This window comes from Pteropus vampyrus, unplaced genomic scaffold, assembly GCF_000151845.1.
Source record: "Pteropus vampyrus isolate Shadow unplaced genomic scaffold, Pvam_2.0 Scaffold582, whole genome shotgun sequence".
Taxonomy (NCBI): domain Eukaryota; kingdom Metazoa; phylum Chordata; class Mammalia; order Chiroptera; family Pteropodidae; genus Pteropus; species Pteropus vampyrus.
In genome coordinates, this window is record NW_011889363.1 from 1281896 (window position 1) to 1340861 (window position 58966).

Consider the following 58966-nt stretch of genomic DNA (forward strand, 5'->3'; position numbering starts at 1 on the left):
CCCTCCCTCTCTCTCTCCCTCCTCTCATCCTTCCTTCCTTCCTTCCTTCCTTCCTTCCTTCCTTCCTTCCTTCCTTCCTTCCTTCCTTCCTTCTTGCTTCTATTTCAAGCTGTGAACTTATTTTTTCATTATGTTTTATCAGATATTTCTATGTGTTTGCAGTGGGAGTGTGGTGAGCACAGTCCTTGTTAGTTCAGTCTGCCAAGTTATTAAAACATCACATATCTTTCCCACCCTAACCGCCCACCAGGTTCTTGATGATTCACTCAGATGGCCTTTGTTCTGACTTTCAGAAAACCTAAATTGTGGGGGTTACAGATATGATATTGGGGTGCCTTTGGAGAAGAAAGATTGCTCTGACCTGGAACTGCCTGGGGATAGATTCTGGTCCGGAGATGGCGAGTGTGGTCCTGTCCCTTATCCGATAGGCATTGTATATATCAGATCAATCCTAGCTGTTATAAGGATCCCTAATTAATACATGTGCTGATTTGTTCTTCTCTGCTGAGGACCTCAGATTAATGATTACTGGGTACCACATATGTTATCTTTTATGTATCTTCAATAAAAATAACAATGGTTACAATTTACACTAGCCTTACTGTGTTCAGGAGCCCTGTGCTAAGCCCTTTAAATTCATTATTTTATCTACCCTCCCACCACCCGATGAGGCAACTCTTAAGCATTATTTCTCTCATGCATAAAGGAAAGAATTGAGGCTGAAAGAATTTCAGTAAATTTCTCAAGGTCACACTGCTAGAAAGAAGTAAGGCAGGTTTCACACCAAGGCTTGTTTGATTTCATAGCACTTAACTACTTGCTATCGTGCTGTTATGTTTTAATGTTAAGGGGAAGTGAGAAATTTAATAATAGAACTTGGGTAAGGTGGCAATAAAAAAAAGGTAGCGTTGTTGAATCACTCTTAAAACTACCCTTCTTTCAATCCCCCTGCCTTTTCATTCCAGAGGTGCTTGGAATACTGATGGGGCTGAATGAGTAAGAGGGTTATGACTGAGAAAGCAGCAGACTCTTGATTCCAAGGCTGGACTAGCAAAGTAGGAGGTGCTATTCTTGCCTCAATATCCACCAAGTAACTATCGGAGAGCTTTAAGGTAGTAGTATGAAGGGTGAGTGCAGGGAAGGGATAGAGTGAGATGGGCTGGGAATTCCTGCTGATCTAGAGGGCTAGACACCAACTAGCACTGTGACCATGAGGAAGTTCCTTAAACTCTCTGGGCTTGATTCTGTTTTGTACTACAGAGAGGTAAAGCTATGTGTGCTGCTGGCTCGGGCAGTCTATGATGCTCTGATTTTAAGATGGGCAAACAGAAGGCTGTCCTGGATGACACAGCCTTAGTAAGTTTCTGAGTCTGCCAACCCCTCATCAGTTCTTACCCCTCTAAGTTTGTGTCAATTCCCCTCTGGCTTTCCAATGCTGCCTTGTGTCTCCATAACTGCTAATGATCAGCTGTCAGCTGTGTCTAGTACTTAGCTCCAGCATGGTGGTAAGAAGCTCTGGCTCAAGAATCACATTGCCTGGGCTCAAGTTTTTACTCCCTTGTTTACTCTCTGTGCCTTAGTTTCTCCATCTGTAAAATGGGAGTAATAATGGAGTTCTTATCATGGGGTTGTCTGAGGACTAAAGGATACATTCACATAAAATGCTAAAGGCCTGCTTCTCTTGGTGCCAGGCACATAGACCTACTTCTTAAATGTTACCAATTGCTAGCAGTTATTAAACTGAAATCAGCAAACATTTGCCTAGTGCTTCCTAAGAGCAAGCCTTACAGGTAAGTGCTGTGAGTTATACAGCCATGGTCGCTGATGACAAAGTTGCCAATTGTGCTCACCAGAAATGGATGTTGAGATGGAGTATGGGGCATGACATGTCTGTTGAGTTTCAATACCTATGAAAAGGAGGAGTTGAAAGCAAGATTGTACAGAGAACAAAGTGGAACTGTGATATAGGCTTGACAAAACCTCAGCCAACCCATCAGGGAGCTCTGGAATGAGGATTGTCCCTAAGAGTATCCCATGTCAGACCAAAATAGCCAGGCCTTTATATCCCTGCCTTGCCTACTGATCACATGTGGGCCACCCTGGAAAGAGTATGACCATGGGTGAGGCAGCTCTCAGCAGCTCCAACAGACCCTGAAAGGCTGACACTTGTAGGCTGTCTGTGGGGTTGGATAGCAAATCCTCCCTCAAAGAAGGATCTGGGCAGTGCAATTGAGTGTCCACCACACTCAAGGAGTTTATAAATGACTGATGACATAGGTAGAAAACTAACACAGATAACAGATTGTCAAGGGAGAAGTTCCTAGAACTTGGCTGAACCAAAGACAGCCTTGCTATAGGGAGAACTCAGGTTCTTTCAGAGAATCAATGGGAAAATAGGCGATTTGTGCTTCATGCCAGGTTGGAGGGGACACAGTGAAGGCCTACTTAAGGAAATTAAGCCCAAGGTCAGAAACCTAGTGGCCCAGGAGCTTGAGAAAGGAAAAACCAGGGCAACAAGCCTCATAGCCAGACCAACATGAGGGCTATGGATGGGTGTCAGCTGCTTTGCACACTGGTGAGCCTGAAGGCCCCAAGACTACATATAGGCTTAATTAAGTAAAGACTCAATTAAATAGGTTTTATGAGAGAGCATCTAAAAACATTCTATGGCCCCCATAAGATACCTGCAAGTAAAAGTGAAGCCAAATTCTAAAATCAGAGAGCAAGATCATGTAAATGTCTTTAGACACTCTCTGGTTCCCTATTCAATGTCTCATAATGCACCTACCGCACTCCATTGTCTATTGTCAGTGCATCTCGTATTAACCACTGTATGTATGTATGTATTATGGTGATATTGGTTAACAAAATCCAGTAAGTTTCAAGTGTACAATTCAACAGTAAGGCATATATATATTTACACTGTGTGTTCACCTCCCATAGTTAGATTTCTTTCTGTCACCACATATTTGACCCCTTTTACCCCATCTACCTCCCCCCTCCCCTCCCCCCCCCTACCCTTTGGTAACCACTAGCCTATTGTCCATATCCATGAGTCTCTGTTTGTTTGTTCTGTTTGTTTGTTGCTTTTAGGTTTATATCCCACATATAAGTGATATGATGTGGTTTTCAACTTTTTCTGTCTAGCTTATTTCACTTAGCATGATTATCTTGAGGTCCATCCATGTTGTCGCAAATGGCAGTATTTCATCTCTTCTTATAGCTGAGTAATATTCCATTGTATATATGTACCACTGCTTCTTTAACCAATCATCTGTTGTAGGACATTTAGGTTGCTTCCATGTTCTGGCCATGGTGAAAAATGCTGCTATGAACATCGGTGTGCAAATATCTTTTCAGATATGGGTTTTCAACTCTTTGGGGTAAATACCCAGTAGAGAGATTGCTGGATCATATAGTAGATCAATTCTTAGTTTTTTTGAAGAACCTCCATACTGTTTTCCATACTGGCTGTAGCAATTTGCAGTCCCACCAATAGTGTATGAGAGTTCCTTTTTCTCTATATCCTCTCCAACACTTGTTATTACTCGTCCTGTTGATAATAGTGATTCTAACAGGTGTGATCTCAACATATTAAAATGGTCCATTTTCTATGAATGTGGCAAGTGAGAGGTGGGGGTGGCTTCCCATCTTGGCCCTCTTATAAATTTGTAGATGCAGGCTAGAGGCATGTTGATGAGGATGTTGAATGCCCAGACAAGAAGGATGCACCTGCTTTGGCAAAAGAAACGGGAAGTCACTAAAGAGTTGGGTGATTTGGGAAGGGATAGAGAGATTGCACCTAGGCTTTTAGCAAGACCCATTTGCTAGGAGTGTACTAGATTTTCCTGAACAGTGGGAGGCAAGAGATAGACACCTAATGTCCTCAGGCTTATTGTCTTAGTCATGGAGATGAAGGAAAGGGGCCTTAGCTGGGGTGGCAGTAGGGAGAAAGGTTGAGTAGGAGAGACAATGCCAAGCCCCTAAATTTCTGAACTTGATAAGAAAGAGAATGATGGGTCCCTCTAACAGCAGTGGGAGTTCTGTTGGGAAGAAGGTAGCTGGAGAGAGAGAAAGAGTGAACACTTCTTTTGGTTATGAGACATTAATGGGAGGAAAATTTTGGATTTTTTTTTTATGCATTACCTAGATTGGGTTGCCCAGAAGCAGACCCTGAGATGAGAATTTGTGTGTGAGTAGTTTAGTAAGGAAGTGCTTCCGGGGGAGAACTGCAAGGGAGAAGGGGAAGCAAGAGAAAGAAAAGGGAAGAAGCCAAGCAGAGTACTCACTCAGATAAGTCCCAGCCTGGCCTGATCCACATGACAGCTCTGGAGGTTAGCTGTGCCTCCTAGTGGGCCCACCCAAGCTAAGGGAGCTGGATTTTCACACTCTTATTGCCATCAGTCAATGACTTAGAGCCACCAATGGGATAGGCCAACTCCCAGGCACAGGCCAACTCCCAGGCACTTCCCGCTACCTACACAGGTACAGAGAGTGGCTCCCTTGTCTTAGTTTGAGGGCTGTCCTCCCAAAGCAAAGGTGTTGGGTGTTAGAAGTAAAAGGGCATTGAGAAAGCAAGGTGCATGCGTGAAGGGTCAAAAGAGATCTATGGGGAACTGGGCGGAGCATGAACATTGTCACTGTCACAAGGAGCACTATCTTGAGAAAGAACAGTGGCTTTCCTGCTAGTGTTTTGGCTGGTCTGATCCTCATCCTCCTCCAGCCATCTGGGGCTTCAAGGAATTGAGTTTGGAATCCTGGGCCAGTGTCTGTGGCATATTTCACCTCAGATTTACTCTTTTTCATAGAAAATGGGAAGCCAGAAAGAACTTTCCTCGATGCCAAGCACCAATGAGCTACCATATACCCTGGCTGTTGGCACATCCCTGATGCTCTGGCCTGGGGGCAGGCATCCATCCAGGCCTGCATAGGGCTCTGAGTTCCAGTTCATTATCAATCGCAGTGCTGTGGCTTCTGAGCTGGCCATCAGTGCCTTAACCTTTTGGCAGCCTTCTCTAAGCATCCATTTGTCAGAAGTTGGGAGACTGGCCCTGGATTTCTGGCTGATGCTTCCCGCCCATTAGAGCTTGCTAGAAGCATCAGGAAGGGAAGACAGGCACACCAAAATCACATGTGAATTGCTTTGGCCTGGACTATGCTGAGCTTGAAAACCAAAGTGAATTAAACTGGGACTCTGTGGGGAAAGAGAGAGGAAGAATGCCTCCTCCTTTCTTCCAAGCAAACAATGAAAGCAATGAGAATACAAAGAAAGACTAAAGAGCCTTCTTCTCAGATCCTCTTACTTATTCAGGCCTGTGCTGTGAGTATTGGGCAAAACACAGAGCCAGGGCCCCTGGAAGGTTAACTCTTGAAACAAAGGAAATAGTCAGGATCAGCTCCAGCCTCTGGCTGCCCTCTGGACAGGTCCATGTCTAAGCCATACCAGTTGTGAAATATTTTGTGTCCCACCCTTACCCCAATTCCCCATTACCCTCTCCTATTCTCTCAGCATGCACCTGAACACATCACTGCTAGGGAGGGAGGAAAGCAGGCCTGGCATTGCCCTCAGCTTCCAAGCGGCAAACAAGAAAGCAGTGTGTCTTTTCCTAAAAACCTCATCACCATCTCTCTGTCTCTCTTCCTGTCAGAGAGCAATGCACCACGTGCTCCTCAGCTGCCCATCTATGGGGCTGCCTCCCTCCCAGTGGGGCTGGCCCTGAGCCAAGTCATGAAGGTGCCACCTTCTCCCCATGTTGACCATGCTGGCATCTCTCAAACCCCCTTATTTCCACTCTCCTTTTTTTCTCAGGCTTGGCATCCTTCCAATCCCATAGGAATTCAGCTGATAAATGAATTCATACTCAAAGGTTATTGACTTAATTTGTCACCCCCATCCAGGAGCTATTTGCACTGAAAACAGATACACCGGGGAGAGGGCATTGTTTAACTGCAAAGAATGCCTTTTTAATGGGGCGGGGGAGGGGACTGCTCAGGCAGTGTGGCCTTTGGGCAACCCCCTTCAGATAGCCACTGAGCTGACACTTTAGCAAATTTTAGCTGCAGGGGTTTCCCAATTTTAGTGTGCACTGGAATGAGTGCTTGTGAAAAAGTGCAGATTCTTGGACCCTAGGTAATAGATTTGGTAGGTCTGGGTGGGGCCTAGTAATCTGCATTTTAATCTGCTCATCACTACCTGGTGAAAGTGGTCCATGGACCATATTTTGAAAGATGTTTGGGCATTAGTTTGCTTGGGTTGCCATATCAAAGAACCACAGACTTAAGCATGACTTAACAACAGAAATAAATTTTCTCACAGTTCTGAAGGCTGGGAGTCCACAATCAAGGTGTAGACATATTTCGTGTCTCCTGAGGCCTCCTCTCCTTGCTTTGCAGACAGCTGCTTTTCTCTGTTTCCTCACATGTGTTTGTGCACAACCCTGGTGTCTCTCTGTCCAAATTTTCTCTTTTTATTAGGACAACAGTCATATTGGATTACTGCCCACTATATTGGCCTCATTTTAACTTAATCACCTCTTTAAAGACTCTATATCCAAAACGTAGTCACATTCTGAAGTCCTAGGGGTTAGGGCTTCAACATATGAATTTGAGGAGGAAGGGACAAAATTCAGCTCATAACAGCCACGTAGAAACACCAACAAAAAATTAAGGCATTTGTGAAGGGGCAGCAGAGAGCACCAAATATTCCACTTTTTTCAGTAACTGCAAGAGAATATATACCCGAATTGAAAGAGATTATGCAGTAAACACTGTGGATCTTCCAGTGAAGAAGAGGATGCTGGGCCTTGTACAGCGCCCCCTGTTGGCTCTGCTGGCCACTTTTTAGGCAATCACCTTGGCTCACCCCCTAAATTGTCTTTCCTATTGTTATTCCTCCTAGGTTTAGAAACAGACTTTCTTCTTTAGCTTCATGGAAGAGAACAGTCTTTAGTACTGGCTCCAGTGTGGCCGCCTGAGGCAGCCCTTGCCTCCGCCTTCCAGGATGTTTCTTTTCCCAGAAAGAAGCGAAGACCCTTCACCCTCCCCATTCATCATCACCACGGGCAATCTAATTACAGCCCTGTCTTAAAAGAAGAACTCATTTACAATTGAGACTTCTTCTTTATGAAAATGTAACATCTTGAATTATGTTTTTACAGCCCCTTTTTCAAAAATAAAAAAAGGAAATTAATTAATTTCCTTGTGCAGGGGAAAGACTCGTGAGGTCTTGCTGGTTGTGCATAGAAAGAATTCTCTCTCTCTCTCTCTCTCTCTCTCTCTCTCTCTCTCTCTCTCTCTCTCTCTCCCTCCTCCCCCCCACTCTCTCTCTCAGCCTCCTGCTGTGTGACAGTGAAATGCTAAAATGATTTTGGCAGGAGAATATTCTCAAAGGCTGTTTTTATTTCAGCGGCAGAAGAGTATCTCAGAGCGCAGGCTGCACCTCTGCCCTGTGGGGCTGTTTCTAATTGCACGAGGTGAGCTGCAGAAATCATTTCCCCAGTCGGGTGGGGAGAAAGCAGCAAGAAACCTAAGAAAGATAATCGTGTCTGCCACACTCAGCGCTCACCACTTAAAGGAATTAACTTGTTGGAATAAAATATTTCTATGGGTGCAGAAAACTGTGCATTAGAATAATGAGGCTGACCCCTTCCTTACACATTGCAATCACTGGGGTTTGTTCCTTCTTTCTCTAATCACAACATGCTATCTTCCTCCTTGCTCACACCTCTGTAGGCAAGACTGGCTGTGAATACTTTAGATTATCACCTTCTCATTTTCAGTGTGAAATAATTGCCCAAGGATGGAAACTGACAAACAAGAATGTAGATTTCAGAAAGCAGCCCACTTGTTATCTAGGATAGCCTAAGTAAAATGGAGACAGGTGCATTATGTCTCACCAACTTCTCCCATCTCCACACTCACCCCTTCAGAAATTTTAACAACAGTGTGGATACTGATATGTTTAATGAAAAACCCATACAATAGAGCAGCATAAGGGTATGAAGCTCTGTAGGTAAGCCTTGTGGGTTCTGCACTTCGCACCACCACTTAGTGGCTAAATGGCCTTGGTCAAATTATCTAACGTCTCTGTGCCTCAGTATTTTCATCTATAAAAGTTAGGTAATAATAATAATGCTTTATGGGATGATGAGGGTTGAATGAGTAAAGTGCTTAGAACAATGATCGACATATAGTAAACAGTTAATAGATATCAATTATTCTAACTGTTTACATATAGTAAACAGTTAATAGATATTAATTTATGCTTTTGGGAAAAAAAGAGAGGATGCCTTTTTTCTCTTCTTCGGAAATATTTATTAAGCATTGTGTTCAGGGCTAAAGAAAAGTAATCAAGGTACCTGCCCTCAAGGACCTCATAGTTAAGTGTATGTGCCAAATATACAAACAACATACTATAAGACAAATTTAAATCAATGCTGAGTAAGGATAATAGTAATATTGTTTGGGGCCATAAGAGGAGAAACGCTTAGTTGGAGAAGAAAATGGAAGATGGCATCATGAAGAAGGAGACATTTGAGCTGGACCTTGCTAGGATAACAGTTCTCTGTAAACAGAGAATAAAATAAAGATGTTTCGGACTGTGGGAGAACCAGGGACACAGGCAAGGGTCCTATTCACTTTTAGAGAAAGGCAAGGATGCCTGTGACATTGCATCCTGATTTTTTTATTTCTAGGTGAAAGAATTGGAAATGATATTGGACTAAGTGTTCCCCATATTCTTTGCCCCTGATAGAATTTGAGAAAAAATTTTAATGATGACCAAACTCCAATAGTTACCAACTCCAATTTAGCAAAAAGAGCCCCCCAATTCTGTCCATACGGGTCATTTTATTACATACAGAGAACTCTTTGCAGTCACCACAATAGTGCAGCTACCTCTGGGGTACCATGCAGCCGCTATTTAACTGTCACATAACATGACAATCGAGTGTCCTATTAGAGCTAAAATTTAATTGTGAAGACGGGTACCATATTTAACTGCAATCCTGGGGGGAATTTAGGTTGACAGGCTGTAATTACCCAAACTGGAACCTAGCCAGGACACACCTACTCTTTGCCAAAAGAGCTGTGTGGGTTTCAACCAGCTCAGGTCTTTCTGTCCAGTGGGGAATTGGAGCTTGCAGCCCCACAGCGCCCCCTAACAGAGCTCTGGGAAAGTGCAGGCGCTCTGGGGAGCAGACCTTTTCTGACCCTCCACTCCTGCCAAGTCCCTCTAGGCCTCTCCACCTGGCTCCAATTCATCACCTGTTATCAGAAACTTTCCATTTAAGGTGGCGTGGCTGTGTGTACTGCAGTCTGTCTGTCTGCCTGCCTGCCTGCCTGCCTGCCTGCCTGTCTCTCTGTCTGGGCTTCTCTGTGTGTCTCTCTCCGGGTCCTGGTGTTTCTCTCATTATGACAGAAGTGCTTGCCCTGATAAAATAATTACCCACCAGAGCACAGTGATTCTGATCACCAGCTGCTGTTTCTACATAGAGATCAATTAGAGGCATCTTTTCACTGGGGAAGTGGGCTAGTCCGGCTAGTTTACCAAAAACCCCAATAGGATTCTTACTGAGAAGTGCATTACTTTGGTCCTCCAATGCAGCTGCTTGAAGAAAAAGTAAAAATTGGGACAAAAAGAGGTGGAAATGGGGCTTGCTGATGTCACTGAAGGGTTCAAAGGGAGACAGTCGGGGCTGAAAGCAGCAGCGTGAATAAGTGTGGTCTTAATTTAAGGTTATGGATTTTTTTAAAAACCCTTGCTTTCTGTCTTCAGAAGTCTTTGCATTCATATCAGTTAAAAAATAATTTAGACAGAAAATAAATGTTGGAGCAAACTCAAATTATTATGTGCATTTTAAATAAACCTGTTTTCTGCCACAGACATAGTATATGAATAATAACATTAAAAATGATCATGATAATTTGTCAACTGATGATCTTTTCCCTCAGACCTTTCAGGCTGTTGGTTCCTGGTCCTGCTATTTAACGTAGCCGACCTTTCCTTCATGAGGGGAGTTGATGCTAACAGCCCTTACTCCTTCTGCAGAGTGGTAAGGTGGAAATACCCACATTTTTAGTCCCAGCTCTGCTCTAATTAGCATTGTAAATTCGGGCAAGTTACTTAACATTTCTGGCCAGCTCTCAAAGGATGGAATGGTCTTTAAGGGGGATCACCAGAGCCATAATGTGTAAAATGACAAGCAATATAGTAACATCACCTGGGAAGATTTTTTCCCCTTATTTAAGGTAAAAGTTCTGAAAAAAGAAACAGACTCAAAAAGCAACTTCAATAAAGCAATTATTGGGCAAAGCAAAGAAGGAAGTTGGATTAAAACTAATTTTTTAACCCATTTCCGTTTGCCCTGAGAATACTTGCCAGTGGCGCTTGCAGCTACACCATTTACGCCAAGATAACTAGTGGGTTACAATCCTAAACTTACCTCCAAAGTTTGCCATGAAATATCTTGCTTTTATTATTATTTTAGCATCACTCTAGTATATCGATAGTCTTTGGAAACAAATGACATCATTTTATTTATAGCATTCTGTTTTTAGTAGTGGTGTTTCCATTTATGAAATATAGTAATTCTCGATCGCTGAAAATGTCAAACTCTAGAAAATGTAGCATTCCTATGCGTGATGTTAAATTAATATTGGCAGTGAGCTGCCCCTTTTTTTTTTCTAAATGGAAAAAGGTTTAAAATGTGTGGGATGATTTTCTACTTGGTTTCTAAGGACACAAACACACATATACAACTAGGTAAACTTTGGTCAGAGGGAAATCCATCTAAAATGCTTGTTTTTCTGCTTCCTTGGAATGAAGTTTTCACTTAATGTACAAAGGCAACAACAACAACATTAGAATGTTAGTTTGTTTCATTCTTATAATATTGTTTAACTGTCCAGATACTACCAGTACAACAATAATATGTACGGTTGAACGATATGAAACCGTCATTTCCCTAGGTTGAATAGATTTGAATATAAGAAATTTCATATGGTTCAAACTAATATTTCATGTGTATATACGTAGGCAATATATATATGTGTGTGTGTGTGTATATATCTTGTATATTGTACCTTTTGATATATAATAATAATACAGTCCAGACAACTGCAATTCTACTATATTCTTATTTTTCTAGCAAATATTTTCTCAACAAAAGATTGATTTACCCTTCATATTCCTGTCCTGATAGTAAGATGACATAAGACTTATTAACAGAAGACACTGTGGCATGCTAAGTTAAATTTATAAACATGATTAGAGGCCCAAATTTGGTAGTATGAGAATATAACCACAAGTGGACACGTGGAAAAGTCACGTCGAGGTGCTAGTAGGGCTGCTGGCTCCCAGCAAGGGCGAAAGTTGCCCTGTGCACTTGGAGAGAGTGATCCCAGTGGAGATGGGCCCAGTGAGACCTCTTTGCACAGATTCACTCAGAATTGAGATCATAATATGTTTCCTTAGGGAGAGATGCTTTTTAGCAGAGTTTATTGGCAATTATTTTTATAGCAATTTTAAAAATTAAAAATACAAGAATTATACTCAATAATAATTTCAGAGGCAGCTAATGTGATAGAATGTTTCAAGATATTTTCAAAAGAAAAGGGTGGACTTCTAGGGGTAGGGAAGCTTTCATGAATAAAGTAAGTGCATTCCAAAATAAGTAATAAAATAATGGTTTCAGAGAGGAACAATAAAAAAATACCATGATTAAAATTTTCACTTCCTTCTTTTCATTTATATATTTATATCTTTATTTGTTGCTTCTTCTACCTCCATAAAACAGCCAGAATAACCAGACCAAGTGCTCCCTATAACATATTTTTCAATGGAGATAGCTCTAAGTTTGCATTGTAAAAAAATCAAGAAATTATGGAAAATTATAAAAGAAGACAATTAAAATTACCCATAATCTCATCATTCAAAAGTATGATTGAACAGCACTTTTACCCAGACGTTTTTCTATACACACACACACACACACGCACGCACGCACACACACACACACACACACACACACACACTTTTTAAAATGCTCAAAAATCAAATCGTTCCACATCTCCAGATTTCAACTTTTTTCATTTAGTGACATCTACACATTATGGATACCTTTACATATCAATAGATGTAGAGCCATTCTTCTTTTTAAAGTAACTACATAGTATTCAACTGTATGCTTAACCAATCAGCTATGGATATGCATTTAGATAGCTCCCAGTTTTGCTACTACAAACCTCACTGAGATGACCAATCTTATCATACACATCTTTGTGTACTTGTTTGATTATTCCTTAGGATCTATTCCTAGAGGTGAAATCTGTGAGTCAAAGGACAAGGCTTTTGTTATGCATTGCCAAATTGCTCTCCAGGACAGCTGTAACTATTTCCCATTGGTAGCAAATGTAAATGTTTATTTCCCCTCTCTTTGCTTGGAGATGATCAATATGTATAATCTCTGCCAATCTGACAAATGAAAAATTTATATTCTATAAATTGTCTCACTAGTAATCAAAGAGATGCCAAGTAAAACAGCATTTCTGTACTCTTCACATATAGTTGACTCATATATCTTCTTTTGTGGATTGCCTCACTCATGCCTTTTGCCCATTTTTCTATTTGATATTCCTCAGTTTCTTATTGATTGTAAGAGCACTTTACATATTAAGGATACTCTTCTTTCAATTGCTTTCTATGTAAAAAATATTTTACACAGGTTTTTATTTGTCTTTTAATTGTTTCTGGCTTTTTCCTCTTTTTTTTCCCCCCAATGCCAAAGTTTTACTTTTTTATTTTATTTTATTTTATTTTTTTATTAAAGAAGTTACCTTTTTCTTAGAGTTTCAGTCTTTAGGGTCACTTTAGAAAGGCAGCATATTCATCTACATTTTATTTTTTCCAGGGATTCTGAGGTACACTACAATTACAACAGCTCTCTTTTCTCTCCAAATCACATTTCTTATGAATGTCCAGAGGTTCTGGAGTGAAAGTATAAGGGACTTTGGAAGCCAGAGCAGAGGAAACATGACTATTAATAGTAACACTTGACATTTCTATTTTCAGTGTGTTATACGATCACTAATTAGTCTCTCCTTTAGACTAGCCCCAAGGGTCATCCTGGCTGCCATTCATTCACCCTACAGGACACTGAGGTATAAGACAACAAAGGCTGTGGAATTCTATTTAGTGGGCAATACTCTACCTGGCCAGGACTTACATTGAGGTTCCCCATCTGTGCTTAAATCAAGATGAATCAATTTCCTCCGCATAGGCTGGCAGATTCTCAGGATGCACTCAGACCACCCAGATGAGTATTCTCAGTGAAACGCTACTACTGTCCCCTCCTCCTCCCTAGAAAAGGGAAATCATATAACATATACAATGTTTTCAGCATAAGGCTTTCTGATTTTGACATGGACCACAAAAGGACGGTACCACTTTTTAATTCACTGTTAATTTCTGACAATCAAGATGCCCTCTGCAAGAGTTAGGGAGGACAAAGAAGAAGGAGGAAGTGAGATGAACACGTCTTCTAACTTGGTGAGTGATGTGCTCCCATGGCCACCTCCTGTAAAACTCATTCATGCCACAAAGGTTGATTGGGCTTCCCTTGAATTCCAGGCATTGGGCTAGGGGCTGGGGAAACAACGATGCTTTGCAGCTGCATGGAAGTCTAATGTGGACTGTTGTGTAGACTGCATGGACAGTACAGGGCTATACAGCAGCACAGAAGAGAGGCTTCCTGGAGGAGTGGCATCTCTGCTGAAATCCAGTAGACATGCAGGAGTTCACCAGGAAAGGGCAAATTTGTGGGGATGAGAAAGACGAAGGCAACATGCAAACTTTTCAAAAGAATAAAGTAGGAGGGAAGCCTGGAGAGCTGGATTCAGAAAAAATAAAGGCCTATAGCAATACTTCTCACACTAATTTTGGAGAAGGACTAGGGTTGCCCCTCACATGTGTGTCGCAGACAACACTTTTGTAATAAGAATGCAACAAAAGTGGATTAACAAAAAATTAGCAAAGACTCAAAATACAAACTCCATTTTTATTATTAGATTCAGCACACAAAATTTACTGTTGCATTGCTATAAAAGTTGCTATTATTCCTAGTTTCTGTACTTATTTCATAGGCCAGCAATGGTTTGCTACTAGTATGGGGCCCCAAAGCATGCTTTTTGAGCAGTTTGATCCAGAATATTCTGGGGAGGAAATGGTGTCGGCAGTGCCCAATGCAGCCTAGGGTGCTAAATAATATAAGGTCTGGTAAGTATCCTTTGAACATAGCAACAAATAGGTAGTTGCAAAGAGCAGTTTCTCTGGAATGGTTGAGACAGAAGCCAGGCTAAGCAGGATGAGGAATTCACCAAAATTCACAGTCACTAAAAAATGTGGAAGCAAAGATTAACTAAAACATGAAATCCTCAGGCTTTATACTGATAAAACTTCATCCTTATTTATATAAAAATAGTTAACAAAATATGCTAAATAATCACTAAATATTAATGCTTCTCAACATGATGCAACATTTTTGGAGTCATGGAGTTCTCTTGAATATGATTGTGCATCTTCAAGATTTCATCCATTACCTACAACCAGGTGCCAGCAAAAAACTTCTCAGTTAGTTACAACTAGTAAGAAAATGCTGCCTCCAAACATTTAGGAACCAGAACGTGTTCTAAGACCCTACAAGCTCATGGTGTTGGTATAGAACCACTTCATGGTCCAGCCGAGAGGGAGAAGAAAGAATCTGAAAAGCATCCTTGACTTTCTCTGGGCTTTGAGAAAGCCCAAAGCAAAGGTGCTGGGGGAGTGGGAGTGGGGAGCAAATTTTTGGTTGTAAGGCAAGCTGGGCAGGGGTTGGAGAGATTCTCCAGTGGAGTGATTTTTCCTTTTCTGCCCAAACCCCTATAAAGTGTCAGGGATGCTGGCTGGATCATTGGTCCTTATCCTTGTCCTTTCTCTAGATAAGAAATTGACCTGTCATGCTGTCTTTATAGTGGCTGATATCACAGTATCCAAATTCAGCAAATCGTAAAGTGTTGTTGCAGGTCTCTCTCACATCCATTATGTATTATGTTTGAATATTACACCTAGCATTAGAGACCTTACTATGACACTCTCCAGCATTTCCTTCTGGGCAGAATGAGCAGAAACGTGCATGCACACGCACGCATGCACACATGCACGCACACACATTCTTTATTCAGTCATAGCAGAAGAAAGTAGTTCGGTGGGCCCAGGTAAACAATGAATGCCTTGTGCTCCCTGCCGAGTGTCTCACTGATAATAGGCAGGGTTGAAAGCAGGGGCTGTTTCCTGTGAGTCCCTTGTAGCTTCACACTGTTCTCTGCCTATTAAGCGAAACTGGAACAAGCCGTTTGGGTGGTTGTGACCACATCTGGCTGAAGTGCCCAGCTGTTGCTCTTTCCTCTCTTTGTTTTTCAGTCCCCGAAATGTGGACTCATTATGGCTGTGATCGTTGCTGATGACATTAATACACTGTGCTGCTTCTCCATCGCACGTGCCATCTGCTCCCATCAGCCCTGTGGGGTAAGTGGTAGGTAATTGTTTCCCATAGGTAGTCTATTTTCTCAGATAAAGGATGTGGAATTCAAAAATAAACATCCACTCTGAGTCGTTGCAACGAGGCCAGTGTGGATCTGGGGGCAGGCAACTCATCTATTGTGAACAGTGGGTGAGGCTGCTTTCCCTGTAATTCAAGTCGAAGGGCAATTTGACTCATTAACAGTGACTTTGGGAGAAGAGGAGGTTCAGGGAAGGCAAAAGCAAAAAATCCCTGAGAGTTATTTTAAACCATCAGAATCAATGCAAAAAGAGGGGGAGATGTGGAGAAGGAAATTGGTGATTCATCAACAAAGGCTTTCTAGTGGATGGGAATGGAAGATAAGAGCCCTTGTAGTTTCAGTGGTGGGAAACAGGTTTGGGCTCCATGATCTCGGCTTCTTAGCTATGGTTAGTTATGACTTCAGCGTCCTCACCAAGCATCACAGGTTCTAGACCAGAATCAAAAAACGTAGATGCCGGGGAGTGCTTGGCAGGGCTCAGAAGGTGGGCAAGCAGAGAGGAAAAGATGGGGTAATGCCATAGAGGAACTGAAAGGCCAGCTCACAGAAATAAACATGATTTGGCTGCATGTTTCTGGACTCCGGAGATGACTGATAGAGCTTGCCTTTTTTTTTTTTTTTAAGGAAATTGCATCCTGCGATTCACTTTTAACCTGTTTTCCCTTAAGAACTGCTATACAGCATCCTCTGTTTGACTTTCACCTTCCCTCAAAGCTCATTCCCATGTAGGGGAGGAAGAAACTTTCCTCTACCCTTAGGTTCTTTCTACTGATCTAATAATCAAATCAACATAAGACATATTAACAAGAGAAAATGACCACAGTTAATCATATACATACATATGGGAATCCCACTTACATGAGAGAGTCAGAGATCCCTTATACATGAGAAGTTCAGAGACAGAAAGAGGAAATTAGGTGTATATGACTTTCTGAGCTACAGATAAGGTAAAGTATCTTAGGGCCTTAGAGAGGAGGAAGGCCATTTGCAGGATGATAAGAAGAGCAGATGTTCAGTAGTTAGGAGTTTGCCCTGCCCTATAGACAGATCATACGAGATTATTTCTGTTGATAACTCTTATCAGGGGCAAGGCACCAATTTAAATTCTTTAAGAGAGAGGTCAAAGTTTTTCTTGAGCCTGCAGAGTATCGACTGCCTTTAACTCAAAAAAATTCACATGCCAAAGTGGTACATCTTGGAGAGGCCTGCTCTAAACCGTTTCACTCACATAATCAGTCATTTATTCAACAGATATTTACTGTGCTCCTGCTGGAGACCAGGTGTCATTCTCACTGGTAGGTTTCTATAGGCCTCCAGAGCAGGGCAGGCCCAGATTTACCATTTGCTGGTGTTATCATGTGCAAATATGTAACCCCTCTGAACTTATGTTTTTGAATCTCTATAATGCGGTCATTGTACCAGTTTCATATGGTTGTCATAAGAATCAAATGAGAGAATATGTAGCTCAGGCCAGAGGCAGAAAAGGTCCTCAATAACATGGGGTCTGGGCTGATGAGCATCCATCTTTTAACACACAACAGACTATTACCTCACCTGTCCTTTCATCCTTGCTGTCCTCTCATGCCTCCTCCACCAGCCAGGGCCTGCTGCCTATATCTGCTGGCTCAGGCCCTGATTTCATACCTCTTGTGCCCACCTGCTAGTCCCCACTTTCAGGCAGGGTGGTGGCAGGGATTTCTTCCAATGGTCCTTCCTCCTACACCTCCTCCCCCTCCACCAGGCAGCTGAGCTGAGCCAACTCAGTGCTCCTGAGTAAGGAGAAGGAGATACCTTAACACCAGGCATTTTCCAATTGCAGACCATCCCGCTAATTGATTCATGTTATTTTATTTTTTGTACTGGTGGTTAGGGCCTCAAGCAATGTTATGCAAATTTATTAACCTTATGCAAATGAGGACATCCTCAGACTAATTTCACATGAAATGGGAAGTTTTGTGGGCACCTCTCCCATTTAAGTGTTCCCTGACTCCTTCTCAGCCCCTAAATTACTCCTAAACTCCCTCATCCCCACAATCCCTCAAGATCAGTAGCCTCCCTCTCCATAAGCTTTGGCCTCCCAGAGGTCATTTGGAAATGTTTGAGATACAGTATCAGCTCTATTTGCTAAGACTGGTGGTTGCCTTGTGTCCTAGGAAACCATAGCCTTGGGGGACACCTCTCCAGCTTGTTTTTTTTTTTAAGTCATTTGAATCCCACCCAACTTCCTCTTCAAATCCTCCCAGGATAGGTAAGACCAGCCCAGCTCAGCCTGGAACTTGACAAAGGCTCATTTAGAACTGACCTGACATGGCACTTTTGGGTAAGAACAGGACTGTGTGTGGCCCTCCTGTCTCTGGGGAACCCTGTCACCAATCTTAGGCCAATTCTTGGTATCAGTACACTGACAACTAATCCTCAGGACAGTGCTGTTTTAGGTGGTCTCTAGAAGCAGAACTTGAAACAAGAATTCAAGTGCAAGTGACTTGTTGAGAGAGGACTCAAGAGAAGCCAATGAAGGAAGCAAGATGGAGCAGGGAGAAAGCTGAAGGATGTGGGTTCAGCTAAAGTCTTGACCCAGCCTGATCCTTCGTGGAGCTCTGGCGTTGCCTATCTTGAGGCAATGGGGTAGGTTTTTTCATCTCCTCCTGAGACAGACATTGGCGGCTGCTGGTAGCCATAGGAGGTAGGGGTGATAATCTCCCAGGCATTTTTGGGCAAGGGGGCTACCATCTGAGAAGGGGTCAGCCAACATACAGCAGCTGAGAGATGGGTGCGCCAGCCCAGGTGCAGCCCCAGTTGGCATCTCCTACAGGCATTGAATAAAATGCTGGGTCACAACTACTGAGACCATGGTCTTTACATTTCTTTTGGTTGGTTATTTCTTTGTTTAACTCAATCTAACTTCAACATCCCTGTAAAACAGGCATTTAAATTATCCCCATTTTGTAAGTGTGATAACTAATGCCCAGGGCAAGTTACTAGCTGCTTCCAGGGTCATATGACTAGTGAATCTTCTAGACAGAGGAGAGATATGAACTTGTCATCACTGACTTTCCTGAGAGTCTGTCCATCTGCTGGCAGTGGGCCAGGAATTTTGTCTCCAGCCACTCAGATGTCCAAGGTTAGGATGTGGCACTTCAGAACTCATATGAACTCATATACCTAACTTTTCTCAAGATCCTTCCTTCCCTTATTCTCCTTTATAATGGAGAGTTCCTCATAGAAATATGTGTGTAGGGGGAGTTGGTGCTGGGGAACTGGAGTCATAAAGGACAAGAAGCAGAGTCAAAGCTTTCCCATCCTGTTTTCTTCTTCCTTTTTGCCCTCTTCCTTTTTCTTCTGTCCTGTTTCTCCTCCTCCTCCTACCTATCTCTCTTCCCTTTTTTCCCTTGTTGCTCTCCCTTCCCCTACCTTCATTTCCTTCTCCCTAGCTTGGCCTCCACCCTCCCTCCCCTTCACTCCACTTTACCTTCCTTTCTCCTCCTTCCTCACTGTCTCCTCTCTCCCTCCCTTACAATCTTCCTTGCTATCTTTCTCTTTTTTTTTCTTCCTTTCCTTTCCACACTTCCCATTCCCCTTTCCTTCTATCCTATCACCTTTGCCCTTCCTTTCTGCCTTGTACTACCCCTTTCTCTCCCCCTCTTTCTTCCTCTGCCTCCATTTCCACCCTATCACCTTTTCTCCCTCTTCTCACCTTCATCTTCTTTTATTTTCCTGCCCCTTTCTACCCCCTCACCTCCACCCCTGCCTACTAGAGGGCTGTCATCTCAGCTGTGCACTCTGCACTTTTCTAGAGAAGGTGACTCTCATTTCAGGGTGCTCCCCACCTCACTGCTTGCTATAGGAGGGGAGCAGGATGTGAGGCCCTGAGGCTCGGGGACCATGCTTAGTGCTCCAGGGATGTGGGGGCTGCAAGAAACCTGGGAATACCTGGAGGTAGTACCTGGATCTTCCTCAGATAGTCTAGCTCAGGGGATGGCACAGAGGGAGAGCTGGGTGGAAGACCAGGGCGCCTCAGGGGATCAGTTTATTTTGATTTAGAGAAGAGCCTGCCAGCAGGCAGCTAGATCCAGAGAATGGCTCAGCAAAGGAATGAGCTGAGGATCCACCTGCCTGCCAGAAACTAGAAATGAACAGTGATGCCAAATGTGCATTGGCCCCATACTCACAGTCCTTTGTACAAACAACAAGGCCTGGAGCCTTGGCTCCCTTAAGTTCTCCTCATTCTTGCTGACCCAGTTTCCCCCTGGGCACTTCTCTCCCTTAGGCCTGCCATGGTCCAAAAGAAACCCCTTACCCATTGCCCCTATCCAGGTTCCCCTCTGCCAGCTCTCCTGGAACTTCTTAATTACTAGGTCTCAGCTTTCCTTCTTAGCTCTCTCCCTCCACTGAAAACCCTCTTCCCTTCTTTTGAATTTTATTCCCTGGTTCCATGGTTAAAACTTATCTACTCAGATTCTACTATTATCTGTAATAAGAACTTACATCTCTGGAGCTCACAGTTTAAGAACTGCTTTCATATGAATTAGCTCATGTTATTTATGTGGATACTCATTATAAGAGGCAAAGCAGCCATTAGCTCCATTTTACAGATGAAAAAAATGAGGCTGTGAGGGGGTCAGAACTCTGTGTACTCCCTCTGACACAGGTGCTCTCAGGGCTGCCATGTAAAGATGTTCAGGTTATGTACTGCATAAAAGCCCTACATTTAAAGGGGAGAAATATTCAAAAGGGAGATATATATGGTCACATATGAGAGTGCTCAAGCAGGCATGGAGGTGTTAGGCCAAGTCCTGAGCGCTGAGGTAGGTGCCCCTCCTACAGAATTTCACAGGGCACATATGGACTTTCACACTCATAAGAATGTGCAAACTACACCATTAGAGCCTTGAGAAGTATATACACATTTCTTCCTGCATTCTTGCATGATTTGGCTTCCTCATTCTTGCTCTTGTATCTCTGCCATGAGAACAGAACTCAGAGAGCCTGCTGGAGAATGAGACAAGTGAAGCAGAACTGAGTTTTTTCTGTTGTTCCAGCTGAGGCCTCAGACACTTGAGAGCTTAGCCCAAATCACCAGTCTCCTAGCTAACACACAACTGACCACAGGCACATAAATGAGGCCAGGCAAATCTAGCTCAGATCAGTAGAGGCACACAGCCAGCCCAAAGACTCAGAAAAAACAGTTGTTTTAAGGCACTGTGTTTTGGGGTAGTTTGTTACACAGTAATATCTGACAGATGTAGTTAGGAAAGAGAAACTCTTGCTAGAAGAAGCAGAAAAGTTAACAGTCTCACTTTGAACAATAGGTCAACAGAGTAAGGACAAAAAGAGAATGAAAATTTGTAGTGGGTGGCTTGCTTGGTGCTTTCCAGCTTACAGAGTGCCTTTAAAAGCATTCATGTTTGATTCTTAAAGCCCCCTGGGGAATAGGGTAGGCAGCTATTTGATCTCCATTTGTCAGATGAGAAAACTGAGTCTCAGGCAAGTTATATGACTTGCCTGGGGCCAAAAGCTAGTAAGGGATGGAGCCAGGACTCCAGTCAGGCTCTGGTCCTGCACTCTTGGCATTTCTGTGTGCTAGAAACACTGTTTATGAAAACAGGGGCTAAAGAGAGAGCTGCTGCTGCCTGGAGCCAGGGAGATGGAGAAGAAACAGGTGGGAAAGCTCCTAATTGAGCACACCTGGTAGGGAGAGAAAGGGGAGAAGTGAGCCTGAACTGAAGGTTCAGATCTCCTGGTGAAACAAGACCTACAGAGATTCTGATGGAAAGATAGCTTGACCTGCAGGCTCCCTGGGACTTATTTCGTAGGCTGAACCAGGCCTCCTGTGAGCCTGCAACTGAGCCCCAGGCCATAGTTGACCCACTCCCCTTCTGAGCGGTGTTCCCCATGCAGGGCAAGTAGCCAAGGAATATAATCATAATCATTAGAGGCAACATTGCGATAGTGGTTATCATGTGTCTGGCATTCAGCTGAGTCTTCTCATTTTTCAGATGAGGAAACAGAGGCACATTGAAATCGAGTCACACAGCTGGTAAGTCATAGAGCCAGAATTCAAACACAGGAGGTCTGGCTCCATAGTCTGGGATCTTAACCAATACATTGAGAGCCTCCTTGTGCTCAGTACTTTGCTGTTCAAGATGGCCCCATAGGCTCAGAGAATGGAAGAGGAAATGATCCGGAACCACCCTCTCAAGACAGCAGCCAGGAAGGCAGCCCAATTTTTCTAGGACAGGTGACCACAAAGCTGGGAGTTTCTTTCTACGCTTTCACTGCGTTGATAAGCTGCATGCCTGTGCATTTCTCTGTCTCCGTTCCTGTTTAGTGGTTTGACCAAACCTCAAGCCATTGGAAACCTATTTACTCAGGAGCAGAAGAAAAGAAGTGGATTTCTCCTTTCTTTGGGGTTTGTCCCAGGAGCTGCCCCACAGCCCTTCTCAGCCCTTCCATTCCTGCCAGTGACAGAGTAACCTATAACCACTGCCACTCTTTGCACCATCACCCTGGTAACTGGTCAACTGGAATGAGTCACAAGGAGCATGGCTTTGTTGTAAAGGGAAGAAACTATCACCATGTGTCCCGAACAGTTCCCTACAAATGGGGCCAAGAACTGACACTTTCCAAAATCCTTTCTAATTTAGGAATCTATAGCAATAGCAGCCATTTCTTGAGGCCTTCATCTGCTCTGTTCCAAGCCCTTTACAAACACTATTGCCCCTCCTCCCAGCACTTTTAAGAGGCAAGTATCATTATCTTCATGTTAGAGATAAGAAAATTAAGGCTTGGAGAGATTTAAGTGACCTCCTGGCCCAAGGCCCCACAGGAGCTGGGCCCGACCCTCAAAATTCTACTTTCCCTACATTTTGCCTTTTTGCTGGGGTCAGAGAGGAACTATGAGGTCAGTCACCTAGCACCACTCACTTCACTCTCGCCAACCCCCTATAGAGGCACTGTGTTTCCCACAGCCCTCCTCAGTTCTATTCCCTGCCCTCTCCCGTTCCCTCACCTTTCTTTCTTTGTCAGATTTTTCGGTTCCACTTTTCCCTGTCACTTGCTCAGCTAAAGGAATGGCAATTGGGATGGCAGAAGGAATGGTCCCATTCTTTTCCCTCCATCATCACTCCCAGTTACTTTATTTGTTATAGAATCTAAATCTAAATCTAGAGGTATCCCAGGGCTGAGGACACAGCCAGAAAAAGTGTGTGAGTATGTATGAGCCAGAGTGCATGTGTAAGTATGTCTATGTAATTGTGGTACCTATGTAAGTGAGTATACAAGTGTGCGTAAGCATACCAATAAGCATGCATGCGTGAGTGCATGTGAGTGTTTGAGCATGGATGTGAGAGTAACTGTGCCTGTGCAAGTGAGCATACAAGTGTCATTGTGCAAGGGAGCCTGCATGTGGTCATGTGTGTGTGCATGTCTGGGAGTGTGAGAGAGAGTGTGTCTGGGTGTGGGTGTGCACCTGCACACTCAGCAGTATCTGTAACAGGGAGTGGAGTAGACTTTAGCAGATTAGGAAAGGAGTTTTCCTATAGGCTCATTTGGCACTCTGTTCTCATTGTGATGCAGGTGGCTGTAAGCTGGAGCCAGAGAGCTTGGTGACTAAAGGCTGGTTGCACCCAGGCTTCATGGGGCCCATCTGCCAGCTGTTGTCTGAACTGAAAAATTAAGACTCTGGTTCTCCTCAGTAGAGGTGTGTTTTGTCTACATGGATTGTTGAAAGGGGGCCGGATTAAAAAGAAAGACTGAGACTGGGAAATCTCACGGAAGTTCTGGGTAGTAGGAGGGAGAGGAAGGCCATTTCGACCTAGGAATCATGAAGGACAGATTTACCCACCTCTATCCCAGAAGAGACACCTTTGACTGCTGAGACCTCAGGAAAAAAGGAGGTTCAGGTGAGGGGAGAGGCACTAAGAGGGCATGAAGGGGCAGTTTAAGTACTAAATAAAGGCTTTGGCTTGGACCTCCCAGCCAGTTTCTTCAGCATGAAACTGAGAGAGGAAAGAGAGGTGGGAGGGACCAGTTGTCATGTCCTAGGAGGACACAGACTACATAAGTGTTTGTTGCCAAAGGCCTTGGGAAACCTCTCTGTGTGGTCCAATGCCCCACCCCCAGACCCCTGTCTCTGTCAAATAGACTGGCCCTTGGTGCATTCTCATTATGAGTGCTGCTATCTGCAATGCAGGCAAGGGCGAGGGTGGGAGAGGTTCTTTCTCACACTGGAGTGCTGAGAAATTGGGTCCAGGGGCACATCAATCTCTTTCACAGCACAAGTATGCTCTAAGAACAGGCAGCTTCCAATAGGTAACCTTCCAACAACAGGCAAAACGACTCTCTCAGATGCAAAGTCTTGGGTATTGTAGGCACATGCTTCCAGAAGACAGATTGAAACCTAATTCCAGCAGATGTGCATCTCCATCTCATCTTTGCTTTGCTTTGGCACAAATACTGGAGTTATTAGGGAAGTATAAGAAAATGACTGAGTGGCCTCTGCATGTCCCATTGCCAGGAAGAGAAGAAAGCAGGGGACATCTGTGTTTGAAATTTCTCATCACTCCCCAGGAGTTAGAGCATTGCTAGAACTTCCCAAGGCTTCCCTAGGGGTCCAGTAGAATTTCTGTTCAACCAGGAGTGCCTCCCCAGCCTTTGTCCCACCTCTTTCTGGTCTGTGTGGGCATGCTTTGCTAAATGGAAAACATTTGCTACCCCTGCTTATAGTTTTCTTTCAGATAGTGCCTCCTCAGTCTCCTTTTACAGGAAAGAGGAGGGATGAGTCTTAAAGAAAAGTGGTCCCTGCATCCTCCATTCTCATGCAAGACAGTGTCCCCACAAGAAGGCTGAGTGAGTCAGCTTGGCCAGGGCCCACCTCCTGGAGGCCCCTTGTGACTCCAGCTTCTGAGCAGATTTATAATGAAATTCAGATGAAATCAAGGTTATCCAGGGTGAATGAGGCTGCTCCTTGCCCCTTCTTTCTCTGGAGGGAGCTGCGGAATGTAGATCTTAACCTTCTTCAAGAATCGTTTCGAGAGCAGAGTTAGGCAGGTTGGAGTAAATACAGGACAAGGATGGGAGGGGGAGACTCCCTTGATGTCTATTCAAGCCCTATGGTTGCCATTCCTTAGCTAAAAAGGAATGGGAATAAGGGGTTTCAGAATCTGATCAAACACCTGTGTGCCCTTGAGATCTTCAGGAGGCTTCCAGAGTGGGCTCACCATTGCTGTTCACACAGCATGGCCTCAGCATGAACCTCAGGCCCATTTCAGCCACAATGCAGGAAATAAACTCAGCATAGTGAGAAGGGTATGCTTCGTCGCCTCTTTGGCTATGATGCTGTTTTAATTTTCAGGTGTATGTTTTCTTTTCCACCCAAAACATCAGCACATCTCTGGGCTCTCTTAAGCTGATAGAAGCTGATAGAATCCAGTCCAGTGACCTGGGAACATCCACTCAGAACCACAATGGTCAGGACTAAAAGCTTCATGCCTTCTACCCTGTGGTTAGCTACATTCCCGAGTACCTGAGCAAATCAGGCAATCAGATGGTTGACTTTCTTGCAGGAATAACACAACACTGTAAGACTCTGGCCTCCAGTCTGCAGGATTCCAACAAGGTGCCATTTCCATATTCTCTGGCAATAACTAATTAGTGATTATAAAGCCCTTTGAAATATGAAGTGCTGCATGATAATATCTGTAATGAGCTTGATTCTTTCCCTCTTGCATGTGAGGTAGGTGGGGGAGAGTAGGTTTTACACCCAGTGAAAAGAGTTGGGCTACAAGGCAACTTCCCTTCCCTGAGGGACATCAGAGTCCTGATCTGATCCAGTGGTCCTGGGGAAGGGGCCTGGGAGAATAGCCCACTGGCAAAGCAGCACTTTGACACTCTCCCTCTTGGAATCTCCTAACACCATCCCCCGGCTTCTGACTTACCCTCCCCTGGGTGGAAGAAGGAGAGGGGAGGGGAGGATGCTGGATGGAAAGAGGAGAAGAGAAAGGTGGAGTTAGGGTGAGAAGAAAGAGTTGGGCTCCTGGTCTCCTTAATATGATTTAGAATTTCATATTAATATACCACCTCAGAAAAAAATTAATGAGAAACGTGAAGAAAATAGGATAATGAATATGATAATATATGGGGAGTGCTTTGGGCTTCTTGGAACAAAGGTGCAAAGAATTATTGCTGTGATTTTCTCACGGTGCATATATATTTTTATTAAACTCTAAAAAAATGCCAGTAGATTCACTTCTTTTGCAAGGTATTAATATCCCGCAGAGGAGTCATTCTTCAATTAGTTCTCTGAGCCTTGGCCTACCTCTTGGCTGTTTTCTTGTGCCCCTTCTGGAGACTTTCAGTTTAAGGGACATGGAGAATAGATTAGAACACTCAGTGGCTTTGACCATATTGTCTGGTACACAGGTGCCTGGGGAGATAGCTTCCTGAGCAATTGCTGCTCAGGGGAATGTGGGGCGAGAGGGAGGGAAGTTGAATGCAAAACAGAAATAGAGGTCAGAGTCCTGGCTGGGTGCAAACTTGGGGTAGCTAAAGGTCAAGGACAACTTATTTGTGTTCACTCTCCTGGCCTCTTTTCCCAACCTAAGGGTCCACTCAGGCCAGTCTTCTTTTTGATGATTTAAACATAATTAAATATAAGTTCTCATACTTTATGGGGCTATCTTGCCAAGGGACCACAGAAATTAGAACTGAGATAAGAACCACAATCTGTATATTTCTCACTTCCTTAATACCAGTGATTCTCACAGCACATCCTCGGAGGGCAGTAGCATCACCAGGAACTTGTTAGAAATACACATCCCCAGGCCCCACCCCAGATGCACTGAATCAGGAACTCTGGGTGTGGGGCCCAGCAATCTATGTTTTGTTGTTGTTGTTGTTGTTGTCATTTGCTTATATTTTGTCGATGGTATTAATGACATATCCCTCTATATTATGAAAATACTATTTTAATTTGAAGATACAGTGGGCAGTGCAGTCTATAACAGTGACAGTGAGAGTGTCTGGAATGCCTAGACAATACCTTCAATCAACTTATTTTTTTTTTTAGGCGAGGCAACCCTTGGTTAACCTCACAGATTGCAAGGATCTTGTCAGCTTACAAGCCCTTATTTTTTTTATTTTTTACTCCTATAGCACATGGTCTTCCTAGGTGGTCTCCCATCCAAGTACTAACCAGGCCCAACCCTGCTTGGCTTCTGAGATCAAACGGGATCATGCTTATTCAGGGTGGCATGGCTGTAGACTCCCAATCAACTTTTGACATGAGTTCTAATAATTTTTGCCCAGAAATCTATGTTTTAGCAAGTCCTCTAACATGCTCAAGTTGGAGACCTCTTGTGCTGGAATGAGTATTCCACAGCAAGCAACAGATTGTTCTGTTCCAGGAGAGAAAAAAAATGGTGGGGGGCGGGGCGTCACCCTTGGTAAAAATGCATAAACTATATGCAAAAGCTAAATAGGGGATGGGAAGGTGCAGAATACTGTATGTCTCAGGTTGGATGTCCCGGAATGTAAACTCTGAGATAGAATTTAGTATGTGAAATGTTTATTAGGTAATGCCCTTGGGAATGATACCTATGGGATGGAGGGGAAGGAAGCAGAAGTGGGCAGAGGGAGACATCCAGCTGTGATATAGGCCCAGGGAAAGCTGTCCTGTCCACTGTCTGGCAGGGAGCTCTGGAGCTCTGGAGCTTAGATGGCCCATCAGAGTTGCAATGAGTTGAGGCAAAATGGACAAAACTTTATGTCTCACCTCAGCCATTGAATATGGGCTGCCCTGGCAGTGGTATGGTCTTGGCTATGGCTGTTTTCAGCAGCTGAGGCTATCTCTGAAGGGGCTTAGTGCTGAAAGCCATCTAGGAATAGTACTTTCCACAGTTGGGGAGCAATTCCTTCCTGAAAGGGGATCTGGATGGTGCATTGCAGTGCCTGCCACCCCAGACTATACTATTTAAGTTACTACAAGTAAATAGGAAACCAGAATGAACCCCCATCTTTACTTCTACCCCATGTAGGGGCACAGATCTCTCCCTCTTGTCTGCACATTTCAGATGTCTAAACCACACAGCATGATGCCTTGTACCCAGCTACTAAGTAGAAAGCAAAGGCTCGGATATCAGACAGCCATGGGCCACACTCCTGGTTCTGCCACTCATGAGCTGGGTGACATTGGACAAATTTCTCTCTGCCTCTCTGAGCCTGTTTCTCAGTAGGAATTGCTATAAGTATTAGATGTTTATTTATAAAGGTTCATAAAGGATGTAGGAAATAGTAAATGTTTTCTTTCATTCAGCAAATAATGAGGGCCAAATATATGTCTGGCTAGGAATGCCTTTCTTGCCTTCATGGAATTGAGAGTCCAATGCGGGGATCAGAAGTCCAATAAGCACAGAAATATGTAATGATAACTTATGGTAAGCGTTACAAAGGAACAGAACTGGATGTCAAAGAAGATACAAAGGGACCTAATTTAGATGAGGAGTGATGGGTGGGGAGGCCTCTCTCCAGATATTAAATTAGGCTGAGGAATGATGAATGAGGACTTTTCTGGGGGTGGTGGGAGATGGGGAGGTCATTTTGAGTATAAAGGACAGCAGATGCAAAGGGCCTGAGGCAGAAAGGGGCTTGGCTTGTTGAGAAGTGAGGGAGGAAGGTAAGAGTTGGACACAGAGCCCTGAGGGCAATACTAAGTAGTTTGGATTTTGTGCATAATTAAGTGGGAAACCATTGGCATAGGGGAATGACATTGATTAGTATGGCTACTGAGTGGAGAGTAGGTTGTAGGAGCAAGGGTGAGAACAGTTAGAGACTACGGCTGTGTCCTGGTGAAAAATGATGGTGACTGGGACCACGTAGTGTCATGGGGTTGGAGAGCTGTGGACAGGTTCCAGATAGACTCTAGAGGGAGAACTGACAGGATTTGGTGATGATGTAGAAGTGAGTGTTGGAGAGGAAGGCATCAGCTTTGGTTCCTTGGTTTCCGTGTAGTTCCAGAAAGTGGCTGGGGGGATACTGGGGTGGCCCAGATGGGAGTGGTGCTCAGGAACACTTAATTCCCCCTGGCTAAATGTCTGTTAACTGAATCGGGGAGGTTCTGAGGCACCTCAGGGCTATTGCAATACAAGCGGCAAAGAATTGAGATGGCTAACAGGAAGGACCCCACTAATACACAACGAGAAAAAAAAAAAGGAAAAGGAGAAGAAGGAGGAAGAGGTGAAGGAAGAAAAGCAAATGATATAGAAAATCAACAACAACTAACATTCATTGAGTACTCTCCATGGGCCCTATGCTATTCTAAGTACCTTATATATATTATTTATTCTTGACAGATATTCCATGAAGCATATAAAATTATCTTCATTTTACATTCAAGGAAAAGGAGGACCAGAGAGGTTATAAGACTTGCCCTATGTCTCATAGCCAGGAAAGAGTATAACCAGGCTTTGAACCAGGTAGCATGGTTCTGGAGCCTGAGCTTGAACACATTGTACCTTAATACCCCTCATAATACTAGCCGATGCTAAACAGGCATCTACATGAGCCCTGTGAGTAGTTTCATATACATTTTCTCTATTTCTCCCACAACCCTCATTTCACCAATGGTAAACCTGAAGGTTCACAGGTTCAATAACTTGCCCAAGATCACTAAACTAGAAAAATACCGAAGCAGCATTCAAACCCAAGTTTATCTGACTTGAAAGGCTCTACTATAAGCACCATTCTGTACCTTTCCACAGAGGCATTCAGACCGTCTTTCAGAGCAAGGAGACAAAATAAATTTTCTATATCTAATTCCAAAGGCCAGCTTTTATATATATGATGGTAATAGACATGCCAGATATCTCCTCCCTCATATTACTTGATATGCTCTCAAAAGCTCCTGTCTATTTATTCACCCTCAACACATCCACCCAGCCAGCATTTCTTGAGACTCAGCCATGTGCTTAGCTATACTCTAGGCTCCATGGTACATTCAAAATGAATATAACACAGTGGCCCTGACTTCAGGAATTTTAAAATCTAGTTGGAGAATAATAAGGATTATTTATGTAGCTCTTTTTGGTATCCCAGGTACCTTCATGTGTTTTTACCATTGATCCTTACCATGCTTAACACAGTCCTTTTACGGATGAAGAAACTAAATTCTCCCAGTGATCACATGATCTTGGAAGTGTATCCCAAGCCCCGGAAAGAATTCAATCTGGCTGACACCTCGAATACAGCCTTATGAGAGTCAGCAGAGGACCTAGCTAAGCTGTGTTTAAATTCCTGACCCACGGAAATGGTAAAAATGTACATGATGGTAAGTCACTAAGTGTGTGGTAATTTGTTATGTAGCATAGGAAACTGATTCTGATGGCCAAACAATATATCCTATCCCATACTCTGCCCTATGATTGTGACTTTGACATTCCTCCCACTGAAAAGTGGAATCTAATTCCCCTCACCTTCAGTCCAGCTGAGCTTGAGACTCCTTCAATGATAGAGAACAGTGGAAGTGGCACTGGTTTTCAAGACTGGACATAACAGATGATGCAGTTTCCACCTTGTCACCATATCACTTGCACTTGAAACCCTGAGCTGCCACATAAAAAGTCTGACTACTCTGAGACCACCATGTTGTGAGATTGTCTGAAGATTCTGGTTAGCTGTCCAGCCCAGGCTCTAGACATGTGAGACAATGAACCTTCAGATGGTTCTAACCTCTAGCCATTGAGTCACTCCTAGCCTTCTCATATTTCCAACTGAGATTCTAGACATCTCGGAGCAAAGTCAAGCCATCCCTCCTGTGCCCTGACCTTAGTAATGTAAAACAACAGCCATTTTATTATGTTCAGAATCCATGAACATAATAAAATGGCTGTTGTTTTACATTACTAAGTTTTGGGGCAGTTTGTTACATAACAATAGTAATCATAAAACGTGGCCAAATCCCAATCCATGGGGTGGGGAAGTAATCTCTGCCTACTCTAAAGTGAAGTACTACAAATCCACATGGCAAAAGGCCTAATGTATAATTTTAATATAGCAAGAGCCTAAAAGATTGGCTACCATAGAGCCTTATATCCAATTATGCTGAGGCCCAGCTAAGCTTTCTGCTTTGTACACGATCACACAGCACCAGCATCAAAGCTTCAGAATCAGCCCTGATGAGCATCCAGGACTGTCCATATCTGTGCATTCCATATCTGAGCTAGAACTGTTTGAAGGAACTTGACCTGAGAATGACCTTTCCAGTGAAAGAGAAATCCAGTGAACATAGACCCTGAATGATTTCCTTAGCTTTTAAAAGCCCCAGGCTGGTACCTGTTGTAAGTGGTTGCATGGTATCGATATTTATTGGACTTCACATCCTGTGAGTCTGTTTTGTGGCTGCACACCCATGATGGGCTAGCATTTTTGTAAAGATTAGAAATGTAACATGCAAAAATTATATTTGTTACATTTATACATATTTATATCATACATTTGCAGTATATAGAGGCACTCAGATTATATATTATTTATAAGCATTGCTGCGGCTCAGGTTTGTTAGAAAGGCTCAGAGTGAGAGTGTGTTTGTAAAGTGCTCCAGGGTCCTCTGGGATGAGGGCAGCTATGTAAGTGTAAGTCATTATCATTAAACTAAACTGCCTCCTCCGATAAACTGACAGCACCGAAGAGGTTCTCCTGCCTCCCCAGCCCCTGCACACAGTCTGGTAATGCTGGGATAATATAAAGATAATATTACTGTAATAAGTGCTTTGTAGCATTTATGCTTTTATTAGCAGCAGACATATTGTAAGGAAGGGAGAGGCTCCCAGAAGTGCCAATGGGTGGGTGCTGAGGGCAGAGCACTCAGAGAGGTAAGCAGAATTCTGGGTCTAAACTAAGTGTGGGGGCAGCATAGCATGAGGTAAAATTCTTACTCCTCATCCCTTCCTGCATAGCCTATTTCCAATTTCAATTGATCCCCAAATATGCTACTGAGTCCAGCTGCATCTGGGTTTGGGTGGAGTGTAATTGATAGAGGGAGGTTTCTGCAATTCTATCCCGAGGGTCACCCCACTGCATTTTAAGTGGCTTCTAAACCGGGAGGAGGCCCCAACTTGACGAAAGAGGCCCTCACTTTGATTAGGGTTTAATGGAGAGGGCCACAAAGCCATGGGCTTTCCAGAATCTCCATGGCTGAATGGCTTCATTGGTTGCCCCCATGTAACTATGATAGAGCATAAAAATAAGAAGGAGCTTCTGAATAGTTCTTATATTTTACAAGGGCCTCCTTTCCTCTTACACTTGCATGTATGTTACACTTTTTATGGGTTGTATATATCTTCCTGCAATACACTTGTGATACGGAGGAATGTGTGATTTATAGATCTTACATCTTAGGGTGTTGAGAAATCTAGGAGTTACATCTATCATCTCATTAAAGCCTCCTAACATCTCTGTGAAGCTAGTCTTATCTATCCCATTTTATAGATATAGAAACTGAGGCCCAGAAGGGTTGAGAAAGTGGCCCAAGGTGGTATGTCAGGAAGAATCAGAACTGGAATTTAGGCTTTTTGACCTGTCAATGGCCTCTTCCTGCAAGCTATCATGCCCAGGGAGGCTTTGCATAGCAGAAAAGGACCTACCTTTTATAATTTTGCTTTAGATGAGACAAAATCAGAAGGGACAAGGCCAATGTACTGGTTATCCATTGCTGTATAACATACCACCCTAAACCTAACACAGCTGCAGTACTTTTATCATTACCTCTCATGGTTCTGGAGTGACTAGGCTCAGCAAGGCAGATCTTACTTGGGGGTCTCTTGTGCTGCACAAGTCACATGGCTAGAGGTGGGGACATCTCAAAGGCCTTTTCTCTAACTAGTTCTTGGGCTAAGAAGACTAACAGCTGTGGGCTGGCATAGCTGGGCTCCTGGTCTCTCTGTGTGGTCTTTCCACATAGTCTCTACAGCGTGGTAGCCTCAGAACACTGTATTTCTTACATGGCAGCTCAGGGCTCCCAACGTGGGTGTCCTGTGAGAGAGAGCCAGGTGGAAGGTGAATCACCTTTTATCATTTAGCCTTGGAGATCACACAGCATCTCTTTTTGTTACTTTTGTAACAATTTGTTAGAAGTGAGTCTTGAAAGCCAGCCCATATGCAAAGGGAGGGGAATTGTTTCACCTTTTCTTGTGTGTGTGTTGGGGAGGACTGTCAGAAAATTTGGAGGCATGTTTTCAAACAACCACAGCACTGTTTAGACCACTTCTCCTTGAGACTCCTTTCAGGATCACAAGCAGGACTCAGGCAAGGGTTAACCACCTCCTTCCCGAGGTGACTTGGGCATTGGCTGATGGCACCATGCTCATGTGCTGGTGACACCAAAAGGCCACAGCCAGGCTGGGCTCCTGAGGGTGACTTATATCCTGGTTAAGGAGTCACAGCAGCCTGTAATCAAAAGCCCCAGTAACAGGGCCTCAGTAGGAGCTTCTCACAGGTGTGGCAGCCACAGCAACAGCCCCTGGGCTATAAAGTGTGTTTGCCTTTTGGCTGAGATGCTTTAAAACCCCAGCGACTTGGTTTCATTTTGAACCTGACAGATAAAAGGCCGACTTTGACTGAGAATATTAACTTTCTGGCTCTCGCCCAAGAAAGCTGAACAGATGAGGAAATAATATAAAATAAAAGGCGTCTGCAAACACTGATTGTCGGCTGCTTTCCATAAAATACACCCACTGTTATGTGTAACACTCTCCAAGCCTTTCATTTCTTGGCCTCCTCCCACTTTTCACTCCTGGTACAGAAGAAACTGCCTTCTTGTATTTAGAAAAAAAGACAGACAGAAAGAGAGGAAAGGGTGTATGTGCTAAAAAGAGCCCCCAGCTCCTCTCCAGGAGGCGCCAAACAGGTGCACCCACAGTCGAAGTGTCTTCTGGTTCCTTGATGAGATAAGCAGAGGAGGCTTCTGGGCCAGCCCCAGGAGAACTTGGCCTTGGGATCCCAGAGAGAAAGCTGTCCCAATGGAGTAACCCTTCCTCTGTCACCTATTTGCAGCTGCTTTCAGGTGCCAGGGACGCAATTTCTAGCTGTGGACTCTCCTTCCAGCAGTGTGGAAGGGCCTGGAAAGGTCTCCCACAGTCACTCATGGACTGCCTATGACTGGCTCTATGAGGCAATGGGCAAGAGAGAGGAAGGATGCTGAAAGCAGAGGCTGTGGGAAGTATTTTACTTGGACCTCTCTCTACTTCCCACTCCATGGCCCAGTCTGCCTCTGTGGCTGACCATTAATTGGTGTCATGAGGCCTGGACTAGGATGGACCACACTTATCATGCCCTGGACTACAACCTAAGAAAACAAGATGACTATGGTATTAGTTTTCTCAGGCTGCCATAATACGGTATCACAGACTGGGTGACTTAAACAACAGAAATACACTGTCTCATATTTCTAGGGACCAGAAGTCCCAGATTAAAATGTTAGCACGGTTGGTTCCTTCTGAGGGCTGACAGCCTTGAGGGAAAAATCTTTTCTAGGCCTCTCTCCTTGGTTTATAGATGACTGCATTCTTGCTGTGTCTTCACATGATCTTTCCTCTGTGTGTCTGTGTCCAAATTTCTTCTTCTTATAAGGACACTGGTCATACTGGATTAGGGCCCACCCTAAAGACTTCATCTTAACTTGATCACCTCTGTAAAGATTCTCCAAATGTAGTTACATTATGAGATCCTGGGAGTTAAGGCTTCAACATGTGAATTTGGAGGAGACACAATTAAATCTATAACAACACTGTAGCCTGAAAATTAAAATAATAATAGGTGCATATCCTCAGCTCTGTTTCAAAGCAGCAGTCTAGTTTGCCCCTGTTTGTCCTACTGCCCTGCCTGGGTCAGGCGAAGCTCAGAAGTTGCAGGCAGGAGGTCAAGGGGCCCCTTAATAAGCAGAATACTTGAGGGCATAAACTCTCTGCACCACCACCCCAGTCACTGCACAGCTGGCTTGGTTCATGAGGGAAGGCCTCTGGGCTGTCTAGAAAGATAAGATCAGTAAGGAAAGCAAGAACTGGAATACAGCCATCGGCCCTGAGCACCTCCCATGCATGGTTGGAGCAACAGACAGAAAGTGATATTCTACCATCAACTTGATCTGGGATACTGGATATATCACCATAGTTCTCCATACCTAATTTTCTTATCTATAAAATGAAGTAAAGGAAACTTATCCACTTGCAATCTGAAACTCCGTTGAATGGGTCTAGTCTATCAAAGTGTGGCTGGACCCATGATGTCAGGCCATCCAGCAGGCCAGCTGAGGGGCTTCTTCTTTCACAGACCTCAGAGGAAAAGGTCAGAGGTTCTGATGAAGCCAAGACAGTGGCCTTCTGCTTACTTCACCCATTACAGGCACACACTCAATTCTTTGGCATCCAGAGGCCTAAAGCAGTTGCTAGGCCTCTGAGTCAGCCTTTGAATGAACAGAATGGAGAGGAAATATAATTGCTTCAGGAACAGTGCTTCTCAGATATTTTTTTTTTTTTACCGAAACTAAGAAATTCTCATCAGAACCCCTAGCACACACACATACACATACATTACAACCTGTACTTTCAAATTATGTCCAGAACTGACTACTTCTGCTCACTGCCGCTGCTTACTAGTTTGGTCAGGCCACCATTATTTGTCACCTGAATTATCCCAGCTGCCTTCTAACTGCTCTCTCTGCTTCACCCCTTTCCCCTGGTTCAGTCATTTTTCAATCCAGCAGTGAGAATGAGGCTACTAAAAGACTAAATCATATTGTATTACTTCTTGGCTCAAAACCCTCCTATAGCACACAGCAGAGGAAACAACCAGGTCCTCCCAGGGGCTGCCAAAGCCCTCTGTATCTGGCCCTCTGTGACCTCTGTACTCACCTCCTATTTTTTCCTTTACCCCAGCCACACTGGCCTCCTCGTTCCTCAGTCATGGCAGGGCCTTCCAGTTTCCTCTGCTGAGAACACTTTTCTCCTTCTCATTGCCTGCTTCTGAAAAGTATGAGTTTCTACAGCTCTCTTTTCAGAATGCAAGAGGAGAGTTAGATTCCCTTCAATGCAAGGTTCCCTGCACCCAACTCTGCCCTGACTACAGGGGCCAATGGGGGCCAGTACCCACTCTTTGCAACTTCATCAAAAATCAGTTGGTCATACTATCAGTTTATGTTTAAATGCTTTATTTTGCTCCATTGATCTATGTGTCTATCCCTTTGCCGATACCATACTATCTTGTTTACTGTAGCTATTAAGTTTGAAAATCGAGTAGTATGATTTCTTTATTCTTTATTCTTTTTCAAATTCTAGTGCCTTTGTCATTCTATATAAATTTTAGAATCAGCTTGTTTATATGTACAAAAATCCTTTTGTGGTTTACTTGGTGTTGCATTAAATCTAGAAATCATTTTAGTGAGAATTGACATTTATTACATCGAAGTTTAACAATCCATGACCATGGTATATCACTCCATTTTTTCAATTCTTTAAGTCTTCTTTCATTTCTACCATCACTGCTTTGTATTTTTCAGCATTCGGATCCTGTACATATTTTCTTATATTTTACGCCTAAGTAGTTCATTGTTTTGGAGTGATTATAAATTGTTTTGCTTTTGAAATTTTTGGTTTACGATTGTACATTGCTAGTGCATAGTATTACCGTTTATCTTTGTATGTTGACCTTATATCTGCAACCTTGCTAAACTTATTAGTTCTAGGAGGTTTTGTTTTGTTTTGAAGATTGCTTGGGATTTTCTATGTAGACAATCACATTGCCTGACAATAACGGTAATTTTATTTCTTCCTTTCCATCATATATGCCTATATTTCTTTTTCTTGCCTTATTGCACTGCCTAATTCACTGTTGTTGAATGGGGGTTGGTAATTGTGGGCATCCTTGCCTAGTTCCTCATCATAGGAAGAAAACGTTCCATTTTTCATCAGAAGGTATGATGTTAACTGCAGGGTTTTTATAGATACCCCTTTATCAAGTTAAGGATGAGCCCTTCTATTTCTAGTGCTGAGAATTTTTATCATGAATAGATCGTGAATTTTATCAGGTGCTTTTTCTGCATCAATTGATAGGATCTTGTGGTTTTTCTTCTTCAGACTGTCAATACTGTAAATTATATTCACCCACTTTTGAATATTGCTATTCTGAAATAAATCCCACTTGTTTGCGTTATGGTTTTATATATTGATGGATTCAACTTGCTAATGTTTTATTGAGGATTTTTGTGTCTATGTTCATGGGAGATACCAGTATGTAAATTTCTATTTTTGTACTCTCTTTGGCTTTGGTGTCAGAGGAATGTTGGTCACATAAAATGAGTTGGTAAGCATTCCATGCTCTTCTCTTCTCTGGAAGATATAGAATCAATGTTATTTCTTCTTTAAATATTTAGTAGAGATTTCTTTCTTGGAAGGTTTTTAACTCGGACTTTAATATTTTTAGTAGGTAAGAGACTATTCAGATTATTTCATCTTGGGTGAGTTTTGGTAATTTGTGATTTATAAAAACTCACTCCATTTCATCTAGGTTATCAAATTCATATGCATCTGCATAGAGTTGTTCATATTATTCCCTTATTATTCTTTTAATGTTTGCAGGGTCTTTGGTGATATTCCCTCTATCATTCCTAATATTGGAAATTTATCTTATCTCTCTCTCTTTCTCCCTCCCTCCTTCCATCTCCCTCTCCTTCTCTCCATCTCTCTCCTTCTCTCTCCATCAGTCTTGCTAGAAATTTATCAACTGTATTGATCTTTTCAAACACCTAGTTTTTGGTATGATTGATTTTATCTATTTTTTACTTGTTTTCCATTTCATTGATATCTCTTCTTTATTATTGCCTTCTTTCTGCTTCATTTGGATTAGTTTTGTTCTTTTTCTAATTTCTTAAGATGGAAACTGTTGGTTATTATTTAAGAACTTTACTTTTATAATGTAAGCATTTAATGCTATAATTTCCCTCTAAGCACTGCTATAGATATGACACAAATTTCAATATGTTGCATTTTTATTTTCATGCAGTTCAAACTATATTAAATTTCCCTTGATAATTTCTCTTTGATTTAAAGATTATTTATAAGTATGTTGTTAACTTTCCCAGTGTTTGGAGCTTTTCCTGTTACCTTTGTATTATGGATTTTTAGTTTAATTCTATTATGGTCTGAGAGCATATTTTGTATAATTTGAATTCTTTTAAATTTGTTAAGATTTGTAGAATATTCTCTATCTTGGTGAATGTTTCTGTTCATTTGAAAAAACTGCATATTCTCCAGTTCTTGGGCAGAATGGTCTATAAATATCAATTAGATCCAGTTGGTTGACATCATTATTCAGTTCTATAGGCTTGCTGATTTTCTGTCAACTAGTTCTATATATTTCTGAGAGGTGAATGTTGAAAAAATTCTAACTATAATTGTGGATTTGTCTATTTCACTTTTCAATTTTGTCAGTTTTTGCTTTGTGTAGTAGATACTCTTTGTTAGGTACATGCACATTTAGCACTGTTATGTCTTCTTGGTGAATTGATTCTTTCATCATAATGTACTGTCCCTCTTGATCCTTAATAATTTTTCTCTGCTCTGAAATCTCTTTCATCTGACATTAATAGATGCACTCCAACTTTCTTTTGATTAGTATTTGCATGGTAAATCTTTTTTTTTTTCTTTCACTTTTAACCTACCTGTATTACTATATTTGAAATGAGTTTCATGTAGACAATATATAGTCTTTTATTAATCAAGTCTGACCATCTTTCTTTTCATTGGTGTAATTTTTATTAATGTAATTATTAACGTTTTGATTAATTCTACCATTTTATTCTTCAGTTTCTTTTTCTTTCCTCTGTTTTTTGTTCTTGTTTCTCTCTTTCTTGTCTAATTTTGGGTTATTTGAACATTTTTATGAGAAGTTTTTATTTTAGAAAAAATTTAGAGTTACAGAAAGTTCCAATGTTAACACAGAAAGTTCTTATATATCCCTCATCCAGTTTCCTCTAATGTTAACAGTTTATATTACTATGATACATTTGTCAAAATTAAGAAACCAATAATTGTTTCATTATTATTAATTAAACTTCTGACTTTATTTGGATTTCACCAATCTTTCTACTCATCTCAGTTTTCTATTCTGAGATTCAATCCAAGATACAATATTGTATTCAGTCATAGTGGTATTTGAACATTTTTTGTATTCAATTTTAACTTATCTCTTGTGATTTTGACTATATCACACTTAGTTATTTTACTGGATGCTCTAGGTATACTAGTTCCCCTTTATATGGTATACATTCCAAGACCATTTGTATTAATGTAAATGATTTTTTTTGTCCATGAAATTGTTTAATTTATAAATTAAACTTTATCATAGGTATATATGGACAAGAAGAACATAGTATATATAAGGTTCAGTATTATATGTAATTTCAGGCATTCTCACCATGGAGTTTACCAACATTGTGAAATAATTTTTGTCTTTCCTTATTAAGTCTAGAACTTTCACCTTTTCACTTAAAGAAATCACTTTACAGTTTCTCTTTGAAATATCTGAATTGCCAGGATCAGTACTCTTGTGCTTTGGGGCCACTATTAATTAAAACAAGGGTTACTTTAACACAAGCCCCATGAAACCGTGAAAGTTAATCTGATAACCAAGATTGCTACTAAGAGACTAATGGGAGGATAGGATATATATCGTGGATACACCAAAGGGATGGATGGAGCGAGATGGTGTGAGACCTCATCATGTTACCTGAAATGGCATACAATTTGAAACTTATAAATCATTTATTTCTGGAATTTTCTATTTAATATTTTCAGATTGCAGTGACTGCAGGTAATTGAAACCACAGAAAGTGAAACCACAAATAAAGGGGGACTACTGCATATTATAAAATATATACTTAACTTTTCATCATCAAATTAAAATTGATATTTAGCCACTTCAATTGCAATGTACAAAATCTACCATTGTTTAAAGTCTTTTTGTGCTGTATTTCTCTTGTACATTACATATTTCACTTATGTTAAAATACCAGAAGATAATGTTATAATTTTTGCTTTCAGTGTCAAACATATTCTAAATATCTCAAATAGAGGAATTATATTTACTCTGATGTTGACCATTTCTGTTGCTCTTACTTTATTTCTGATATTCCAAGTTTCCTTCTGTTATAATTTCCCTTTTGTTTGAAGAACTTGCTTTAGCAATTCTTTTACAGCAATCTCCTGGCTCCAAATTATTTTAATTTTTCATCATGAGAATATTTTATCTCACCTTCGTTCATTTATAAAGTATATTTTTGCTTAATTTAGAATTATGTTGAGTATTTTTAGCACTTTAAAAATGTTGTGCCACTTCCTTTTGACCTCCATCATTTTTGTGAGCTATCTGCAGTTATTCAAATTATTGTTCCCCTACAGGTAATACATTATTTTTCTAAGACAACTTTTGAGAATTTTTCCTCATCTTTAGTTTTCACCAGTTTCTTGTGTGTCTAGTCATAGATTTCTTTTGGTTTGTCCTATTTGTGGTTTACTCAGCTTCTTGAATACATAGGTTAATGTCCTTTGCCAAGCTTGGGAAGCTATCAGCCATCATTTCTTCAATTTCTTATTTTCCATTGTGCACTTTCTTCTCTCCTCTGGGTCTGTGATAACATAAATGCTAAAACACACAGGTCCCTGAGGCTCTATTTTATTCAGTATTTTTTCTGTCTGTAATTCAGATTGGATAGTTTCTATTGATATATCTTCACATTCACCAACTCTTCCCACCACCTGTGCTATAGTCTGTTCTTAGCACAGCAAGTAGAATGATCCATTTAAAACCTAAATTAGAGCAAGTCCCTCCTCTTCTCAGAACTCTCCATCTCACTCAGAGTGAAGCCCAAGTTTTACAATGATCTACAGGGATCTACATAATCTGGCCTTTAGTACCTCACTAGTTTCATGTTGTAGTTACAATCTCCCTTGCTCATTTGGTTTTGGCCACATTGGCCTCTTTGCTGTTCCTCAATTTTTCCAACATGTTTCTGCTTCATGGATGTTCTTGCTCCCTGGGACTGTCTTCTCAGCTATTCATATAGCTGATTCCCCCAACTCTAAAGAGCTTTGCTCAACTGTCCTCTTTTCAGTGAGAACTTCCATGAATACCCTATATAAAATTGCAGTAGCACTTTTGCCTTTTCGGGGGAGTTATTTTTCTCCTATTATATTATCTAACATAATACATAATTTATTTATTCACTAATTCTCTAGAATGTGAGCTCTATGAAGGCAGGGTATTTTTTTGGTCTTATTTCCTTCTGTATGCCTATAGCCTGCCAAATAGTAGATGCTTGATAAACATATGTTGAAAGAATGAATAAAAGTGTACCCTGGGCCTTTTTCAACCATAGCCTATAGGAGACAGAAGTTTTAGCTTTTTATAGAGTGTTTCTGTGTATAGACATTAAAAAGTTCCTGAAGTTGTAGGACCTTCTAAAAGAAATCGGTGGTTTAGACACCTGCTGTTATTGCAACTTCCTAGAACTGAGTATCAGAAATGCCAAGAGTGTGAGGTTCTGCACAGATTGATTTTTCCCAAGGTGTTGGAAACAGGTACAGAATTAGAAACTGAGAGCTTTGTACTTGGATTGATTCACAGGTTTCAGCTTTTCAACTTCCCAAGTGCTGCTGCTGCTACTTTCTGAAATATCGCACAAAGCATCAGCCCAGCTCTTGCTGGTGTGTGCACATGCACACACAGGCATACTCATGTGCTACCTTACACAAGGTGCTGCTCCCACACAATCCATTCTCCATCTTGGCTTAAGTCAGGAGTACTCAGATGATTGTTCAAAGAGGCTTTTGCCAGGACAGAATTTTCCAAGCTCCCCAGTTCCCAAGGGTGTGGGATGTATCTGATGGTGTCTGAAGTTCCCTCCCATATCTGTCAGCACAGTAATATATGGCAGATAATGGGATTTCACTGCATTGTGGTGGTTTAAATAGGCATGACAAGATTGTGATTTTCAACCTGTATAAGCCATAGATACCAAAGCAATTGTGGCTTCTTCTCCATCTTACTGGCAGGCAAGGTTAAACAGCCTGGTCATTCTTCTTCAGACTTTGACCTGTCCCTCAGTCCTTCCTTTTCCTCCATTGTACACGGTTGGCTTTGAATCCACTTTCAGAACCTCCCCCGCTTTCCACCTTGGCTCTGTGTCCCCAGGAATCCAGCCCCCAAGGGCTATTGAGTTCTGTGAAGGGAACTGCCTGCTAGGTTTTCACACACAGAATGGTTATTTGAGGTGATTTGTTTTTCATGTGTCTATGTTAAGTGAGTTATGAATACTCTTGTAAGAGTAGAACCTGAGAAAACTGAGAGTCCTTTTCCTAGAAAATACACCTATGCTCACAATGGTCTGTATCATTTTATGAATGCCAGAGGCTTCAGAAAGCCCGGGTTAAGAATATAACATCTACTGTGTCAGTGACTTGTTTTTAAATCAGATTTACAGATGTATAGTTAACATACAAAATGCACCCATTTTAAGTGTACAGTTTGAAGAGTTTTGACAAATACAGACATCTATGTAACCACTATCCCATCAAGTTTCAGAAAAATTCCATCTCCCTAGAAAGTTCTCTGTGATCCTTTCCAGTCAAAACATCCTTTCATCAAAGTAATCACTATTCTGACTTCTATCACCATAGATGAGTTGTGACTGTTGTAGAACTTTATGTAAATGGATTGTACAGAATGTGCTTTTCGTATTTGACTTCTTTCTCTCACCATGTTTCTTGAGATTCAGCCATGTGTATAAGAGCTTTACTAAGGACAGAGATGTGATAGTATCGATGGCACTGGTAACTACTGCTCACACTCTCAGAATTCTAGAACCTTAGGGTTCAAGCAGAGAGGCAGAGCAGAGATACAGATGGCACCACTTCTTGGGCAGGGACAAGCTTTCACATAGGACAGCATCCTGCACTGCTCCCAACCTAAAGCCTTGGATTAGGGTATTGACATGGGTAATAGATACTGGAGACCTGGGTCTGAGCTTCTGCTATGTTAGCAACAAGTGTGTAAATCCTTTTAACCTTCCTGAGCTAACATTTCCTCACTGGAAAAAATGAAAGTGATAATACCTTCCTTTCTGTACCTCTTTAGGAGCTGAAAGAACTTTGTGAAACAGAAGCACCTTTGCAATCTGCAGTCTTTGAAAAGTGTTGTCTGTGTGGACAGTTTGCAATGGAAGGATGGCTAGGGCTGAAGCTGGAGCTGCCAAGCATGCCAAGAGACCCAGACTCAAATCCTGCTGAAGCTCCTTTCTTCATGCTTACTTTCTCAAGCCTCAGGCCTCTCTATGTAGAAGGGGGTTAGTGATATCTCTAGGGTTAAAGGATTAAACGCGTCAAAGAATGCGAATAAAGTGCCAGACCTAGGATTGAACAAGAGGAACTGTTCAGCTACCCAGTAAATGAGGTAGTTGTCGCCCATAGGAAGTTTAAAACTACCTCCATTGCCCACTAGACATGTGACCTGGACCTGTTAGAGGTTACTTTTCCTCCTGCCTCAGATGGGATCGCAGAGAAACACACTCTGAGATGTAGATGTAGATGTGAATGCAAGAGAGTCATTGAGGGGTGCCCCTGGGATCAACAGCAGTGGCAGGGCATAAGAGGTAGGAATGGGCTAAGGCAGGAGTTGAGCTGTAAAGCAATCACAAAGAAGTACTCAGTGGACCCCCTGGGCGAGCAGTGGGGCTCGGGTGGCCCTACTAAGTTATTCTAAAGAATGGAGCCAAAACAGACAGGCCTTTCCACCCCTGCATAATTCAGTCATTGAATGTGGGTTGCCCCCAGGAAGGGGACGTGAACTAGAAGGCAGTTTCTAGAAGGGCACTAAATGTGGTACTCTTTAAATATATATATATATATATATATCCCTTCACAACAAAGCTACTCATTTCTCCAGCTGTGGGGAATATGGGCAGCAGATAGTTCACATATAAATTAAATATATATATATATAGCTTTGTTGTGAAGGGACATTTAGGTAGCACACCACAACATTTCCTATACCTCTCTGTGCCTCAGGTTCTTCACCTGTAAAATGGGGATAATAATATTGTCTACCTCACTGGGTTAAAATGACTTAACCCAATGACCTTAAAATAACCTTAAAGCAGTGGCCAGTACATATTATTCTAAGTTAGTAGCACTTTAGAAAATATTCAATAAATCCTTCTTTATCAAATGTATGAATAGATGAATGAGCTCTTTCAACCCTGTCCAGAATAAAAAACTAATGTCAAGTTTGGCTATTTGGGAAATAAACCCACTAGCCAAATGACAAAGCATTTGACGGGAAAGCAGAAGGCTCAATATATTTTAAACCATGGGACTCATGCTCAGAGGAAATTTAAACCTCCCTTTTAGAACGTTTGCTGCACCTGAGGGTCCCACATTCACTGTGTATGCATTGCTAAAGTCCTTTACCCTCAGTGTGTTCAGCTGCAGTATGGGGATTTGACAGCTGAAGACAGCTCAGCAGGGTGCAAGAAAGCAGACATTTAATGCGCCTTGACAATACAAAGGGTTATATAAATGACCCAGTTTCTGTAATTTTGCTGTAACTGTCATGGGAATTGCTATAGACAGATACGGAGAAGGCCCTGTTTAAGCACTTAAACTTTAAAAGGTTTAACCACTAAACACACAGTCTCTATCTCTTCCCCTCCCCTTCTCACAATCCTGAATTTAAATTGTACTAGAGCTGGGGTAGAAGGAGAGGAGATAGGAGCTGAAAAAAATGGCTTGCCTTTATCTGCCCAGGTCCTAGACCAGAGCCTCACTTTTTGACTCCTAGGCCAACTGCTCCTGGCCAGCCTCCTGGGGAGATTTCTTTACCTGCTCCCAACAATCAAATGCAGAGGGCGGGGAGGGATGGCAGGAAGTGAAATGCACTGGCTCTGAGCTCAAGGCTTTTGCCCAATTTAAATCTGGTACCCGTCCCAGTGTTCAAAGCATGTTGCTGTTTGATTCTTGCCATCTCATCTTAGAAGACTTTTCCCAGGGTGGGGGCGGGAATAGTTCTAAAGCCAGAGAGGCAAGAAGCAGGAGGGTTTATACAGGCAGATACCACAGGCTTCCAAGCTAAGTGCCTTAGCCAGGAGAGCTCCTGGCTGCTGCTGACATTTCTCGGACAGGAGATCAATAAGTGGGCAGAGCTTGAAAAGCAAATCATGCTTCTACTTGCCCTGGGGAACCCTCCGCAACTGTCATGGCAGAAGAGGCATCCCAGAAGACACCAGGAAACACAGGGGACACAGATGGCCTTGATACAGCAGAGATGGGGGAATGTGCAGGGGAGGGAAATTGGAACTGCCCAAAAAGATAAAAGGAGCAAATGCTGAGATCCTTCCACCCCCACCTTCCCTTCACAGTTCTTGCTGAATGTGTAAAGACCTCTGACTTCGGCATCCCAAGTAAAACCAGACACACAGAGATGGGTTTACAGCTCATGTGGCATTTCCAACTCAAATGAGCCCAGCCTTAACATGGAAAACTGCCCCAGGTAGGAGACGCTGTATCTGTGGTTGACTCCCTCCAAGAGACTGAAGCTTTATTCCCTGCCCTGCCAATACCCAAGAGGACTTTAAAGATTATTTCACATTCCACTGTGTGCAAAGGAATTTTCTGCACCTGACTCAAGCTTTCTCACAAGCCCAAAGTGCCTTTGCAGGCACATGTGTGTGTGCTCATGGTAGCACACATGCACACTCACAAAAGTGGGCCAAAGAACTGGAAATAAGTATGAAACTTGGTTCCGATCTGGTAAGCCTGGTCCACTCCAACTATTTAAACAATATTTTTTGGAAATTTATTTTTTGTGCTTTAAATAGTTACTCTTTCTATTTTATCCCCCCTTTCTTGAGCCTCTCCAAGATAGCACTTAGTTGTGGGATGTGAGTATGCCACATTCTTATGGTCATGGCGGGTTTGGGATCCATACAGTGTCGCTGTTCCATTCTCTAGGTCCTTCATGTTTCCATAGCAATAGAATGTTCACAATGCTGGCAACTGCTAAAACTGATGGTTAATGATCTTATGATGTCATCTTCCGGGGCCTTGTGGTCTTCCCTGATGATTCGAGTTCTCCTCGGCCTTGGCTGCTATTGAAGACCCCATGAGGCATAGTCATGGCCCTTATTTATCCTCTTGTTCAGATAGCTCAATCAATTTCCTTGGTTCTAGGATCTTTTTTTGTTTCATGGTGGTAACTCCCTTTTGGCAAGCTCTCCAGGTAGTGTCTTGCCATCATCTGTGTTTTCCTAGGGGTCTGTAAGCATTTCTGGGGTCTCTTGCATGCCACATAGAGTCTAGGATATCTCAGAAATGCTAACTCAGGTTTGCCCTCTGCCTAACAAGTAGCTGCCCTAGGTTATTGCAGGAACTATGCTGGACCACTTCCTCCTAGAGTTCCCAGAGAGTAGATGACTGCACTGCTGTTCTTGGCTTTTGTTTTCACTGCTATCAGACAACTTCTCACTATGAAACTCTGGTCCAGAGAGGGCCAGAAGGAGCAGACTTATAATCTGGTTGGGACTTCCCCATGTCACATTCTTTTTCTGACCAAAACTTCTTCATGGTTTAGCCTTAGTGGCAAAAGATGGGCAGAGAAAGAAATGGCTAGTCTTAGTTTGGGTTCTCTTGAAAGTAGAGCATAGACTTGGGCAAAGGTAGGTTATTTGAGAGGTGATCCTAGCAATTAGATGTGAAGGAAAGGAGAGAATGAAACAAGGGAGGAAAGAACATGAAGAGAATGAAGGGCAACAGGGTCTGATTTCATAGGAAGTGTAGAGAATGCCTCGGAAAATTATTCATTGGAAGGACAGGAACCTGGGACCTTTATCCACATCTAACCCTAGTTGAAGATTGCCCGAGGGGTTCTAACTCCCTCCCACTTCTGAGCTGCATACACACATAGACCAGGCAAACTCCTGCCTCCTACATGGGCAGAGAAGGCCCAGGGGCAGAAAGAGGATAAACGCTCTCAGTTTAATATGCATCTGCTCACTGCAGCTGTTGAAAAAATTAGAGGTGGAACAAGAAGATGATGAGGGTCACCAGTGGTGTCTGATACATTTTCTCAAAGGGAATTCAAATAAGGAGGAATTTTCCAAAACATATTACAGTAGCCTTAAAGATCTTCTGCTCTAATCTCCTGTTTTAAAGAACCATAAGAAGTTGTAATTTACCCAAGATCAAAATGGTTGAACACAGCCCAAACTAGAACTTGGGTACCAGAGAATCATGTCACAGAGCATTTTATTCTGTATCACACAGATTAATTCAACCAATGATTACATATTTATTGACTGCATATGGTGTTCAAGGCATTGCAAAGAATAAGACATAATTCTTGCTTTCAGGGAATTTGCAATCTAGATGATGAAAGAAGTTTAGTCTTTAGTCATCATATGTACTTGCTAAATAAGGGATTGGGTTAAAGTACCCCATTCGATCAGACAGTGCTCCTGAAACATAAGGAAGAGACAAAAGGGGCCCATAAAATACAGAGTGCCTGTGGCAAATATGTATTCAGTAAACTCTGAGTATTAATCTCAGCCAAGGTGTGGAAGACTTTAAAACAGCCCCCATAATCCCTGCCTCCTGGCATTCATGCCCTTGCAAAATCCTCTCCTCCTTGAGTATGGGCTGGACCTAGTGCCTCACTTCTAACACATAAAATATGGTAGAAATGATGGGATGTCACTTCCAAAATTAGGTTATAAAAAGACTAGCTCCTGTTCTGGGTGCTTTCTCTCACTCTCTCTTATATTGTTTGCTCTAAGGGTACCAGCTGCCATGTTATGAAGCAACCCTACAAAAAGGCCCATGTGCTTAAGCTTGGAATCAGAGTTTTTGAAACCTGCCAGCAGCCACAGGAGTGAATTTGGGAGCAGATACTCTCAGTTGAGCCTTGAAGGGATTGCAGTCACAGTGATACCTTGATTACAGCCTCATGAGAGATACTGAGCCAGAGGACCCAGCTAAGCCATGCCCAGATTCCTGACAGTCAAAGACTATGGGATAATTTTTTGGCTTTCTAGTTGCTAAGTGTGGGAGTAATTTGTTACACAAGCATAGCTAACTGATACAGAAGGAATTGCATTAGAAGTTGGCAATGAAAGTACGAGTCATACATAGGCTTAAGAGCAAGTAACAGAAATCTATTCAAACTGTTTTAAACAGAAAGGAGTACATATTGAAAGGATTTATGGTTTTCTTCTAAAACTCAAGAGCAGGAGTGGCAGAAAGACTCATGAGGACTGGAATCAGAACTTAAAGTCCATTGGAAAAGAGGCAGTGAACCACTTTTTTCCTGACTCTGTGAGTCCCTTAAACCTTTCTATTGTAGCAACTGGCATTATCTATTTCTCCTTGTACATAGGGAAAACCAGGTACCCTTGAGGGCCTTACATGCTCTCTCAATTTAAGAACAATGGACACTTACTTGAATTCTCAATTCCTGGAAGAGAATTTATCAGATAGCACATTTTAAATCAGTTGTCCATTTTGGTCCCCCTATCTGTGGCAAATATGTATTCAGCAAACTTTGAGTATTAATCTCAGCTGAGGTGTGGAAGACGTTAAGACAGCCCCCATAATCCCTTCCTCTAGCAGATAGAGCTGGCTGCCCACTCAGAAGGGACTTTGAGAAGAAGGTGTGTGAAGTGCAGACAAAGTAACCAACAAATCCGTTAAACTGCCCTCAAGAAGCTTGTAATTTATTGTGCTGAGAAAAAAGGGATTGGTACTGTGAAGAATTTTACTGACACATCCTTAACTGGAGGACTAAGAGTTTAAAAGAGAACCATGTACCGAGGTCTATCTAGGTGGCTTCTTGAGAGCCGCTACTCTTTGCTGGGCTTTAGTTTTCTCATCTATAAGATGAGAAATTGACCACAGGTGACCTCTGATGGCCCTCTAGCTTCAAAATTCTGTGACTCTAAGGGAAAGGAGAAAGCAGAGGAGACATCTCCAGACATCCTCATAGAATTATAGTGCCTGGCATTCTATGACCAGATGGCCTAGGTCCCTGATATGTGCTGGGAAAGGGCAAGGTGAGGCTAACACTGAAATTGGCCTTGAGAATAATCAAACCACGATGCCTAGCTTTTAGAATAAATGCATATGTTTTGGGTTGAAAACACAGATATACAGAGGTTTAGAGGCAACTCAGTGGCCTTGAGCCTTGTATAGTCAAAGTTTACCTGGAAAATTTACAAAACAGAACATTTAAAAAATAGAAGACTAATTTTACCCCAAGGCTGTGCTGTCTTCTTGCAGAAGGTTGTTGGGATAACTGTAATTGCTTCTCAAATGATGGGCTAGGGCACACCAGGATGCAATGTTGGTCTCATGCAACAATCCTCCTACTTCCTCATTTATCCTCTCTCTCTCTCTCTCTCTCTCTCTCTCTCTCTCTCTCTCCGCTCTCTCGCTCTCTCGCTCTCTCGCTCTCTCTCTCTCTCTCTCTCTCTCTCTCTCTCTCTCATACACACACATGTATACACATGTTCTGCAGAGTCTTGATCTCAATCATTCTTCTCCATACTTTCTCCCAACCACTCAGAGCTCAGCCTGTTACTGACATCATCATCTCCAGAGAGCAGCACGAAACAGCTTGCCTCACTCCAGTGTTGGTGGAGAATTTAGTTTTTGTTTTATTAATTTCAGTGCAGAAATGCCTTCCTACGTTTCACATTTCTATTATCTTGAAGGAGAAATGAGTGGAAATAATTACCTCTGTGTAGTTCAAGCCTAAACTACAAGGTGTGGCTCAGGTCTGAAATCTGATAAGGAGGTGCCTTTCTTGGAAACAGGACTTGTATAAAAAATACCAATTTAATATGGCAGAAATATTTTTCCTTTCCTTTTCTTTCTTTTCCCTTCATTCACAGAGCAAAGCACAGTGTATGCTAAGGAGCTGAGAACCCTGATCCATTGTAATAGTGGGAAGCCAACTCCTTCACCAGTGAGGATAGATTAGTTAATGCCTGTTAAATGCTTTGAAATGAAATGTCTCCTGTACCCAAATACTCAATCTGATTATAGCCCTGGGTTTGATATCACAGGGAAATTTACATCCTGGATGACATCACAGCTGCCAAAGTGGGTCCTTTTTGTGTAGGGTCTGTGATGGCTTCTTCCTTGCTAATCAAAAGATGACACATGGGAAAGAGGAAATGGCATTAAGGCCTAGCCCAACAGTAAGGGATGTGAAGGGAGAGAGAAAGAGACACAGGGCAAGATTCATAAAAAGAAGGAGACAAGGAGTGGAGTGGAGAGGACAGTGAGAGAGAGAATTCCAATTATTATCAGGATCAGAGACTTGTAGCCAGCCTTTCCTTATATTTCTGTAAAACTTTCTGAAAACAAATGTAGTCTTGGAAAAGATGAGGTTTACCCTTTAAAAACGCTTCTTTTCCAAATGGAGGTGTTAGGGATTATTTTACTTGGCTTTGCATTTTTGTTACTTTAGTTTAAAATCCAACAAAATATGACTGTTTTGCATTTTTCCAAGGTGGCATTTTCTTTTTGCCTGAAATGGTTCTGATCACCTGCTCTAGCTACGGGAAGATGCAGGCCCTCCCTCACGTTAAGAGCAGGTCCAACCTGCCTGGACCTTCTTGGATTCTGTTTCTGTCTTTGTCTGTCTTAAGAAAGGCCTGGGCTTGGGCTGTCATTCTAGCTGCCCTCTGGTTGCAGGCAGCTGAGACTTGCTCTTACCCATTGGTCATGCTGAGCCTGATAAGTTGGATTTTCTTCTTTATCTGTAGGGAAGAGGACTCAAGGCAACTTAGAGATAGAAAAGATAATGAACAATGACAAGAGAGGGTTCCTATCAGAAAAAAATCTGACAAAGGGAAGGTGTAAGTATTGTTGAGTCTGTGAGTTATCTACCCTGGAGGCTATTAATGCCCAGGCCAATGGATGATCACCCAGAATGAGTTACAAGATCATTTATATATATATATATATATATATATATATTCTTTCAACAAATATGTATTGAGTATATTCTATGTAACAAGTACTATTCTAGGTTCTGGGGTTACCATGATAAGTAAGACAAAGATGCTCACCTAAAAGAATCAGGTATATACCCAAATAACAATAACATGGATTAAGCATAATGCTTGTCCTAATAGAGGTACCAAGAAAGTTCTCTGGGCGCTCATACAAGAGGGATTACATCAAGCTGGAGGGAACGCAAAAACTTTTGTAGAGAAAGTGGCATTTGAGTTGAGCCCAGAGAGATGGAAAGTATTTTCCCACATGACCATAAGAGATTGGCAAGAAATATGACAGGCAGTAGGCCCAGCTCAAGGAAGGGCATGGAGGCAAAATGTTGGATAATGCCAGGAAAGGCAGGCCAGTAAGGATGAATGGAGTACAGGACAAGGTGAGTGGGAGAAGGAGATGGAGTGGAAGAATGGAGAGCCCCCAGAAGGCCCAAGGACTTCTTTCTGGAACAGCAGAAGTGTCTCCAAAGGCCATAATTAAAACTTGATCACTTGAGTGAAACAGGAGGTAAGGCTGTGTAGATGGTGGGCAAGTCTCCTGGAATCTTTTTCCATCAACAATTCAGCCTAGATGATTTTGTCACATTCACTATTTTTTATCAAAGAGTTGTGTATCTTAGTTCAAGCTTATATAGAAAAATGATTAAAGACCACTGAGTCTGGATTTTGGATTTCACAGACCAATACGATGCTTTAAAAATCAAGGGGACTACCATAATGATGTCAGCATTTAATTTTGACAAAAAAATATATATACTCAAAATTTGCCAATTTACTATCAACATCTGTGGCAAAGACTGCTAATTGCCTACTGAGTATCCATTCTCCCCTTCTTCCTGATAAACAGAATGCTATTTTATTTGGAGTGGCAATGTGGCAAAATCAAAACCACATTTTCCTGCCTCTATTAGTCACTAGGTGGAGCATCTCAGACAGTTTCTAATGGGGGCTAACTGGTCTGTATGTGTCTTTCCCTCTTCCTTCTTGTTCCTTCTTCCAATTTAAAATTACCACCTTTGGGGGACTACAGTGCACCGGTATCATACTAAATATGGGGCTAACTCTAAGGAGCTTGCAATTTTCCTTAGGAAACAAAGAGCAACACTCTTGCTCCATTCTTAGAACCATCCAAATCTTTCTTGGTGTTTTTAATTCCCTCCATTCCTGCTTTCCCCATGTTTGACCCTCGTAGGTATGTGAGAAGGACCTCTAGCCCTTCTCTCTCTTTCTGAGATTTTTCCATTATCATTAAGAGCTTTTGTTTGCTCCTATGGTCTGGTAGTAACTGCCCTTGAATCATGACTTTCTCATTTTAAAGTTGACACTATACCTTTTGTATCTAGGACAGCACAAAACACTCTATGTATTTCAAAACAGAGGAAAATCAATACATAGAATTGGTTACAAAAGTATTTGATAGGCAGAGACGTGAGGTGGGCACTGTGATGCTCCACCCAGAACCCCCCTCAAGGAAGGACTTGTCCCAGGTGCTGGGAATGTTAAGGATGCTGGTGGCAAAGAGCTTCCAGCTGTCGGCCCATTTCAGGGTCGGCCTCAGCTGCAGAGAGTGCTTGCCCAATTCCATGCTGTCCTGGGGCACCATTTTGGTCCACTGCCGGATAACTATGATGGGCCCTATATACTTCAGATCTCCTATGGTGTTGGTCAAGGCTTGGTTAGACTAGCATCACAGTTTGACTTCTCCCTCTACCCAATCCTGCTGTCTCCTGCTCCTCCCACAGATGTTAATCCTTAATAAATATCCTATATTCCAAACTCCTGTCAGTATCACATTCCAGACAATCCAACCTGTGACATAAGGTTACCCAGAGATTAGTAACTAACTGCAGAAAATCATAGACACCCCTAGGCTGAGCAACAGAGAGCAGGAGACATGTCACCAGAGCCCAGGGGCCTGTTTACCACTGACATGGCTGGAGCATTTGCTAGAACAGAGCCACTGCTGAAACTCCAAAGACTCCCCTCTGAAATCATCAAAGTTGCTGGATCATGGAGTTGCCCACTGCTGATAAAGATGCCACTATAAATAAAAAAAAAAGTCTTCTATCTCCTTCTCACCTTCCCAATCACCTACCACTTCTTCCCATTAGAAGAACCTGCCTGGAAGCCACCTGGAAAAGGAGTCTGAGAAATTGTTTTTGCAGGGTTCTAATCCTGAGTGACACAGAACAGAGCACAGAAGGTCAGGGATGGAGCAGAGCGGGGGGGGGTGGAAGCAAATGACTGACAATAACCCCCCAAGAAAGACTGAAAGTGAGGAGGGCTGAGGTTTCAGATGAGCCCCCATGCCTGCCTGACATCTTGATTGCAGCCTCATGAAAGACTTTTAAGAAGAGAACCCAGCTAAGCCATGCCCAGACTCCTGACCTACAGTCCATCAGGAGGTAAGAAATGTGTGTTGCTTTAAGCTGCTAATTTTTTTGGTAATCTGTTACAAAGCAATAGATGACTAATATAGTGAGTGATTAATACTGCAGGGTGGAAGAAGCCCAGGAAAGCTTATTAGAGAATGTTTGGAATAAAAAATAATGCTTCAATAGGTAACAGAGGGAGTAAGAATGTTGCAAGTAGAGAGAACAGCAAATACAAATGCTTGGAGGTATGAAGCTGCATGGTGTGCTAAAGGATCTACAAGCCATTTAGTACTGCTAGATTGCAAAATGTTGGGATATGTGGCAAAAGACAAAGCCAAGAAGTCAGGAAAGCTAGACCACTGGTTCTCCAAGTGCATTTAGAAACAACCAGGGAACTTTAAAATTACCCATGCCTTGCTGCTTTGACACAGGGATTTTAAAAAGTTTTCCAGGTGGCGGGGGGAGCCTAGAGTGAAATGAGTGAGGTACATGCCTTGGGTATAAAATTTAAGGTGACACCAAAACATTCAATAATCAAAATAAGTAATATTTTAATGCAATATTTAAAAAATGAAAATCGATGCAAAAACGTCATGATGAACAAAACATTTTAAGAATTAAATAAAGACAGAATCCTCAGGTGACTCTAATGTGCAGCTGGCCTTGAGAACCACTTCTCTAGACCTTGAAGGAACTTGTGTATCTTTCTATGGATCACAGGATTTGTACTGGGCAAAGGGACCAAGTTTGGGCCTCAAGCAGCAAGGAGATCTGATCAGATATATGATTTTAGAAAATCCCTTTGGCTGTTTAATGGTAACCAGGTGGAACATGGGTAGGTATGGCAAGATTACAAAACCAGAGACAGACTAGCTGGAAAGATACTGCATAAATTCTACTGGAAAGTGATTGAATATAAACTAAAATCACTAAACAATAACAAGGAGTTAGAGGAGAGGAAGGATGAGTCAGCGGTGTGCTGGAGCTGGCTGAACTGGCTTGCAAGAGCGGATCGTGTATATCTCTTCCTCACCTTCATGTTAACAGACGTCATATTGGCAGTTTGAAATCAGTATGGGTGAAGGTATGTACACCAGAGAAATTGGTGAACACTACAAATCAGAGTCGGTAGTTTTTTTATTTGTTTTGGGGTAGAATTAGTTGTTAAACATTGACCAGTAAACCCATGGCTGAGAGACATGTTTATGAAAACTAGAAAGGATTTGATGATGAGTTAGACATGGAAGGTAGAGAGAAAGAAGGACTGAAGTGACTCACAAGATGACTATATGGCTCCAGAAACTAAATTATGAACTCTAAGAAGGAGTTTGTCCAGGTTAATTGTTAGTTGCAAAGAGCAGTATACAGAGAGGCATCTAAGGAATGTTTCTTTGGTGACTTTTATTATATGTAGTTCAAAGCAGCTCTGAGGAGGCATAGGCCCTGAAAGGTTTAGGGTATGCCTAGAGGACATGGAAAGACAAGCTGATTAAGAAGGAATTCTCATTTCTTCTTTCTCATCCTTTGGTCTGTGATCTTTAGGATTTTGCATCTGGGGAGGAGCCATGAACATCACTAGCATGGAACTTGTGTTCCCTCAGGCACCATAGTAGCAATTGCAGGATTAATATGATCTAGTTAACTGGAACTAGGCTCAGAGTGTTGATTTTAGGGTCTGGTCTGCCAAGACGTTGTTGGCCAACGAGGACAATTTGTTAAACATCTTAGTGCCTCATTTTCTTTATCTGTAAGATGAACTTACTAGTCCTTCCTATCTTATGGTGTGATTATGAAGATAAAATGAAATAATAGCTGTTAAGTTTCCTCTAAAAATTTAAAGAACTCTTCAAATACAATATATGATCCCATAATTGTGCAAGTCATCATGCTAATAGCATTATGCCAATCATCTATTAATTTTCAAAGACTTGGATGGACCACTATGAAGTCATTGAATCCAAGCAGGCTCCTAGAAGGATTTCGAAAGCTAGTTAAGTTTAAATTCTATGATGGCAACTAACTAAAATTTTGGTTTATTTTTCACTTCTTTCAGAGTTTAAGAAACTATTATTCTCCACCAAAGAGAAAAAAATTTAATTGGTTTCATGATAAGAAATTTCAGCTTAGTTTGCCTACTTGCATTTGAGTTCAAAATTTCTCTAGATATATTATCATTTAAACTGGAGGGAAACAATCTTCCTTAACTAGAGCATGGGCCATGACCTTCCCTACATGATGGGCAGCTAATCCACTTAGAACCAGTGACTTGCTTTGTATAATTTATAAGACCCCATGAAAAGACAGGCCTCCATAGATTAATATTTCAGCTGCCTTCCCTTCCATTTCATCTTCTGGATGTGGCAGTAACAATCACTTCAGTCATTCCTGAACTTAATCGATATCAAACATTTAGAGCTTAATCTGCATTCAGTGAAGGTTCAGCTCATTCGAGGGAAGTTCTTATAAGGTTTCAAATACATAGATAATTTACCTTTAACACCCCTTATCTCAACCTGGCTGTGGTAGTTTAAAAAAAAGCTTTAGATTCTTTGACACTCCTCTCATTTAGAGATGGGAATCTGGGTACCCTCCCCTTGAATCTAGGCAGGCTTGTTTTGTCCAATAGAGTATGATGGAAGTATATTACGTATATGACTTCTGAGGCTTAGTCATCAAATTCCATACAGCTTTTTCTATGTCTCTTAAAATCTTTATTTTCTAAATACTCTCTCTCAGGACACTCCCTTTCAGAACCTAGCTGTCATTCTGAGGGAAGCCCAAGCTACAAGAAGAGGCCATATGTAGATGCTTTGGTCAACCATCCCAGAGAATCTCAACTTTTGAATCATCTCAGCCCAGGCACCAGGTATGTAAGTTAAGAAGTTTCTAGATTATTCCAGACCCCAGCCATGAATTCACCCAGCCATTCAAGACTTCTTACCTGAGGCACATTGTGGAACAGGGACATTATAGAGAAGGGACAAGCCATCCCTTCTGTGCCATTTGAAATCCTAACCTGCAGAATTCATAAGCACAACAAAATGGTTGTTTATGTCACAAAGTTTGGGGTGGTTTGTTACATAGCAATAGATAATTGGAACACTGGCTGCCTAGACTAATATTTCTTTCCTTTTCTTAGGTCCATAAGAAATTACTGGCTTGGTCAAGAGGATAAATTTCTTCAAAATGAATGACTTGTTCTATACTTCTGGCTAAAGTACTAAACAACGTTCTCTGTGGGAATTCTAGATTATTCTTTCCTGTGTGTTGACCTCTTGGTAGAAAGACCAGTTCTTGGTGTTGAATTTCCTTTCTCTGTCCTATTTTTACAGGTTTTTGATGATTCACTCACTAATTCATTTATTTATCCAATAAATATTTATCAAGCCCCTTTTATATAGCAGATACTCTTCTAGAAGTTCAGGTTATGATGGTGAGCAAAACATACATAATCTCAGCCTTTCTGGAGATGGAGTCTAGTGCAAGGGTCTTAATCTTTTTCATGTCACAGTCCCCTTTGACTCTCCAGGTGGGGAGGTCTATGGACCCTTTCTCAGAATAATGTTTAAAGCATATAAAACATAAAATACTTATAATTACAAAGGAAATTAATTATATTGCAGTAATTAGAAAATAATTAAAAACACATTTGTGATATAATAATATATGTGTTTCTTTATTAATGCATTAAATAACAAGATCTAGTTGTGAGTCTAATAAATTTTGAGGTAGGGATGAGTCAATAAAATATAGTGAGATACTTGAAAAAACTATATATTGCAAAAATATCTGTGATTTCTGTTGGTGACAAAGTCACAAGTACAGCTCATACTTTTATTGTTTACATTCTACATACCTAATAAAAGGAGAAGCTGAGTTTCAGTAAGATTTAGCAAAATAAACATGAGATATTTTCTTTCTCAAATCAATAGATCTGCTGTATTCTGTAGTCCATAGATCCCAGGTTAAGAATCCTTGGTTGGGGACATAGACAGACAACAACAAAATGACTATATATATATATATATATGCATATATATGTGTGTATATATATGCATATATATGTGTGTATATATACATATATACATACATATATACATATATGTGTGTGTGTGTATATGTGTGTATCAAACCATGATGCCTCTTATGTGAATATATTAGTTTCCTGAGACTGCTATAACAAATTACCACAAGCTATGTGGTTCAAAACAATAGAAACTTATTCTTAGTTCTGGAGTCTAAAAGCCTAAAGTCAGCATCACTGGGACATGCTCCTTCTAGAGGATATAGGGGATAATCCCTTCATTGTTTCATCCTGCTTCTAGTGGCTGTTGGCACTACTTGCCTTGTGGCCACATCAGCTCTAATCTTTAAGGCCAGTATCTCCAAATATCTGTGTTCTACCTTCATATAGCCTTCTCTGCTGTGCATATATCAAATTTACCTCTGGCTCTCTCTTACAAGGGCACTTGTGATTCCATTTAAACCCCACTTAGACAATCCAAAATAAGCTCCATATTTTAACATCCTTAATTTAATCATATCTGCAAAGTCTCTGCCATATAAAGTACATTTACAAGCTCCAGAGATTATGATGTGGATGTTTTGAGGGGTCATTTTTACCCTACCACCATGACCAGGAGTACTGATCCACGCTGAGGGGGTGATGTGCCAGGGATGATTTTCCTGAAGAAGAAACTTTGGGCTGATAACTGAAGAAAGAATAAGAGTAACTACATGAAGGGTGTGGGCAAGGCAGGTGAGATTGTTTCAGATAGGGGGATTAACTCAGAAGCTGGAAGGTCTACACCACATTCTGGGTATGGAAGATAGATGATGTGTCCAGGGCCCAGAGAGGGCCTAAGTAGAGTGCTGAGAGATGCCCAGAAGAGGTTAGGGTGGGGGGCCACATAATGAAGCGTTTTATAGGATTTGCTTATAAGGATTTGCCTTATAGCAATAAGAAGACATTGGAGGGTGCTATAGGCTGAATATTTATGTCCTCCCAAAATTAATATGTTGAAATATTAACCTCAGTGTTATGGTATTAGGAGCTGAGGCCTTTAGTAGGTGATTAGATTATGAGTGTAGAGCCCTCATGAATGGGATTAGTGTTTTTATTAGAGACCAGAGAGAGCTCCTTCACCCTTTCCACCTTGTGAAGACACATCAAAAAGATGGCCATCAATGAACCAGGAAGCAGGCTCTCATCAGACACTAATCTGCCAGCATCTTGATCTTGAACTTCCCAGCCTCCAGAACAGAGCGGAATAGATATATGTTGTTTACAAGCCATTCATTCTATGGCATTCTGTTATAGCAGTCCAAACAAACTAAGATAGCGAGTGTCATGTGTTTAGAGCTGGGGTTTTGAAAGATCACTCTGGTTTAAGTGAGACTAGATTATGGGGTGGAGCGTTGCAAAAATGAGTGGTAAAGGGAATCAGTTAGAAGGTGTGTCAGGGTCCCAGACAGAGATGACACACTACTTGGTCTAGGGGTGGAGGTAATAGAAGTGGGAAGTATTTGAGAACAGGTTAAAATATTGGACTTGTTAGGGAATCCAGCGACTCAGCATACAGTATAGGTTTGGTGAACTGTAGAAAAACACAAACAGTGCAGTATGTGTAAGTATGAGTCTTGGTTTACAAATCTGGGTGCAAAAAGTAAAATGTATATTTTACTAAATTCAACTTAATATGCTCTGAGCTGGCAGGAATTCAATCTCAGTTACTACTAATTTCACATGCACCCTTCCAAATGCTATGTGAAGGGTTCAAGCACTTTCCATAGATGATATTTGAGGAAGGGTCCTGGGATATGTTTAGTGTTCAGTGGTCTCAGTGGTTACCACTGATTATACATATATATACATATACATATATATATATACATG

The 58966-nt window shown here is 41.9% G+C and overlaps 1 pseudogene; it reads right to left on the reverse strand.

Annotated features, from left to right (window-relative positions):
- Positions 1-26736: 26736 nt before the first annotated feature.
- On the reverse strand, positions 26737-26855 carry LOC111733581 (annotated as a pseudogene).
- Positions 26856-58966: the final 32111 nt, after the last annotated feature.